This window comes from Mauremys reevesii, linkage group 6, assembly GCF_016161935.1.
Source record: "Mauremys reevesii isolate NIE-2019 linkage group 6, ASM1616193v1, whole genome shotgun sequence".
Taxonomy (NCBI): domain Eukaryota; kingdom Metazoa; phylum Chordata; order Testudines; family Geoemydidae; genus Mauremys; species Mauremys reevesii.
In genome coordinates this window covers 105,732,476-105,804,564 of record NC_052628.1, presented here as the reverse complement: position 1 = coordinate 105,804,564, position 72,089 = coordinate 105,732,476, and the positions used below count along the sequence as shown (strand labels likewise).

The 72,089-nt window shown below is 41.4% G+C and overlaps 1 long non-coding RNA gene across 1 annotated transcript; it reads right to left on the bottom strand.

Annotated features, from left to right (window-relative positions):
* Nucleotides 1–54,059: 54,059 nt before the first annotated feature.
* LOC120408541 lies at nucleotides 54,060–63,002 on the bottom strand. The gene is made up of 3 exons (XR_005600769.1): nucleotides 62,949–63,002; nucleotides 54,944–55,071; nucleotides 54,060–54,783 (listed from the first exon to the last, which is right to left on the bottom strand). It is a non-coding gene; the product is annotated as an uncharacterized LOC120408541 (long non-coding RNA).
* Nucleotides 63,003–72,089: the final 9,087 nt, after the last annotated feature.

Below are 72,089 nucleotides of genomic sequence, written 5' to 3'. Positions count from 1 at the left end.
GGGCCACTCCCGATATTTGGCCCATTGGCTTTGTCTTATATAGGCACCAATTACCCCCACCTAGAGTGACCAGACAGCAAGTATGAAAAATCAGGACGGGGGTTGGGGGGGAATAGGAGCCTATATAAGAAAAAGACCCCAAAATTGGGACTGTCCCTATAAAAGTGGGACATCTGCTCACCCTACCCCAACCCCCTGTCCTGATTTTTCACACATGCTATCTGGCTATCCCCAGCCCAGCCGTGTGTGACCATTCCAATCCTGGCTGCCTGTGAGGAAGTGAGTTACTTTCACTGTCATTCCTCAGCAGGTAGGCAGCCAGCCTCCCACACCCCCGCCCCTCCCAGCCCTGACAGCCCTCACGCCGGGGGGAAAAAGTCACACTCACAGGTGAGTTCCTTCCCCCACCCCTTCCCAGAGACTTCCCAGCAGCCAATCCCCTCCCTCAGACTGTGCTGCATTCGGCTCTCTCTAGGACCCAGCAGCCCTGCTCTTACATGCTCTACTGCTTTCCGTCTGTCCGGGCTCCCGGCAGAGCGGTGCCCCCAGACCTAGTGGTGCCCTAGGCGGCTGCCTGTTCTGCCTATGGCTAAGGACGGCCTTGTACCTGGCATTCCTTGGTGTACTTCCAAATAATAAATGAAATCATGTGTTCAAATCAGAGAACAGAACTGTTAGCTAAAGATCTAGGATATAGTCTAGAGATTTAGTATATGGAACTAGAAGTCTACAGATATTCCCTGGGAGGGATTTTCAAAGAAGACAAAAGCAATTAGATCCCCAAATCCCATTGTCTTTCAGCTAACTCTATTAGGCTCCTTTGAAAATTCCAGGTATTGGACCAGGTGCGGCCACTATTGCCAACTAAACACTGATTAATGAGACTTGGGAAGTTGCTTAAAAAACACCCTTCTATTTTGATTGCTAATTACTCAAAGAAAGATTAAGAGCAGGAGTTCTCTGGCTCTTGTTATCAGTAGACCAGCTCTTATTGATCCTTTAATAGTCTCGTCAGAGACAATGTAAGAATATGAAAAGATAGGCTTGGCACTGTTATAATAACACTAATATCTTTAGATTGGCAGCCAGTATCAATGCTGCTCTTCACAGGGCGTACTTTCAATAGCCAGTACCCATTGCAAATGGGCAAAGCAGTCCACTCATGGCTCTGCTCAGTAGAAAATATCCATTCTAGGATAGAATAACCTACAGCCAAATTGTACAGTCAAATACACACACATGACCCCACACAGGACGTTAATGGGAATTGTGTGTGCATATGTGAAGGTAGATTTTGATACACAGAAGTTGATACATAGAGTAAGTATGGTCTTGTGGTTACAAGATTTAGGAGATGGGAGGTATCTTAGTCAATATGACAAAGGCTAAATATTAGGCAAGGGTTTAAAAAAAGAACAAATATGGGAAAGGAATGAAAAATGAGTGCTCCCCCTTTTGTCTGTATTGTCTATTTTGATTCAAACAATGTCAGACCCTTTTATGTCTGTAAAGCATTTAGCACCGGAAATTGCATTTTTGCACGCTATGCAAATAGTAAAATACTACTAATAATGAAGCCCTTATTGCACAGCCTCCAATTCAATGAAAACAGACAGCTGTAACAATTATAGTGCTCTGTGAATGGGGGGACATCTCAGTCCAGAGGTATCTGAACTTTTGTAAACTGGTTCAGTTCATCTTTAATTGAAAGTTTGAAATAAGCTACTTGGCTCTGGCAAAAGCTCTCAAACTCCCAACTTGTCTCTTGAATTAGCACAACCAACCCTGCTCTCCATAGCTGCTTGCATACTAACTGAGTGATCAATTTTCTTGTTTTTGCTTAAAATGTGTTGTCCTGCTGCAGTGCGAGACTCCTGCTCTTAGTCTTTCTTTGAGTAATTAGCAATCAAAATGGAAGGGTTTTTTTTAAGCAACTTCCCAAGTCTCATTAATCATCAATGATCCGTTGCTAAATCTCCAAGGATACCATAATTCTGTAGAGCCCCACTTAGTGTCAGTTGGCTAATTCTTACCTGCTGACCATGCCAGTGACGGGTTTGCGATGGCTGTTTTAAAACCATTTGCAGTGCTTCACTGAACTGCACTTTCATTCTCTCTCTTTCTCTCTCGCACACACACACACACACACACACAGAGTCTAATTTTCATTTCTGGAATTCAAGATACAAGAACCTACATAACAGACATCACCACAATAATAATAATTGGTACTAACATAGCACTTGCATATGCAATGTGCTGTACAAACATTAACTAATTGACCCTGCCAATACCCCTGTGAGTTAGGCAATTAAGTAGTATTATCCTTATTTTACATTTAGGGAAACTCAGATATATAGTGTCCTGTTCCTGGGCTGTGCTGAGCACTCTCACTGACTGCAGCGGCAGGGCAAAGGAGGTGGAAGCACTTAGTTGCCCATGTGAGCAAGCCGGTGTTATTATGGGCCACATTTTTAAAAATGTTCATCACTTTGCAGCTCCCATTTAGAATAATGGGAACTTCTGGGTACTGAACACTGAGCAAATCTGGCCATTTCAGTTGCCTTAATAGGAGCTGGACTCTTGAAAATCTGGCCCTACGTAAACTGCTCAAGACCACCCAATGAATTAGTTGCAGAGTCAGAATTAGAATACAGAAGTTTCTGGATACCATTGCCATGCTTAGTCCATTAGACCATACTATGCCAAACCTCATACCAAAAGCCCAGAGAGCCTGAGAAATAAACAGCAGTCGTCTTTACCAACTTAAGACTTTTGTACATATTGATACTTTAGAAACTCTGTACACTTTAGTGATAGAAACATACACGTTAAGAAAATAAGACTGTCTTTAACATGAAAGTCAATTCTTTTTTAAGGTGTTTTGTGAACTAGGTAGTAACCAAAAAGCTCTGTTCTTCTAGTTTGTAGTGAGCCTAAATTTGGCTTAAGGATTTGCATCTGGGGACTATGTGAGAGTTAGACTTTGGAGAGCTCCATGTTTAACCAAGACTACTGCTGCAGAAAGAACCATAGAATTGCACTGGGATCTGCCCCTGCAAGACACACAGACAGGCAGATGCCTTACGTTTAAAGACGCAGTACACAGAAGACATTTTTATAGCCATGCGCACCACAATAAGGTTTCTCAAAGTCTACCTTATCTTAGCATTACCCCATAACTGGTGATAAAGTACATAACGTACATATAAACAAACACTTGTGTATAATTCATTTGTCATCAAAGATTTTCTTTTATTAGCCAGTATATCCCCTGCACAGCAATGCTGGGCAGGAAGTAAAGAATACTTCATCCAGTAAAACCAAACAAGAAATTAGGTATTTGGATTGTAATTGCTCTAGCTACAATTTCATCTGAACACTCAACAAAAAACCCTACTCTTCCAAAAAGTGGTCTGGAACTTGGTTTTATATTTCATTTACTGCAGGCTCTCCTCCTGACAAATAAAGGAGCAAGAAGACTAAAGAGAAATCCAGGCTAGAGCTTTTGGCAGCTAGTAGTTCTCTCCCCCTCTCTCTCGCATGCATGCACGCACAGAGAGTTATACAAATTAAACATTTGATTTTTTGAAAGGGTAGTTTGGGGAGTGGGGAGTTGGCATTTGTGAGAGGTTAAATGGAAAAGAAAATTGTGAATGTCCTTTTGTCTGATTTATATTTTCAAATAATAGCCTCTGCCCAAATTCAGTATAATTGTGACCTGTATTTATAAAAGGTTTTAAAAAATAGAATAAGACGTTTGCATTTTTAATAGGTATGTGACAATCCTTAGAGACAAAAAAGGAATTTTTTCTTGATGAACTTTGCCCTTGTTTCATACAAATATAGAACACGTCCTTTATGATAGTACTAGGGATTTATTTTAGACATACAGTTCTATACACTCAACTGTTTTGCATTGTTGCCAGTGAAAGACCTTTAGATTCCAGGCTGGGGATTTTTCCTATCAAGGTTTTTTTTTGAGACTACTCATCTGTGTGAAAATGTCTGTTTTAATGAGGGTGTCTCATTGGGATGACAGTATGCTACTTATTTGCCTACTCCTTTGATTTTTGTCACACAGTTTTCCATGATAGACTAACAATGCATCTTAAAAAAGGAGCTGATTGACCTTTATACTTAACCTGAAATACTGGCCAAGTTTGCAAAGAACTTGTAGGAAAAGACTAAGGGCTTTCAAAATCATTAAAATGCCACCATGTCTGAGTGTGCATGTAGCTGCGATGGTAGGGCAAAGAGATGCAAGAAGAATATTTGCAACACTTTGCTGAGCAATAGTCCTAAAACTTATATTGACAGAGGATTTGACCTTTGCTCATCTCTTTGCTAACATACCAGGGTTGAGTTCTTGAAGAGGAATTTTCTGTTGAAGTTAAGCTTGGCACAAAGTACTACCCTAGTTCAAAGTCTAAGGGGCATTTCCTTTTACATATAAGTATGAGAAGCAATAGTCTGGTGACATTTTTCTCAGCTATCATGTTGTACTCCCAATGCTAATAACCTAAAATAAACTCAAAGTAAAATGAAGTAGTTCCCCTTTAAACTCATTAGAAGGAAGCAGTTAACACATTTTAATATGATCTCTCATGACCCAAATCCATGAAATCTGCATCTAATTTCAACTAAAATTAGATAAGAAATAATGTATGCATCTCTTTTCTCATAGCATGCTTGGTCCCATCCCACACCACCACTAACAAAGCCAGTGAGATTTGGAATCTTATTTAGAAAAATTTGTAACCAACTAATGTGCTTTCTGAATGCTGTCCAGTGCTGATACAGGTGAAGAAAACATTCTGCTGTAAACACTGACAGTGATTAACACTACAGAAAGTCTTTCATTAGAGCATCCATTTATAGACTTCTCTATGGAACATATCAAAAGTATTTTGCAGCTTCCAGGCCTGATCCTTAGATATGCTGAATACCTGCATCTCCTAGGCACCTCAGTCATCTTTATGTGCAAATACAACAATTTCCATTGCTAGGATCTGATCCTCCACTCCTTATGTAGACAAAGATCTCACTGATTTTACTGGAACTAGTCTTGTGGGTAAGGTCTGCGGATGAGGAGAGCTACACATTCTTAAGTGCATTGTAACAATCATTTGTGGAAGATATATTTACAACTTTACACCAGGGCTGCCCTGAGCGGGGGCAAGTGGGGCAATTTGCCCCAGGCCCCGGGCCCCACAGGGGCCCCCACGAGAATATAGTATTCGATAGTATTGCAACTTGTTTTTTATGGAAGGGGCCCCCGAAATTGCTTTGCCTCAGGCCCCCTGAATCGTCTGGGTGGCCCTGCTTTACACGGCGATGGTTGAGATGTCGAATATGGAAATGATAAGGTTTTATTCACGTACTGCCTCTGAAGAACATATTCCACTGCCTGAAAAATCAAAGAAGCAGAGGATTCCTGCAGACCTGCCAAGTCAGATCCTTTCACTTGCACCACAGGGTGCATGATAAAAGCACAAGCTACTATACCTCACTAAACAGCCTCTATCTATTATCACTGGAGTCCAGCGGAACATTTGCTATGGACGTCAATGGGAGTGGGATCAAGCTCAAAAGTTTCCTCTTTCCCCTGTTCTATTTGCTTTATGAGCACCTGGACATAATCTCACAGGTCTGGATGCTAAACCAAGGCACTATAACTACATAGGGGGGTATTCTCTAGGCTACTTCACATGTTGCACATGTGAAACACACACAATAACAACTTCATGGGTGCACTGAGAAGAGACTGTCTCCCTCGCTATGCACTACGACAATTGTCTCTCTTTAGAAGAGGAAATCCTTAGTTTCAGCAAAATATGTATCACTTTCATACACTGTCCCTACAAGAAACTCTACTAGTTAAATGTATTGAATGCCATGAACCTAGATAGCCTGGTGAAAGGTAGCTAATAGAATGATATTGCAATATTGTTACAGAGTGCATTCCTGGTTTCCTCCTCAGATGTTCCTGTTAGTTTTTAAATATTGGCAGGGCTACATAAAGCACCTGATCCAAGACTCGCTGAGGTCAATGGGAGTCACCGTACTGATTTGAGTGATCTTTGGATCAGGCCTAAAGTACCCACTAGCTTTCTTTTATTTAGCAAACTTAATGCCTCCGAACAATGCCAGACTGACAGCCATGGAAACCAAAGTCCAGCGCTGGCCTTTCCTTAGCGCTTCAACCCTGAGCTGAAGGAAGGAGGAAGAAGATGGAAGTTTTGCCCACGAGTTCTGTATTTGCTTTTCTTCTGAGAATGACAATAAGGATGCCAGGTTTAACTGGGGTGAAAGTTTCTGTGTTTGTTCTCCACAAGGCTGTGCAGAAGCTAACCGTCTCTGATCAGTCTCTGCATCTCTGAGGTCAGTACAATGACAGCCTGATGGTGATGGTAGCTGGGTAGCCACATTTGCAGAAAGATCCAAGAATAAGCAGTATGAGCTGGAATGAGATCATCAACCAATTTTATAAAGGCACCTGATCAGTTACTAAATACATAAATATATACATAACTAAATCCAGAATTGTCACTGCACGTAACCTTCATATGAAGATCTCTGCAGTCCATCATCTATCCCATGAACTATTCAATCTTCTACCTCCAAATCTATAGGGTTGGAAATTAGATCTTCAGTTTCTGAGAGTTCCCTCTCATTGTACAGAAGTCAGAAGCTGAGTGTGGGACACCCAATTAGCAACTGGGCCTATCATGCCCTTGTGAACTTACACAGAGCTTACAGTTGTGTATTAACACTACTGGCTATTTGCTGGGGTGGAACTGGCAGGCCACTCAAAATGGTTCCCATATGTGTTTTTACATCATCCCAAACCTTTGGAGGTGGTCATTAGTGCTCCCAGATAAAGTGTTAGGCTCATCCTTTGTCTACATTCAATAGCTTTAAACGTCATCAAATTCATGATCAGCAAGAGGCACCTTGTCCTGGGCTTTACTGTTTATCAAATCATATGAATGGCTTGTGATCCACTGTTAGTTACAAACTACCAAAGCCTTACAAACATCTTGCAAGCCTCAGGCACCTGCCATACATTGTCTCCGTATTTGGGCATACTTATTATCAACATTTGAAAGGTACCTGGAACAATATGCTGTGCACTTCCAGTCAACCTCCAGACAACAGAAGCAGCACTCCACTGGGACCATAGCGGTTGGCATCTGTGGAGATGGCTGCAGATTAGGAAACATCAGTACAACAACAGGGGGTGTGGTCAATAGACTCTCTTGATCCTCCAAATTGTGCTCCTCAAATCCACTGTCTCAAGCAATTCACAAGGAGGTCAGCTTTTGGATTATAGGTTCAGGTGTGAATTTGCAACACATTTTTATAATAGCAAGGAACAGTATCAATTAGGATACATTTTTAGGTGATGGCATGTCAGCTATAACTTTGCCTTTTTGGGGATTCGCTTTTATTTCCCAGTGGTGTAGAATCAGATTCCCCTGTGCTCCACATCCCTCTCATCACTTTTGCCTTGTGATGTTCAACACTCTACAGATGCTGAGCAGTATCAAGCGCTAAAAGAGAACCTTAGTTCTAGGTCACTTGTTCTGGCACTTTTTTTGCCAACACCAATGGGATATAGTGGGAATAATCTAATTTGAGCCAAGGCATAACAATTTAATGTTACGCAAAACAGTTCATTACCTGTGTTATCTCAGGATTTCATTGGGTCTTTTTTCCCCTAGGAAATGTAAGCATCTTTGAAGAAAACAAAGCTTGCTGTGTCTCTGTAATTAACCTGTTTGCTCATTATTGGAATGTGGGTCCTTGACTCTGAATGGTTGGTTTAATTTTGTTTTTCAGATTGGAAACATGTTGACATATACTGATATCTGTGTAACACCTCAATCCCAGAGGACCCTCAACAGCCAATGGAAGTTATGTATCTCAAGATTAGGATCTACCTATACCTCTCTGTCTATAAATAAATTCTCTGTCCACCACTGAAATGCAACAAGCCGTGGGGTGGTGCATAGCAGCTGTTTAACAATGCCACAGCAACACCACATAACTGTTTGTGGTGGTGAAAAAATGATTTTCTATATTACATTCAAAAACAAGACTTACACTATCCCAATATTAAATATTCAGCTAGGGCTTTAAAGCCCCAGAAGCAATTGTTTTAAAAGTGCTTTAAAATAAAAATCTGGCTGTTTTTAAAAATTAGCAGGGAAAGAAATAAAGACCAAAAAAAAAAAAAAGAAAAAGAGAAGGGCAGTATACCAATGTCAGAAGACCTTGGAATTAAATTTCCTTGCATCTTTTTTCGTAAAAGCCTTCTGCTACTTAGGTGCTAAATTGGTGCTTACAGCCCACTTTAGTATTTCTATACATTATTAACAACACCGTTGGTTTGGGATTGTACGGAGGCATTAATTAGCTGAATTTAGTAATCAGTCTGGTTTTTACTTCCAAAAAACAGTAAAACAATTTCTATTTAATTACCTTGTATAGCTCTTGAAGTGTTTACCAGTAATGAATACCTATTCCCTTTGAAATGGCATTGATCACCAATTTACACAGCAGCTTAACTGATTTGACAAGACAAATGTCACAGGCCAGAATCTCAAAGCCATTGTTCCCTTTTGCATACTTACAACTAAATCAATACATAAAGCAATCCATACTACAAGTGAACAAGTTATTAACATGGTTTTGTAACAAAGTCAATCTTTTCTGATGGGATTTAGACTTGCTGAACACAAGTATGCAACTTATTTTATCAACTTATAAAAGTATGTTTCATTTTGTCCTAGATGCTGCTTCTCCACAGCGAACATCAAAAAGACTAATTGATCCATTTTCAGTTTAGGCGAAAACACCCCCAATTGATGTTTTTAGCTGTCTTTTTAACAATGTTAAATGGCTGGAAACTGGCAAAGTGAAAGACTTTTACTGCTTGTTGCAAGTGAATTGCGTAAATGGTATTGATCCACTATGAAGAGTTTACAGTAGAGAAACATTCAGCACATTATTTAAAGTGTAAATACCTATTTGATTTATTTTTGACCTTTATTCAGACATTTGTAAGATTTTTGTTTTCCCCTTTAGCAAGGCTCATTTTAACAATAGGAAAGGCACCCAGGCCTATCTTACAGATGGAGTCATTCCGGTTTCATCATTAAAGGCTGAAATCTTCTGGGGGGAGCAAAGTGGAGAGGGGAGAGAGGCAGGTGTTCCTGTAAAAGCTGAAACTGAGAACTAGGAAAGGCTGAGAGAGAAGCTTCACAGCTTCAAATCTGCAGCCAGATGCCAGAAGACAAAACCAGAGACACTAGAAGGCAAAGCCTCATATCTTCAAAGTCTGCAACATCCTCGCCTTTGATAACGTTCCTTTGGAAGCTCTTAAAGGGACAGCCTAGAGATCACAGACCTGGCGCAATGCGAGGTAAAGCAGAATTCTGTAAGGCCTGGAAAGTGGTGATGGGGTGGAGGAGAATTATGATGGCATGAGGGCATGATGATGAGAAGGAATGTTTCCCCTCTGTCGTGTCTTGTATAACGTCAGAGAGAGCAGGAAAAGATTTGGTGGCTTTTTTAGGTGCTCTATCTGAATAACTTTTTCATTAAAACTGGACCTGGGAATAGCTCTAAAATACTAGCTATTGTACAGTTATAGTGTCAGGGAAATGATTTTGTATTTTCATTTTATTGCCTAGGTTTGGGGTGACTCAGTGGTCTTAATCATGAAATGAATTCATCCAAGCTAAAGAATATGTTTGAAATGGCAGGCTACAGGCTGCAGAGCAAAATAGTTTAAATCCATCACTGCCGCACACTGTGAGGCCAGCTTAAGTCTCAGCTGCTTTTTGGAAAAAACTGAAGGGCTTTTTTTGTTCCTCAGAGCAAGCCAGAGAGTGCCTTAGTGCACCTTGTGCAGAAGGCCAGATCTGTTTGAGATTCCAATGTAAACTGACAATAAAAGAGATGAATTAGCATAACTGACTGTTTCAGTTATGAAGATTAAATAGCCTTTTATTGCAGATGTTTGCCAAGGAAAATGCTCCCTAGTGGAAGACTCTAAGCAGTTAAGATAGATTTGATGAGGATTTTAATTGCTGTTATGTAACTGGTAATGGAAAGTTTTTATTAAATGTCATGCAAGAGCCAATCGATAATTTGGAGGAAGAAAGCTCCATTGTTGCCTAGGCCTCAGGCATTTTTCTAACAATATTTCAGAGGCCAGGGAAGTACCTTTTAATTTTTGTTCACATTCCAGCTGCTTTATTACTTTAAGGTCCAATTTGCTTAACATAGGCAAGTAGCATTGTGCTGAGGTAAGGAAGAGTACAAGAGCAATGAGAACCTTAAAGCATATAAAAGACTCTACGTAGTGCTTTAGTGGTAAATGATGGGAACTTTGTTTTAATATCTGTGCTCTCCCTTATTTAGTAATCTAATCACAAGGTGGATGATAGTCTCCTCTCCTGCCTCATAATCTCCTTGTTTCCAAGCCTGTAGCCCTACTTCTGCCCCTGCCATGTCTGGGTAAATTTCTTTAAACTTCTGTGCAGAGAATGAAAAGTCTCTGCTGGCAAACTTCAGTGAAATCTTTTGGTGTAGTAATTGCATGTGCTTCTGCTGATGTGGGAGGTTCTCCTGGTCCTTTTACCAGAAAAGGAGGTCCCAATTTTAGGAAATTTGACTTCAAGCACCAAAGGCTGCACTACAAACATGATACAATATGGTGGAGCTATTGGACAGATATACACAGACTTTTTAAAAATACTAATCTTCCCCTTGTGGATACCATGTAGATTGGAACTCACTGCACTGTTATTCTTTGTATTCCCTCAGAGTTTCCTGTACTGACCATGCTCCTTTATCCAAAATCATTAGTCATTCAATATTCATTGAGTGAAACAAAGTGGAAGAATGCTGAATCCATATGCTATTGCTTGGCATACCAGGTGAATCTAGTCATTGATGCTCATCATCATGGTATTTAAGCACTTTGGGCATCATTGCGATCAAGGACTTGATTAATGCATCAATAGATTAGATTTTTACTTAAAATCACCTTTACGCATATGTATCAGTTGATTGAGTGGAAGGAAGAAAAGATCCATAGGCCAAAAAAGATAAGAAATACAAGAAAAGTATGGTGGGAGGAAAGAAATAAACCCCTACTACAATTTCCTCTGTATTTACAAAAATCTAACAAATGAGAGTTTTTGCCTCCAGAGGAAATAGGAGGCATCAGTGCTAAAGAGAGGGAAGAGCCATTTACACAGTGTTGGTATGCTACGCTGACAAGATAGGGAATTGTTCTGGCAGGATGATGGAACTCTGTTCTTTAGGCAGCAGATATTTCAAACCGTGAGGTCTTGTGCAGAATTCTGCAATTCTGACTTGTGTCACGATGCTGCTGATGTATGCTAGTGATAGAACATTAACTAGATGACATCAGAAGATGGCTGAATGAATTCAGTAGGAATTCTTTTACATTACTTAACACCTCAGCAATAACACCACATCTACACACAAATAGCAGTAACTTTGCCATAGATTGCCTTTCAGCAGAACATCTCAAAGCGGTTTATATAGGTGGCTACAGTATCATCATCCAACTTTTAATATATGGGAAATATATCTACAAGTTTATGCACCTTTTCCAAGGTCCCACAGCAATGTCAAGGGCTGTCAGGAAGAGAACTGAGATCTTCACACTTCCAGTCCTTTGCTCTCACGCTTGCACCATAACTGCCTCCCTTTAGTATAAGCCAGCGTGAATATCAAAGGAATTTGTGCAATGATTAGCCACTTGGAGGGGAGTTTTTATAGCTGGCAAGATAGGCAGACGGTGAGAGAAAACAGAGCTCTCCCTGGCCACCCTGAGTATTATATGAATTTTTAGACGGCTGCTAGGAGTGGAAGGGAGGTTTGAAAATTCAACTCCACCATTATTCAATCTGGGAGGGCTTGCCGGCACTCTGCACTGGCTTCTCACTGTTTTTCTCCAACAGTCTCTTCTTATCCAGCCTCTTTCATGATGCTTCCTACACCCTGAATAAATTCCTTTTTCTAATATGCAAAACATCTTCACTGTGGCGCAGATCCTGAAAGACGTTTAGGATCCTAACTTCCACAGATTTCAATGGAGATTAGGAGCCTAAAGACCTTTGAGGATCTGGGCCTTTCCTCTTTCATATTCCTCTTCAAACCGCACTTTGTTTGCCTTGCTTTCACCTCTGATTTCCAGTCCTGTGCTCTCTGCTCCTTCCCTCTTGCTCTACTTCAAATATCAGAACTTAGGTGACATTCTTGTTACATGAGCACACTCAGTACATTTTGATTTGTTTTAATCAGCATCTCTGCTCTCCTCACCCATTTCTGTTGTCTATCTTCGTGTTCCAAGTTTGTCTAATTTGTACAGTAAACTACATTGGACAAGGACTGTGAGCTTGATTCTGATTTCACTTACCCACTTTTACACCAGTTTACCTCAGCTGACGTTAACTAAATTATTCCTGACTTACATGTGTTTGAGATCACAGTCAACCACCATGACTTTCGAAAAATGTCTGCCAGTTGCCTTTCATCCCTGATATTTTAATAATTGTGGTGAAATGATCATTCTAATGGACCAAACACTGGGCAGTGCTCACTTCCCTTCATGCATTAGTCAGTAATAATATTTCTGATGATAGGACACATCTCCTAACATTTCATTTGCTTTGCGTTTTATTGGCTAGTTTGAGAACTTGGGTGCAGTTGCTGAGACAGTGACAGCTTTCACCAGGATGTGCAGTTCCAATAATCTTTTATGAAACTCAGTTGTTATTCTTCTACTTCTTTCCCTATTCTATAGAATTTACATAGTCCCCATCACCATAGTAACTGAGCACCTTACATGTTTTACACGTAGTCACTTTCTCAACCCACCATGAGATAGGCAAGTGCTTTTAATCCCATTTTACAGATGAAGCACAGCAAAGCAATTTATCCAACAACCCACAGGGGATCTGCAGCAGAGCAGAGAATCAAACCCAGTCTCCCAAGTTGTAGACTAGTACCCTACAAACTGGACTATCCTTCTTCTGACTCTTAATGGATCCAGTTATAGAACTTCTTCGTTATTGCTCCAGAGACAATTCTCAGAACAACCTCTTTTTGATGTGTAAACCAAAATAATTGTCTTTCCAAGTTCCCAGCTATTGTCTTGTATGTTTGACACCATGCAGCCTGCTTCTTCTGCACCTTATATCTGAGGCCCCTGATAGGAGTGCTCCCCAGAGCAAAGAAAACTCCAGAACAAAACTGATGATTAGATATACATCTCTGGCAAGAGTTGAATTGGACTTAAAATGTGTTATTGATGTCTCAGATTATGCCACCCTACCTCCTGTCTCGGAAAAAATATTACAATTTTTAAACATGAAAAACATGTTGGAACCATAATAAACAACTCGTGATGCTTCTATGGTGGACAGTTTCTTGGTAGGCAGCCCTAATTGTTGTTGTAGCTTTTAGGTGTTATAATGCACTCAAGTGAATTATGCACCACACTGCTTGTGAATGACAGCCATTTCTGACTCCATTAATATGGAAGATTTCAGCCAAATGCTTTTAAACGATAGCTTCTCTTTATTTGTAATTTCAGACTCTATTGATTTCCTTCTGTTCCCTTCATTATGATTTCAATTGATTACCTTGGCAACTGCAATAACAATGATTGCACTTGACACTGTCTGAGACTCTTGAGATGGTATTTGAATAGGAATGGTATAATTTGGGGGAAAATGCCTACAAGAACCTGCCATTAACAGTACACTTACACTTTACTTTTATTGACTTTCCTCTATTTTGAGCAGGCTCTTTTCAGGGAGTCTGCTGTTAGCGGGACTACAGTAGATATTGGTTAGGATTTTTGTGACTCTTCTGAAGTAAAAGACTCTTATTACCAACAGGGAGCAGAGAGGTCGGGATTTGTGTTTTTTTTTCTTCCTGGCATTTGCCAGCTATGTGATACTTAGATCAGGACAATGTCCCAGCTGTGATGTTTTTCTGTCACTACCAGAAAATGTACGGCTGCCAAGGCCCTGTGAACAGAGCCTCCAGCCAAGATCTCCTTTTACAAACTTTATGATATCATTGTCACATAACAAAATTTCAGATACAAAGACCTGACCATGTGTTATAAATTGTGGTGTTTTGATGTGCACTACGGGCTCTATTTCAATGCAATTGATACCTCACATAAGACTAATTTTTTGCAAGAGTTTCATGGAAAAAATTGGTCATGTAACACACACAGAATTTATATTCCTCAGTACTAATTGATTACTTTATAGCTTTATTGATAAGCAGTCTGCCAATCAGTCACAGTATCCTCACCATGCAAGTAATTGAATTAAAGGGCAGATCTGGTTTCTTGCTAAAGATATGTGATATTTGGAGCGTGTGCTGATGTCTGTACCAAAAGGGACAGAGATTAAAGCAAAAAGGGGGAATCCTTCTTTGTAAATTACCAAAACAATGCAGATTTATGAATATGGAATTTAAAAAGTTACATACAAGTTTGGTTTCCTGTTCAGAGGATTCCACCTTTTCACCGTGCTGTAGCCTTTTGTTTCGATTTGACATTCCACTCTCACTTATCACTGTCAGCATCTTCTGAATGATGACTCCATCTTTATTCTGTGGAAGAACGTCAATTATCCCAAAGCCTCAATATTCAGCCATACTTGTCGGATAGTAACAACATTCCCAGTTGCGCTAAAAGCATCCTCCATGACATCTGGACCTGGTGATAGCTAAAATATTTTCCAATAGATAGATAGATAGATAGATAATATTAATTTTAGAAAGCAGTGAATGTCTACAATCCTATAATGGATAGAGTGTGGCAGACTATGCAGAGCCCCACTGAAGTCAAGAAAGAAAGAAAAAGCCAAACATTCTGATGGAACACTTCCTTGGAGACCTAAGGACGGAGCACAGGCATCGCCCCTCCTCCCCCATGTATTTCACTGAGAAGTTGGCAAGTTTAAATTAGTAGAAAAGTTTTTGAAACAACAAACATTACAAAATCTGCATCTTAGAGACACAGGCTGGAAGAAAAGCCATTATGAAGAATCACAAAGAGAAAGAAGATACCCAACTCCTCACCTTCTGAGATTATGATAGGGTACCTCCTCGTCTTAATCCCCTCCTTGGGCCTGACATCACTCCATCCGACCAACAAATTCAAGTAAAGTGACTGTAGAGAAAAGAATTTCATACTGGAATATTTTATGTCATTATTACATTTACTACTGAGAAATACTTTTCCATGTCAAAACTGAAAGACCACCAACCCTTTCAGAATTTTGCCTTACATTCAGGGAGACAAATTCTGGGGTCCTGACTCACATTTTACTAAGGGCTTGTCTACATTACCGGCTGGATCGATGGGCAGCGATCAATCCAGTGGGGGTCGATTTATCGCATCTAGACTAGACACGATTAATCGACTGACGCGCACTCTCCCGTCAACTCTGGTACTCCACCAGGGTGAGAGGCACAGGCGGAGTCAATGGGGGAGCATCAGCCATAGACTTACCACAATGAAAACACCCCGGGAAGTAGATCTAAGTATGCCGACTTCATGTTATTCACATAGCTGAAGTTGCATAACTTAGATCGACCCCCCCCACACCCGGTGTAGACCAGGGCTTAGTCTTGATGCACTGAATAAGAGCAAACTGAGCAGGTGAGATTTTTCAATAGCACTTATTATTGGCTTAACTGTGCTCCCATTGAAGTCCATGGGAGTTTTACCACTGACAGCAATGAAAGCAGAGTTTAACCAATGCTGAACACTTATGAAAGTCCCACTGTAAACCAACACGAGTTTGCCTGAGTTGAAAATAAATAAGGACTTCAGACATAGGCCCTTGTGTATTTCAGAAGATTCATACGATGACATACTCTTCTGTTTCCTGATGGGTAAGAAGATGTTGCAACCAGTTAGTGGAAGCTGGTGGCATCTGAAAGTGAATAAGCAAACTTTGCATGCCTATGCCAAAATCTTTAGGTCTCTAGGGAAATACTCCACCAGAAAACTTGACTTCTGTGTTTCTATTTAAATAAGCACTAAAAAAAGACAACCATGAATAAACTCTAGTCAGCCTTGGCAACATAAAATATAACAAAATTAATAGCAGAAATAATGAAAATGCATCAGTAGAGGGCTATAAAACCCAACAACAACAAACCAGGCAATTCAAAAGCTCAAATCCCCATCCCTCTCCAGAACTCCCACCATTACAATTCCCCACTCTTTTCAAATTCTTATGGAAGAAGAGCTTTGCAATGACTCCTGAAAGCCAGATGATAGGGTATTTTCAGACTAATCTCCAAAGCTGCATGGCCCCAATAGAGAGAGCTCTTCTGGCAGTCCCTTCTCATATACACTAAATTGGGATTCAGCTTCAGAGCCTCTGCCACTCTCAGCTGTCATGATGGGGAGAGAAGCAATCTCTCAAGAAATGTTGAAAACAAAAAGAAGGAAGTTCAAAAACTATTTGAACTTGTCAATAGAAGTTAAACTGGTTTAAGCAAGGGTATGATGGGGTATTCACCCCACACCAGCCTAGATGGAGTTAATGAGGCTCAGAGGCCATTTAACCAGATAGGCCACAGCTGAGGGGAATTAGCTGGCCTAATTAACTCATGAATAATGATAGAACCAGCTAGGAACAGGCAGGGCTAGGATAAAGCCAGGAATCTGGCAGTAGAAGGGAGCTGCAGTGAGGGAGCCTGTAGCCACTCTCTAGAGAGTTGAGACAGAATGAAGGGAAACTAGGTGGAAAGCGTATAGGAAAAGGCTCAGGGAAAAGGTGTCAAGGTTTAAAAGCGCACAGACCTTTGCTGCTGATTAAAGGGTCCCTGAGCTGGAACCCAGAGTAGAAGATGGGCCCCGGTTCCCCTATGAGCCACTGGGGAAGTGGCCCAGTTTGGGCGGTGAAGGGAAGGCTGCCATCTTGGAGGAAGAGCCTTTGATACCCTTGAAGGGTAAAACATGGAGTTACCTGGCCGCAAGGCCAGGCTATGAGGACACAGAACCCTGAGTCACAGAGAGTGAGCAGCAGCAAGGTGTATAGCCAGCAGCAGAAAAGGGTGTCAGACTGGTGTAGCTAATCCCCAGCTAACTGCCAGCTCACTGCTGGAACCAAGTCTGCACAGCCTCTATTCCTGGATGCCCATTTGCTTTCTTTGGAAACCTTCACTACTAAGCTCTCCCATTCATTTTCTGGATTGACCTTTGGTTTACTTTTCCCAGCATTTATATGGGCACGTTTGTGTTCCTTGGCTTCTGAAGTGGATTGAAAGAGCTCCAAGTCCCTGCAAAGGCCTGAGGAGAGAAAGGAATATAAGAATTAACAATGTAATACCCTAACAGTATTGTTTGCTGAAGCTTCTACGTATTCACCACAGAATGGACCCCGTGTGCCTAAATCACTATCAAGCACCACAAAAAGTACTGGTTTTACATACTATTTTATCACCAACTTTCGAAATCTCCTCTTAAAAACTGGCTTTCTCTGAGAACTTTTCAGAATGGCCTCACCACCAGCATAGCCATCCCCAATATTGGTCTCACAAATTGCCTTGCCAGTGTAAAGAACCACAGCCTTGGGGGGGACACACATCTTGTAGACGCAGCAACTCATGGCATTGTGTCTCAGCTATAGATCATTTGAATATTCTGAATGTGATGTTGGTCTACACGATGATGAGCTTCTGTAACATACCTCATGTCTTTTCATACCCCTGTAATGCTCTGATAATTTCTCAATAGGGGCTCCAAAAGGAGGATATAATGCACAATAGCACTGACCTCATTCTACAAGGAACTGTTACAAAAAAATTAGCATAAGTAGAAAAGTTCTCCTGCCTCGCCTCTCCCAATCATTGCCCCTCCTGTACACCACAGCTACCATGGTTCAACTACTACCATGGAACTAACTACCCTGTCTAAGGCTTTGTTTGCACTAGCACTTTTGTCGATAAAACTTTTTTCAGAGTGAAAAAACACACCTCTGACCGACAAAGTACCAGTGAGGGCAGCGCTATGTCAGTGGGAGACGTTCTCCCACCAACATAGCTACCGCCGCTCGCTGTTTAATTATGCTGGTGGGGGAGCTCTCTCTCATTGGCATAGAGCAGCAATGCAGGAGACTTTACATTGGCACAGCTGAAATATTTGTGTATCTATGTTTGCCTGCTTTAACCTATAAAGAACTCTTATTTCCTATATAATATATATTTCCTTAATTAGTTTACTATAGGATTGGTTACAAGTGATGTGAGACCTGAATTACAAATTGACCTGGGGTTAGTGACTGGTCTCTTGGGACTCGAAGCAACCTGAATCTTTTGTGATCTTTGTATTGCAACCAACTATCACTAAGTCCAGCTTGCCTGGGTAGCAAGATAGCCTGGAATGCCCACGGGGACTGTCTGTGACTCTGTGGTCAGACTGTTATAGGACGTGTTTTAGGAGTTCACACTTGGTACTGGGTTGGTTACATCTAATTATAGAACATACAAGCAGTTTGGGGTCTCGGCCCTGCTTCTTGACAGTCTGCCCTGAGACTGGCACTCGTGGTCATGAACCATTCCAGGCAATGTGACAGACAAGCTTGATGTCTGTGGATGTTGCTGCTGTGATAGTGGGCACATCATTGACCGAACACCTAATTCATTGTTTGTGCCATCAGAAGCCATAAGCCAGAAGATCTAAGAAGTAGAGTACTATTTGACATGAATAATGGTATCAAAAGTTGGACTTTAAGAAATAGCACAAGTACAGTGCTATTAATTTGTAAATGCATTTATTACTCAATAGTTTAAGCCTAGTCTGCAACATTGTACTAACCTATATTTCCTGGGAGAAATCTACAGTACTGTGGTGAATGTAGCTTCCCCCACTCCCCCTTTAAGTAAAGAAGTGCCTGAACTACAAAGTTATAAGACATATTTAGATCTGAATTCCCCCAGAGTTATGGCTTCTTCACATAAAGGTTTTTGATTCAGGCTCATTTCTGCTTTATGGTTTCAATTTCGTAGTTGCTTTCTAAAAAAAGGACAAATTATTGAATTTCATTCTGACCTACCTGATTATTGACTACAGCAGAGAATATCAGCATCTCTGAAAAGTGGAGCAATATTTAAAAACCATCCCCAAAGTGCTCTTGGTCTAACACTGTGCAAAACACAGCAATCATTATAGCTTACCACAGGGGTAGGCAACCTATGGCATGGGTGCCGAAGGCGGCACGTGAGCTGATTTTCAGTGGCACTCACACTGCCTGGGTCCTGGCCACCAGTCCGGGGGGGCTCTGCATTTTAATTTAATTTTACATGAAGCTTCTTAAACATTTTAAAAGCCTTATTTACTTTACATACAACAATAGTTTAGTTATATATTATAGACTTATAGAAAGAGACCTTCTAAAAACGTTAAAATGTATTACTGGCTCGCAAAAGCTTAAATTAGAGTGAATAAATGAAGACTCGGCACACCACTTCTGAAAGATTGCCGATCCCTGGCTTACCACCTTGACTTCTATCCCTTACCATGCTGCTTTTTCATTGCTGCTTTGAACTAATTTATGTTCCACATCTTATTTTGGTCTGATGATGCTTCCCAAAGGTTGTCAGGTAAATAAAATGCTATTTAATCTTTGTTTGAAGTAATCTAATACAAGAAAAGACACAAACCCTAAGTTTCCATATGAACATTAATTGCAAATGTTTTGTGTACTTTGCTGGATAGAACAAGAGGGTTGACATAGGAAATATAATTCTGTTACAGGGTAGTAGTTCTTGTAAGTACTGTATCTTGAAATGTGTTTAAGAAGCTAATGGAATTAGTTGGCTATAATTAGGGCTGATGGGAACGGCAGACTGAAGTTGGCATAATAAAGCATCTCATTCAGCTGGGCAGCTTTTTAATGCTTCCTTCTGTGGTCAGAAATTGTCTAATCAGGTATGTGCATGGGCTATGCACTTCATGTAATGGATGTCATGAACTTTCTTGGAATGCTTCCCCTTATGACACATGCTCAATTGCTTGAAAAGCTGGGAATCAAACAAATTAATCCAAAAAAATACCATTTTAAGGCGCTTTCAGAGCAGACAAATTATATTTCCCTTTGGTTGCTCGAAGCGGAAAAGTAAAAGTCCTAAAAGGCTTCCACTGGCAGGACCACGCCGCCTCCTCCTGAGACACCTTCAACCCATTATAATGCACCTTTCTAGGATCACAGCTGGCCATTCCTTCCCCTTTCAGCTCCCCCTCTTCTGCCAGAAAAGGTGCCAAAAAGTGCCACCCTTAAAGTTGTGTCCATTTACTTATGTGTGCTTTCCATTTCTTTATTCTCTACTCTCGCTTTCTTCTGTCTCCACATGTCATTCATTGATTTCTGTGCCTTTGCTTTCTCTTGTGTGCATCATCTGTATGGTGCAGCTTTCCAGCTGTATCTCCCACCTCCATGTGCATGCAAGGGTGAGTCTGCTATGTCTTCCATTGCTGAGGGAAGGAGAAGAGGGAGATCTTTTTCTGCTTTTTCTACAGTTTTCCTGATACAGCTCCCATTCCATACTGGGAGTCAGGGGTATCTTTGGCTCCAACTGTGGACCTTTGTCTGAGCATCAACCGCTTGATACTGCAATCACTTGATACCCCTCCCAGGATAGCCCCCCAGATGCTGGGGGGGTTGCCTCCTTGAACCCACTTGTTGCATGGAGCAGGCTTTTTCTGCAAATGCTAATGGATTCCCTGCTGCCATGCAGAAAGGAAAATACCTGCAATGTCCAGACAGACAAAATAAGTGGTTGGATAGCATGGTGCCAAAACGTACTCCTACGTCAGACCTCTGCAGACCAGCCAAACCGGCCAATTTTTGTTGTAACACGTATGGTGAAGCAACACATTTTATACAAGAATCATTTTTGTTGCAGTGCTCTGACTTTTGCAAGGGAAATAAAAACCAGTGCGATGCCCTTCTCAGCTGGGTCAAGATGATGTAAAAACATATGGAACACATTATGCTATAGTCCTAGGCCTCTAACATGGCAGATTAAGGAAAATGAAACTTGTTAAAAATCTGCGCAAGATTTAGACAACTATTTGTTTTGGGAATAATTACAAGGCACCTGTTTGGATTTCCTTAACAAAATACTGAGGACCACATTATTCTCTCAGCTACACTAACATAAAATGCAGAGTAACTTCACTAGACTCACTGGCATTACTCTGGGGTTACACTGATGCAAAGGAAATCAGAATTTGGCCCTCACGATTTGTTCAAATGGAGAAGTTCCAAGCAGAATAGAGATCAAAAGTTCTCACTATCAGTTATTTCTTCAGCAGACAAAACCAGACTAATTAAAGTAGTAATTAAAAAGGGGCCATGCTACAATATTAGTGTGATACACGTGGGTGATATTTTTCAGATGAAACTTTTTTTTTAAATGCAGATTAAGGTCAACGAAAACATTTTGCAAACTCCTAGCAACTTCACCCAATTGTTTTGGTTGGACAATTGCTGAAAACAAATATCAAAATGCTATATTGTCAACATTTTTTAAAATGAAATGGTTCAATTTTTCAATTCAAGTCAACTTTTGGTTTTTAGTTTTTTTAAAAAAGGTTAAACCTATTGTTGAACTTGAAATGCCTTTTTTATTTGACCAATGAACCAAAAAAACCAAAACAGTTATTAGAACACATGTAGTTGTGAGAATGCATACACTTTCATTTGGTCCCAGCTACTGCTAGCAAATAAATAAATACCTACTTCTTATTTAGCACTTTTCATCAGTAGAGCTCAAAGCACTTTGCAAAAGGGGTCAGTATTATCCCCATTTTACAGTTGGAGAAATGGAGGCACCAACTGATTAAAGTGACTTGCCCAAGGTCACAAACTTGGCTAGTAGCAGACCCAGAGATAGAACCCAGTCCAGTGCTCTATCCACTAGGCAACACTGCCTCCCAATAGTAACATGGCCATTCACTCAATAGCTTAGTCAATGGCAGAGGTTCTGGAACTATTTTAGAGTGTGTTCTACACCGTAATGGAAAGATTGCCTTGTGGCTGGACTTTCCCTCCCACTGGCAATTGAATGGCATGCATGCGCAAATTTAAGCAATTGATTACATGGAAAAGGAGTACTAATAGAGTATTTAATGCATTGTCAGCTACTGTTTAATGCAGTTTAGCTGCTGGAAATTAGGAGGAAGGGAAGAACCATGTGACCACTATCCAACTCTCTGCAGACTATCGGCCACCTACGGGTAGTCCACAGACCAGTTTGGGAATCACTTGTCTATGTACCCCTGCTGAAAAGCAATTAAAGGCCCAATTCACCTTGAAGTAAAAGGCAACATTTCCACTGACTTCACTGGGAGAAGGCTTGCACCTCCTCCCCACGACTTTAGGTACTGAAATAGACATCAGACAAATTACTTATCTAACCATAAGAAGCGCTTTTTTCATTTTTAAAGGAATTACTTTAAAAATGTTTTAACCTGCCAACCATATTTGGTACTTCTGATTTTTTTCCCTCACTTAACATCATAAAATGAGTCATTCTGAAGATTTGCTATCCACAAAGATCTTGACAGTAGTCAAATACTGCAGCAGAACTCGTTATTTTCAGTGTAATAAGTCTGATTCCTATTTTCGTAGTAGGCTCCCAAACAGCAAACAGGTTTTTTGTTTTTTTTTAGAGAAGACACTTCAGTAACTGATCTTTAGGCAATTGTTTAGGACTGAAGTGTGAAATTAATCAGTTCCCCCATGAAAGTGCTAAAACCAACACACACAATCTGAAGCAGTTTGGCATCAGTAACTTAAAATGTAAATTCTGAGATTTCTGAGTCTTTACTAGAAGTTGGAGGTAGCCACATATAGTGCAGGCCTGATTCCTGAGACTGCGCCAGCGAATTTGCACCATTTGGGATGCAAAGCAGCTTTAAACCTGATGGATCCAGCCCTGTCCAGCCTCCTCCCACATAAGGGGGAGGTATTCTAGGGGGACAAAGGATACGGCCATCCTGGATGCCTCTTATTTTACTGTATTTCAGTATAAGAACATACATAAGAACATAAGAATGGCCATACTGGGTCAGACCAAAGATCCATCCAGCCCAGTATCCTGTCATCTGGCAGTGGCCAATGCTAGGTGCCCCTGAGGGAATGAACAGAACAGGTAATCATCAAGTGATCACTCCTATACTAGGATGTTTGGTGCTATATAAATAGAATAGAGAGTGAGTGAGAGATTTTTTTAATGGAGAAACCATGAGCAAATGAATGTGTAGAGTCCTGATAGCATCATTTACTTTATCTTCCCTTGCTAGACTGAAAAACAATGTTAAGACTTTATACATTTTTGGAGACAACGAAAGAAAGGTTGGACAAATACCACAGAGCTATTACAGCTATTTATTTATTTTGCTGAATACATGCTCTGCAGCCAATCTTGCACATCTCAAAGCATCATTTTGTAGCTTCCCATGTTAGTCGCAATGGGCCAAATTCCTTACTCAGTTACATGTCAGATTTTCCTCAGGTTCACTGGTACAAAAGCATTGACGTCAAGAGAAAAGACTATGGCCTATTAGATAGGATGTCTTGTCTAGTGAGGGGATTCCACTTTTTGGAAAAAGCTGCACACTGTAATGCAAACCTTTGAACATAGTTTTAAGCTACACCCTTTTGGGGGGAAATGTAGGGATTGCCTAAATACAATATGTGTCTCAGAGGCAAAACTGCCATTGACTTCAACGGGAGCGAGATTGGGCCCAATATTTGTTTGAAGACTTACACTTTCTTTTGATTATAAATAAATTGGTCATTATAAAAAAGTACAAAGGACAATGTTACAACTCTCACCGACCTCAATAAGAGCTGTGAATGTAGTGTATGACCTTTTTCCCCTTTTTTTGCTTCATTTCATGTCTAGCTCCAAGATAAATTCATGTGGCCCTTGGCAATCTCAATCTCTTATGCTGTGTCACAAGAGTGGCCCTGCCCAAGTTAGAGTGAGAGAAGTACCCTTGTGCTCACTGGTTAAAATTCACCCCAGCATAAAGTCTATGCAACCACCAACACCTCACTTAAGACAATAAGCAAAGGGGTCAATTTCACCCACACTCCAGAACCATACATGATGGGAAATATTGCAGATAAAAGTTCTAAATATAGGAATTATATTAATTCTTAAAGTGAAAGCAATATTTTAATATAATAAAACTTTGAAAAGATGTCTCACATAGAGCTTTCTTAGTATCTCAGAAGCTATTTGCTATGACTTCTTTCCCCTTTATAGTCTTTCCTTTTTAAATGGTTAGAGCAGCTTGGCAGATGGGTTCTTGAATCCAGCCGGAGACAGTGGAACAAACTCCCACAGGAACTAAAGACAATCACAAGCTTCACACCTTACACTCCAGCATCACTCTTTGACCTGACTTCTCTAGCATAAGCACATAGCAGAGTGCACATTTTTAACAATCACCCCAAACCCTACCCAGTCAAAGCACAGCACTTCACTTCATGCACAATTCTCCCCAGGGGACGAGGATGAGAGAAAGGCTGAACTACGTATGATGGACATTAGTCACATTGCTTAATGCACTTCAGGAAGACACTCAGATGCTGTTATGAGGATGGTATGAGAACCTGGACAGAATAGAACAGAATCCAAACTGTGTAAAGCATAAGGATTTTCTCCAGCTTCTTTTCTGCAGTGACTTCCCCTCCCTTTAAAAACAAAAGCCGAAAGACAGACTTTGGAGTCTGTATTAGCAAAACAGTGCTTTGTCCCAAGATGACTCCATGGACATGTCTGGTATAAAACCTATTTATTATTTATCCTGTAGTAGTGCCTGGGAGCCCCAGGCATGGACCAGGACTCCACTGTGCTAGGTGTTGTACCAATACAGGACAAAAAGACAGTCCTTGCCCCAAAGAGTTTACAATCTAAGACATTATTTAACAATGTGGCCAAGTTGTTATTGAATAGCTCTGTGGGGTCCATCCCAAAGATCTGAAGGCACAAAAGGCTGTATATATAATTTCTGCTGCCTCAGGGCTCCATCCTTCACATAGTCAGAGCATTCCAGATTTCCCAAGACTGCTTTCATGTGTCTCATATACAGGGGCGGCTCCAGGCACCAACACGCCAAGCGCGTGCTTGGGGGTGGCAAGCCGTGGGGGGTGCTCTGCTGGTCGCCGTGAGGGCGGCAGGAAGGTTACCTTCGGTGGCTTGCCTGTGGAGTGTCCGCTGGTCCCGCGGGACCGGGGACCTCCCGCAGGAAGGTGCCGAAGGCAGCCTGCCTGCCGTGCTTGGGGCGGCAAAATTCTTAGAGCAGCCCCTGCTCATATATAAAGTGAAATTAGTGCTGGCCAAAGTTGCAAGACAACAATATAGACTTAAATCCTATGTAGGAAAGACAGAGCATCAGTGCCATTTTGACAGGTTTCAACCATGACCTGAAGGAACCGTTATATGAGGGTGAAAGGGTATTTAAGTCTTCAGATATATAAAATCCTGCTGTGACTGCCAAAGAGAGTGTCAATTAGTGCCAGTTATAGCTGTAGTTTGTCACTTGCTCCTCTGGGATTTTAAACTGTACTCCCTTAGCTCGTTCTGGAAAGCCACTGCTCAGCCCATGACACCTGCTCTTGCAGCAACATTTGAGTGGTGCCATTTCAATTAATTTTTTTAAATGTCCAATACAGCCTATTTTCTCAATCTATCCTTAGTGCACTTCAAGCTATAATTTAACATTTTAAATACTTACCACTTGCTCTCCTGAACACATATAGTGCTATTTTTTGTCCTGATATGCTGTTTCAGCAGAAGAAGCAAACAGTTTTCAGGTATTAGCTTGCCAAGGCAAATCATAAATTATGCTTAAGGGAAAAACCATTACAGTGCTTTAATCATTTATTGTATAATGAATGTATATTTCAGCTACAATGAAACATTTATAGGTTTACTGAAAGTAAAATGATTAATAAAATATAAGGAACGTTGAATAGTGGCACATTTGGTATACAGCAGTTTACTGGTGATATACTGCGTAGGACTTTTAATGTACTTAAATATACTGAAATTTCATGTCACAAAGTCCCATACTTGTATTACTTCATTCCTCTGAGTAGCCCAATGAATAGGATGTTAACAGAAATTCACTGGTAAAACATTACATGACTGATACAAAAAGACTGCCCCTTTTTATCAAGACAATAGTAAAATTTAGTCTGGCACATCATAATGGTCAAACTGGATGTCTCACATCCTTGTTTTTGTTTGTTTGTTTTTCACTTGGTTCCTCCCCACACACAGATATGACCCCATTCTCACCCCAACTAGCGTGGAGCAACAAGCCAAACTATATCCCATACATTTACATGAGATAGAAGTAGCCAAATAATGTGCAGCTTCTGAAGCCAGATGAGGCTGGGAATGCTATATCTTACTTTCTTCTGTTGTTCAGGCATTTTGGGTCCATGAAGTGTGGCTTGTGGTTTTGACATACCGGAGTAGGAATGCAGTAGGGACTGGCAGTTGCAGTACTACATATGCTGCCAATGTGAATCAGTCATTGCCTGGCATTTATCCAATACAGGAAGAATATAACCAACGCTATCATGGCCTGGCCCTATGCATTAAAAAGACACACAATGTATGTGTATCAAGAGCAATATTTTAAACATGAGCCATCCAAGTAGCTGTTTATTGATAGCTTCCACACATGATTAAAGAGCTGCAAGGACAGAACTTTAAAGTTGGAAGTAAGATTAGATCTTGATCACAAACAGTCGACTGGGCTAGCGAGCACATGGACTGCTTCTGTCCGTATGCAGATGGCACAGGTTGTGTTCCTGATAAAATATATGAAACAAAAAAAATCTACAGTGTTGTCTTTCTTTTACAACAGAAACTAGCAGCAATTATATGATTGCAAAAGAGGATTAAAACAAAATTGGTCCAGCCAAACCTTCAGGAAAATCAAGCTCTGAATGAAATTCTACAGAAAATATGAGAAAATAGAAGTAAGGTTTTCAGCAAAGCATCAGCTAGAAAGTAAAGGACATTATTTCTCCATGTGGCAGAATTAGAGCTCAAGATGTTTTGAGTTTGATAGAGAAGCAGATTTTAAAAAGTAATGTTGCTCATGGATAAATTAGAAGCACACTGTGCACCAAGAGAGAACGCTGCATAGCACAGGCACAAAGGATTTTTCTCACATAAGAAATCAGAAAAATGGTGCAGCTATTGATGTATTTGTAACTCATTGAAACTAGTTCCCAAGTCATGTGGAGTTTGGAGGTTTTGTGAATCATTTTATGATATATGGAGTTATATCAGACCCAGTGCATGCCAAGTTATTAAGAGAAATGGGATCCAACGTGCCCTTGATATTTGCAGAGGATGCAAAAATGAAAGAGCAACCACATGAATAGAAGGAACTGCACATTTTGTGCAACAAAAGGCTTTCTTGGGGAAATATAACAGAGTGAGACCACACATGCACACAGCCAGTCTTGAACTAATTTTATGATCAACAAGCAGGAAGAACAAACATCCTATAACTTAGCTCCATTACTCATTTCATTACATTCCAAAAAGGATGCACCAAACCTCCGAGAAGGACAAATACAGGGTAAATAAGGGCAGGAAATTGTGTATTCCAATTCAGTGAAAAGCATGCAAACTGGAACCTGACAAGGTGGCATAGCAATTCAGCTGCTGCGAATAAAACCATCCTCTAAGACAATAGTCTGCCATCCTTTGAACAATAGGACCGGAATTGTAGCAAATACAATTATTCATCTAAATGAGCTATAGCATGACAAGGTACTTTCGCTAAGACACTGCAGTATCAGTTACAGACATGCTGAGGTGTGAGGCTTCAAAGAAAGAGCAAAATGTTGACATCAATAAGAGTTACCGCTGCTCAACCCTTCTTAGGCTCGAGCCCTCATTTAGGATAATAAGTACAAATATCTGGGCCATTTAACTTAAACTGTGTTTTGTATAAGGAAAGAATAGACGAGAACACTGAGTTTCATATTGTTGAGTCTGACTCATGAACAGTTCTGGGTTTGCCAATAGTAACAAACATAAATGCAGAGTCAATATTTTAAAGCGAGAAGCAGTAAATGCTGACATGTTTACAGAACACCAGACTGTATTTGAAGGTTTGGGTGTTTTCCAGGAAAATAAACCATAAAAATGAACTCAAATATTATATTAGGAGAGCAACCACTGAGGAAGGTAATTGTGGCATTACAACGGGAATTGAAAGGACACTAACTGTACAGGAGAATTGCAAATGATAGCAAAAGTGCAAGAAGCTGTAACCTGAGTAAACGCAATAGTAATTGTAGATAAATCTGGAAGGAGTGAAGTAAGAATTTGTCTAGACTATAGAAATGTAACTAGAGGAATAAGGCTTGAGCATTTCTAACCACCTATTGCTGAAGAAATAACCAATAAGCTGCAAATGGAGAATTATTAATATTGTCAGATGCCAGAAGTGGGATTTGGCAATTTCATCTGGATGAAAAAAAACTTAAATTGCTAGACTTTTAAACACACCATATAGAAGATTCAGGTTCACCAGATCCCACTTGGTTAATAAGCTCAAGGTTTGAAATATATCATAGTACAGCAGAACTCTGAAAGCTGAGACTGCTACATTAGTTACATTTTAGCGCAGGGGAGCTACAACACACTCCGCTACAGGAGACTGAAGGGAAAATGGAGATTCAACATTTTAGTCACATTTTGACAAAGGAAAGGTTGAAATTAGATGACACCAATATAGCAACAACCTTTTGAAATTACTTTGCCACTTGCAAGACAGATTTGCAAAGGTTTCTTGGAATGATAACACACCGAGGACATTTTATAACAAATTTTATAACATCAACCGTAATTACATCACAGTGACAATTGTTAGAGACAGAACAAGAGTTTATCAGGATGCCAGTGCATGAAATGCCACATTATGAACAGAAAGTGCTAATGAAAATACTTGTTTTTTTAAGTGCTTTGACATAAAAGAAAGGTTTTCCTGCCACTGGACACAGATTTCATAAAATAAGCGATCAGGAACAAATTCGCTACTGGTGTAAACTTTCACTCATGCTGCATCCATTCATTCCAGCAGTGAATTTGGCCCATAGTGTTTAAAGTTATTTGGCACCCCTGTTTACATATGTATCACAGGTAGCCCACCAAAATTGTGCTTTACTAGAAAAGGAAATATACTGGCATCTTTATTTGGCTGAAGTCATTTTCATCAGCACATCTATAAGAAAGACACGCATGAAGAAACAAATCACAATTTGCTTGGGGCTATTTCTGGAAATCTTCTGATAAGCAGCGCTCCACCAAGAATACAGAGATAGCTTGTTAACACTCCACTAATACCAACTACAAACTGGATTATAAACCACGAAAGGATTTAAAAGTAGCAGATGTGCTCTCAAGAGCATATTTGCATTGGGGAGAAGATGAGAGTACAGATGGAGCTGATGTCATGGTACATCCCATGATATCATACTTAATCTAGGGATTAATCTGTGGAACTACTCTGGATTTACACTGCAGTGACTGGGAGCAGAAATTGGCCTTGAACATTTCATTAAGTCACAGCAAATGCTAGCCTGCTGCAGAGTCTGAGATAGACCATACTATATGGTAGTTCAGATTAAAACTCTGAACTAGCTGTTGAGTAGAGTTTCAGGGGGGAACAAAGTGTACGGGATGAGCCGTGCAGATCTTCCTATCCCTCCTATGGAGAGGGTGATCTCTGAGAAACATGAATGTCTGTATATTCAGGGTTTGTGTGAGGATCCTTTGTTGTTTTCACAAAATCACTGTTTTGTTGCTGTTTTTTATCATGACACTGCAGAATGTCTACTTTAAGGAGCTGCAGTCCAGTTGAACCGGTAAAACTGATGACAGGCAGGTTGAGTGCATGTGTATCTCAAGAACTACCTCATCCTAGACACCTTACCTCCACCATCCAGGGGACCCTGTCCCACCTTGCATGTGTTTATCTGACAGTGCTCACAGGTAAAAGCAAACGTGCATGGGAAGAGGGGGTATTACTTGTCTGAGAAATGGAAGAAGTGGACGACATATCTTAGGTGCACCTTGTTGATGATCACCGAAATGGTCCTTCACCTACCCTTCTGCATCCTGAGAGCAGGGCAATCCTAGTTTTCACTTTGAAAATCTTGCCACCCTATCATATGAGAGGACATACAAAACCCTACAGAGACCGCTCAAGCCATTGGGCTTTTGTATCTCCTGCACAGTGGCTGTGCAGCCACTCCACAGTCTAGGGAGAAAGGGCTGGGGGCAGGGATCGGGATTTGGACCCTTTGATTACACTGAAGCCCATTGCCAAACTCCGACTGATTGAACTGGGGCTGAGATTTCCCCTCTCTCCCTCCCATCAGTTGAATTACAAAGACACAAAATAAATAAGAGCCTTCAAAATAAGCACACTTTAGAAGGGCTCTTGGAGAAGTGAAGTTCTTGTTGAACACAAAAAGAAGCTCTCCATTCTAACTTTATGACTGCTTCCTTCTTCAGGAGTTATTTTAAGAGTTTGGCATCGAATGCCAGGCTTCTGCACACTTCCTCCGCTCATCTCCTTCATGTTGAAGGCACCTTGTAACAGGCCTGGGATTGTTAACTGAAATCTTTGTGACAAAATCACTGCCCTAATTATGGTATGAAAGTAAGTTCACAGAAAGAGTTTAAGTGTAACATCCCATATGCTTCCAGCAGAGAATTGCTGACCAAGCATATGCTTCTTGCATCAGCCAAAATTATAAATGGGGCAGCATACTAGCATCTATTCTGTGGAACCTAAATTTGTTATAGTGCTTATGAAATTTACCAGTCACAGACCTAGAAACCGCACAACTCCTGCAAGTGATCCAGACACCAATTTACTACACTAGACTAAGGTAACTTGGGCTTTTTTATATAACACATCAAGCAACCATAACATGATAAAAACTTTGAGCCACTTCCTACCTGCTCTGGCTGTGATACAAGGTTTGAATGCGAACAGCTCTCTGTGTTCCATTTCCACTGTTCTGCTTGATTCTGAGGCGTAAAACAGCCAGAGACAGTTTAATGTTTTTATTTATTTAAATCTGAAAAGCAAGGATATAGAAAATGAAGGCAGAGGTATAGGTGGGAGCAGTTTAAGAAAAATAATTAATATTTTTTTTAAAGTGGCATACAATAGTTTACAAAATTTTTGTTTTTATAACAGGCAGAACTGGCAATAACACCTATAGTTAAGGCTTCCTAACACTTCCCATGATAAGCCCTAGTTTTCAGATGCTTATAACTTTGCCAGACTTTAACCATTTGGGCTGAAATTTTTCATGCCTTGGTCTGCCTCATGCTCAGTGCAGATGAACTATTCAGAGCTTTTACTAGCAACCCTCTCAAGTTCTACAGAGCATATGCACATGGAGAGTTTTCAGATGCTTGTAACTCTAATCTAGCTAGGTTTTAATAGTGATAGAAAAAAGTCTCTCTCTCTTATCTCAGGATCATTCTGCAACCATATTTCAAGTCTGGCACAAAGGTATTAGAGTTCTATCAAGAAACAACAGGAAAAATAAAGCATAAATTTGGCAAAACTATCTGGTTTTCAGTAGCCTTGTGCATGGAAGTGACTGAACCATTTTCACGGGGGTCAGGATGAGATGTACAGCCAGTGTGTACTAGTTATATGTGCTGTAAAAAAAAACCCCTACGCTGAAGGAATCCTGAGATAGCTGGGTAAGAGAACTTTCCAGCCACTTTGCACTAGTGGCTCATGCACATGATATTTAAGAAAACCCACAAGAGTCTTTTATTCTAGATATGTGTCCAGATAGTCACTCAAGTGGAGCACATTGGTAACCATACTGAAAACCTTCCTCTACATAACATCTTCCCCAGCTGAACTGAGCATCACTGAGAATAAAGAATACTTTTTCTTACATGGAGGCTGTACAGAAAAGAACCTGGAAAAAAAATCCATGTGGCATCACAATTGCTAACGTCAGACGTTAATTCATATTTCCTGAATGTCAGTCTTTATTTTGTTTTAATTTCCTTCATCAGCACAATATGATAATTTTTTCCCAAAAGAACATGGGAAGCCAATCAATTTTAAATAGTGGTTCACATGTTGTTTAGTCTCTTATGAACACTTAACTGTTACTTAATATTTCATATAAAACGCTACATTAAAAGAACATTAAAGTTGGAAAATGAGCAACCAGGAGTCTGGAAATGCCAAAGTTAAGGGCTAATCTGATACTTTAACTCTGTTCTCTTGTTCATATGCCTTTTGCACAGTCTTCAAGTACAGGATCAGGTTAAGCATGTGGCTTTTCTGTCACACTCCAAAGAGTATACGCACATCTGGTGGATCTGATCAAACTTGCCTGTGGTTTGCGTATATTACTAATTAATATACCATGACAGGACACATTGAATGGTACCTGGCAGGTGTCTGTGGGATGGGGGGGAATTAACAGTTAATTACAGCAAACATTCTTTGGGCCAGATTCTGATCTCTTACTCACACTGAGGGGCACCTTGAGGTCAATGGGCTACTCGTGAAGGTGTAAGAATATCTGAACCTGGCACTCAGGGAGCTGACACTTCCTATTAAATGTAAAGAAAAAGAAAAGTGAAAGAGAAATCTTTTATTTGCCCACTGTGCTATTTTTGTAAATTATTTTTAAATAATTAAAAATTAATATCTGAAGAACAGAAATTCAAGCGCCAAAAACATCTTGACAAAATCTCAGCGATCAAACTCGATCAGATCTGTGCCTACAAAGTCCATGCCTGATTCAATCCCTGTCTTATTCCAGTTTCATGTCAGCGCATTTCTATTAGGGTCAGTGGAGTCATTCCAGTATCAAACTGAGCTAATTCCAGCATCAGAGGTGAATCAAGCTCTTAGACTTTAAGAATGAGCTTTTGTAATTATTTATTTGAGCAAAACAATTTTTTTCAAATTTTAGCAACAAATAGATTTCTATAACTTATGATTTATTTATTACCTTGAATGTTCTGAATTTAAATAATTAGGTCTCTGCTCTGTATTCAATTCCGTATGTGAATATACCCTGACTATTCAGAATATGAATATTGAATTTGCATTTTCTTCAGAGTATGATTCAAATTTGAAGACAAAGATAAAGAACCTTTACTAGTTTCACTGGGTTTGACATGCTGTTCACAATGAAACTATCAATGCAGAGAAAAACGTTGTTCAGAAACCTTTCAAAATAAATTCTACCTTCAGATACATGCACACAACCACCTTCGACTTCACTGGGAGTTGTGTGTGCACATTAAAGGGCAGAATATGGCTCAACACTTTTACTGGTATGGGGAAAGCCCATTATTGTATCAAACACAACACCCAGATTTGTTCAGAGACGAGTGACTTGAAAGAGAACTATACACCCACTGATTATAAACTGAAATTAAGTAAGACGGCAAAAGCTCTGTAAGCAGTTACAGTTAAATTTCTGATAGTCTACCTGAAGATCATAAAATACATCAGATAAATGATGTATTGTGAAAAGGGGGACAAGGTAACAATATCTGAGGATGTCAAGAGACATAGCTGCATGTAAGTGAACCTTAGAACATCATATACCATAGTTGTGCCTAATGGGTTGGTGCAGCAAATTACCCAGGGGGGCAGTGTATTTCAGAACACCCTGGCTGTAGAATCCACTCCTCCAGACACAATTGTGTTCCAGGATCTCAGTTTTTATATAACGATTAAGTTTCTAGCCCTCATGTTTTTGAAAATAAGTTTGAAACTATGAACCAAATGCAATGGTAACTACTTGAGTCTGTAGACAGCCTGAGACAACAGTTCTAAGATGTGTAAACCAGCCCTTTCGATTCTGAACCCTAAAGATGTAATTGTCCACACTATTACACTACTAATCTACTAATCACTAACTCAGGACTATCCAGTTTAATAGTTTATTCAAACCCTCCCCCCAACTGCCCCCCCCATGTCCCCCAAAAAAATCAAAACTGTATTGTATTGATTGATTCATTCATATTTTAAATTTCATTTTCCTATTTAAATTCAATAATAAAAAAAAGTTTCATATTAGTCTCTCTCCACTCTGCCAGAGAATTGCAGCAGAGAAACACCACTGCCACTGAACAATCTTCCACTGAATTTATTGAGTTTTATTTTTTTGAATATACCATTAGCATAATCATATCACATACCCACTCCATCCATTTTTCCAGCATTTTGTTTTTTTCATTTTAACATTTAACCCTCAACCACCTGGCACCCCCCCATATAATTATGATATATGTTGTTTGTGTGGTATGTTGTGTAAAGTATGTGTAAATCATTCTTAATCTCTAATTGAACATCTGTTCTGTATCATGATTGATTGCTGTCACTGTGCTGAAGTTATGAAGTTATGACATGAATACAGCATTATGTATGTGCATTTCAGATGGGTGGCATCCTGGGGGTGGCATCCACACCCACAGTCCCCCACCACCACCACAATTGTGACATTGAAGTAAAAAAATTAAAACACAAGGCCATGAAAAGAAACACATGAAATTTTCACATGATTTTTTTTTTAGACTATTTCTATTTAGAATGAATGTTATAGATGGCCCCTGCACTCACTCACTGTGCATGGCATGCATGTGCAAAGGCATGCTGACTGTGTACTTGCTACTGCTGCTGCCCTGTGCACTTTCCTTTTGGTTTTTATTTTTTTTTTTTGGGACAAATCCAGTTCCTCCAAGTGAAAAAAAGAAAAAAGGGAAAGCAATCACCGCCACTCACTCCACACCAACTCACTCACAACCAACCTGACTGAATAACAAACAAACTGGGGGGGGGTGTGGGTCCAAAAAAAAAGGTCAGCCTGTGCTGTGAAAAGAATCTGAAAAAACAAAACTATGCTAGGAGGGGACTACCTGATTCAAATCTTGTCTAGTTTTATTTTTAGATTTTTTTTTTTTTTTTTTTTTTCTTTTACTATCTATACACTACACTTTTTAATTTATTTATTTTAAAATCTATCTCTAGTTAAATAAGTTGTTTTTTTTTTTTTTTAAAAAAAAGTGTGGTGGTGTTCAAAAAAAAAAAAAAAAGAAACAATGCTGGTGCACTGTCACTGTCCACTCAGGAGGAGGAGAGGGACTAGGTAATAAACTTATACTGGACAGTCTTTTGACCAGGGCAAGCCGGTATAGCTCTGGGCTGCTAGGCTGATGAGCTGGGGGGAACTGGCTGAAACCTCTCTATTGTTGGTACATGAGTAACTAGCAAAAAGCTTTCTGCAGCTGAATGTGTTGCTGCTTGTGTATACATGCAAGATCTGGAGAGGATTGCAATTTGTCACAGCCTCACAGTGTGTGTGTGGGGTCCAGATTGGTATGCCAGAGTGCTCAGCGGTACCCCACTTCTAGGTTGCACCACGGGGAAGTACGTCCCAGCACCCCATTAAAATAAATCTGTGTGCCAAATTCACACCATCACCCAATACTGCTCGTCCTGAGGATGCCCACCTCACCCAGCATTCTGAGACTGGAAAAAAGTTACCATGATTCTGTAGGTGAGCATTTTGGGGGGGACTGATACAGAAGGCGGCAGAAATTGCAGCAAGGGGGAAGGAATAACTCTTCTACAATGATGATATTAACGACCTTACTAATGTATTTATTTGTCAGTGTCTAGAGTGGGAATGAGAATTGATTTATCTGTCATTATCACCTCCTCCATCAATCTGGTTCTACACGCAGCAGAAAAGTGGCAGATTTGCAAAAGAAAACTAGTACTAGCGAACAGTAACAATATAAATCTCTCTCGCGTGTGCACTCTCTTTAGATATTTTATGCCACACATCAACTTGGAATGTGAACAACTGTCAGGTCCATGAGCAGGTTGACATGAGACCAGAGTAAAATTTTCAGAAGGACCTAACGGTATACAGACTCCTAACCTGGTTAGATGATTTAAAAATTTTTTATCCCAAGTCTTCAGCTCTCTCTCCCTAGTCCAAAATAGTGAAGGTTGCTTTGAACATATCTTCACTGACCATATTTACGCTCTTCTTTCTTCTATTCTGACAGTAATGCAGGCCAGAGCAATGGCCACTGCATCTGGAAGGATATTCACATCAGCTTGATGTTAGTTTTGATAATTATCTAGAATAATATGCATGAGCCTATCCTGGGCTAGTAAACAGTCTGAAAGTTGAAGCTTATGTCCTATTTCTCATTGGCATAAAACCATTAGGAATTTTAGAAAGCTCCAAAATTTATTTTAGAGTAATTAGTTAAAAAAATAGCTATTGTCTTTAAAAAAAAATCTATCTCAGAAGGTTAACAGGGTCGCACTGCATTGAGGCAGAGAGTGATTATATCAATATTAATAAGCTCAGTGAAGTGCCACTGACTGCAGCATAGTTTTGACACTATGCAACCCGACTAATAAAATAAAAACTAATTTTAAAAATAATTTACCTCCTGGAGACCTTAAAATGGATTTTACTAATGAAAAAACTAACATGGATCTTTGGCATCTGATAGGTGAAGCAAATGAGAATGCAAAACCATGCAGAGACACACAAAAGGATGACATGAAGTAGGACAATCTGTCTGTTTAATGTGCTTTTGTACTTTGCCCATCAATATTTATACACAGAGTATTTCTGCAGTCAATTAAAGAAAACAAAACAAAAACGTAAGTGCTTTTTTGTGCAGTGAGTTGACCATTGATGACTGTTCATCAGAACATGTCCTTGGCAGTTGTGCAAAGCCATAGATGTTACAAGGAAGTGACTCTGTATTGTCCAGCTGATACAGAAATAACTTACATCCCAATCCTGCAATGAGTTCTGTACATGCAGATGGGTCCCTTTACCTGCACATAGCCCTAATGAAGTAACACGTGCCTGGATCCACCTGCATAGAGCTCACTGCAGGGTCAGAGCTTCATTTGGCTCGCATACGTACTTGTAACCACACCGCCGGCTTGGTCATCTGCAGGGAATTGAACCTTGGACCTTTGTGGCTAAAAGCAAAGGGACCAGCTCCATTAGCTTGCAAACTGTAGCAAACACATGTGGGCCATCTGCTAGAGGGCAACAAAGACTCAGCCTGGGTCAAGATGGGCAATGTTTGTATATGCATTTTAGGGGCCCTCTGAACCCTTTAAACACACCAAGACAACATGCAGATAAACAGGCCAGAAAGTGGAACTGACACAGAGTGGCTTGGGTCCAACTTACCATATTTGGACGTGCAAAGCCCTGGATGTAAGCCCCTATTTAAACACCTACATAAAAGTGGCTTGCATTTCAGAAATGCTCAGCACTGAGACATCCCACTGAATCTAATGGGAGCTGTAGTTGCTCAGTATCTCCTAAAAATAAAGTCACTTGTGTCTAAATATAGGAGCTAGATGTCTAACTTTACACACACACACATGTTTGAAAATTTTGGCCTAAATGACTTGCATGATGACACCACACAGTGAGTCATGGGCATAGCAAGAAACAGAACTCAGGCATTCCTTCCTTCCAGTCCCCGTCTCAATTCACTAGCCCATGCTGCTTATTGGTCATCTGTCACATTTTTTATGTCCACTCTTCCATAGTCACATGGTCAATTTTCTCATAGGGAGAATTCCACTGGCTTATGGTACACATCTACACTGCATTTGGGAGAGTGCTTCCCAGAATGGGTAGACAATCATGCGCTAGCTCTACTCACCTAGCACACTAATAGCAGCAATGTAGCCAGTGATGCTGGAACTAGGGGTGCTGGGTGAGCTGCCAGCACCCATGAGTGTAGCCTGAGGCAAGCCTTGGCCTAGACAGCTAAATATGTATCAGGGGCTTGGACAGGTTTGTACTCGCATGGCTAGTCCAAGCCACCTCCTATGCTAACCCTGGCTACATGGCTATATTTAGACCACTAGCTTGAACATAGTTAGTGTGTGTGTCTGCCTAACTGAGCTGGGAAGCATGTTCCCAGCTATAGGGTAGACATACCTTTAGAAAAGAATGCAGACTCAGTGGCCCTCTGTCAAAAATTAAGGGAAGGGGAGAACTGATTCATTTATTATGTGGCCATTTGCCGTGGGAACATTTTTAGTGTTTGAGAGATCCTTAGAGTATGTCGACACAACACCCACAGCTGGCCCATGGCAACTGCCTTGGGTTTGCAATGCTCAAGCTGCAAGCCTATAAAATTGCAGTGTAGAAATTCAGGCTTGAGCTGGATCCCAGGGCCTGGGACTCTTGCTGAATCCCAGACCTCAGGCTGCAGCCTAAGGCCAAACACAATTTTATAGGCCCACAGCCAGAGCCCCAGGACCTTGAGGTAGCTGAACCAGACCAGCCTCAGGTGTTTAACTGCTCTGTTAGTCTTCTCTGTTGGCTGATATGAGTCATATGTGAAAATAATCAATGACTGATAAAAGGTGGTTACTAAATAAGCAACTGAAAAGACCTCAGTGCCATAAAAAGCCTAGCTGCACTTGACAGGATTTTTTTCAGTGCCCCAAAACATTTTGTTTTTGTGGCTCTCCTTTCATGGTGAACTAGAAAATTTTTGCTAAAGTAAAAACTTGCTTCTAAATATCCAGATTAGGAAAATTCAGAGTTCTTGGTTCCTCTGTCATAACTGATGATATCCCACAAGCAAAAAGAATCAGGAGAGGGGGTTAGAATGGAACGGGGTTTTTCCTAGATAAGGATTCAATGCAAATCTGGATTTTGACCATCGCAAAGTTGTGGATAGTAAAGTTTTGGGCCCATCTCTAAGTCTTTCAAAACTCTGCTTATGGCATTTGTGCTGTCACTAACCCGGCAGGAAGTCTGCAGCTCATATCTCCCCAAGAGCTCTGCTCACCCTCTCAAATTGTGTTAAAATAGTGTTATCGTTAAAAGCAATGGATTTTGCATTTGCCTCCCCCACTTTTTTGTTTCTTAAAGACTTACAGAACAGTGTCAGGGATTTTGAAAACACCACCGTTAGATTCAAAGGACACCCCAGCATCCTTGAAGAGAATCCTCAAGCAGCGCGGAGCAGCGCGCGGCGCCGCCGCCCTTCCCCGCCGCGCGGGTCCTCTCGGCAGGTCCTGGGATCCCGGGGCTCGGCGGGCTGCCTCCCGGCTCGCCCGCGCCGCCGGCAGTCCCGCCGAGCGCGGGACGGGGGGACCAGTCGTCGGCATGACGGCGGGAGCTCTCTCAAGAGCCGCTGGAAGACGGGACCGCGGCCGCCGCGGGCGGCCGCGGCGCGCCGCCCCCGGCGCGGTGGACCTGCAGGCTCCGCGGGCGCGGAGAGAGCGGCCGGCCAAAATGACCGCCTCCCAGGATGAGATGAGAAGGACCTTCCTGAGAAAAACGGTCATATTTCAGAAAACCAGTGCTCGCCTGTCCCTGCCTCCTCCTCCAACAAACAAACTGTTAAAGACCAAGATGACTCAGATATAAATTTCCCCCCTCATATACACAGACTTTTCATTCTGTTGCTCTGTTCATTCCTCCTAATTGTATTTATTCCCTTCCTGTGTCTTTAGCCCTTTGTGCCTGGCATTCTGACGTCAATCCATACAGAACCCTTTTTTCACTTCAGCTCAGGAGTTCACAGATGGAGACATTAGCACCTGCATAGCTTTTGTCTAGGTTTTTTGGGGGGCAGGGTTCAGGGAGAGAAGGAGACATCTGGAAAGGCTGCCTTCAAATACTTGATTAATTTCCTCTGAAGATAAACAGGTTGGCTCACTGAATGCTACTGCTAGTAAATTAACTTCTGACCCATCTGGAATCGTTATCAAAAAGTCTTATGTGCTTTTTTTCAATCTATAAACATCAAAAACTTTTGAACTATATTGTTTTAATGGCCATTGTGATGTGCCCGTTCTAAAGCTATAAACTGAGAAAACTCCCACAGTTTCCATGATTCATTTTCTTGTGAATTTCACCTTAGAAATGAGCTATATCAGGCTGCTTGCTTACATGGAATTTACATAAAATTCTGCATGAGCTATGTATTGAATAGGCCTCTCTTTTCACCTGGCTCTAATTTAACTTGTGCTTTCTGTTACTCTCTGTAGGCCCAATATCAATGGATATTTATTGTGCCACTGTTTTTTGTGTTATTGTTTGACTCAGAGCTGGCTCAAGTTTTCCTCACAGAAGGCTTTGGGCTCTTTGAGTCCATATTACTCTTTCAGTGCTGCAAGACAAAGGCAAGTTGTATCCAGAGCTTAATAGTACTGCCAAACTGCCAACCAGGCCCTGACATGTTCCATTCATTTGAGTGGATGTCCCACTGGAACGCCTGCCAGGACACCAGGCAGAGGGAAAATGGTTAAGGGGCTGGCCTGCTCTGCCCCCAGGGAAGTAATTTGTTTTGCCACATCAACATTTGCTGAGCAGTTTTTATGCCACTTGGTACTATTTGTTGGAACAATTTATTCTAGCCCTCTTTTCTCATTACCAACCTCACAGTGGTCCTGTGTGCTAACCATTTGCCCAGGCCATTTGCCCTCAATACCTCTGAGCAGCCAGGAGTTTGTTTTTAGCACTCGTACTATTCCTATGATGAATGGTTTTCATTAATGATGCATATCTATCCATTTATGAATTAATCACACATGACTGAGGGATGAGCTCAGATATAATCTGATGATTTCAGTGTTGCCTTGATGAAGTATTCATGAAATAAAGGGACTACACCTTTATAAATCACAGCAACTATATTGATTTTTTTGTTTTTTTTACTCACATTTCCAGCATGAACTCATAATTTTTTGTGTGGATCAGACAGAAACACCATACACGATGATACTGATGTATTTTTCATTTGTATGGGTTTCCCATTTTGCTTTCGGATTCTGTACATTTTAACCTGATGGAATTCTACACTGACTGGAGCATTTTCAGCATGAAAGTGAGTCTGAGACTATTATTTTAATATAAATAAAACTATTGGCAGTTTGACCTCATAAACTCTGCAGCTTGTTATTGTGTACACACTGCAAAAATATTGATTTGGGGAATATTACCATTTGTTAGTGGCTAATGTAATGGACTTTGTAATACAGGCCTTGATAGCATTGCTCCACTTCATAATAACACTTATAAAAGTAACTCAATGGATCAGGTATCAGAGGGATAGTCATGTTAGTCTGGATCTGTAAAAGCAGCAAAGAGTCCTGTGGCACCTTATAGACTAAGACATATTGGAGCATGAGCTTTCGTGGGTGAATGTCACATGCATCTGACGAAGTGGGTATTCACCCACGAAAGCTCATGCTCCAATACGTCTGTTAGTCGATAAGGTGCCACGGGACTCTTTGCTGCTTCAATGGATCATGAATTTTACATTTGACTTGCAGTGAATACTCTTTGCATGTACTTAACACCCCCTCCACAAGAATAGTGCACAACTGTCCCAAATAAGGCATGGGTCCTGCAAACTCTTAAGTACGAGTAGTATTACTCACATCAGTAATCCCATTATGTGAAATCTTAGTCCCACCAAGTGAATGGAAAAATTGTATGGACTTCAGTGTGTACCAGGATTTCACCCATTGACTGCTAGCAAATGGAGCTTTCCCCACTCACAGCAACTGGCTGATTATGTACACCTTATAAGAGGTGTGCATATTGACTATGCAGCTAAATTAGCCAGACACACATGTGCCTCACACCTCACTATTTATACTGCGGTAGTGCCTATAGACTCCAATCAGAGATCAGAGCCCCTTTTTCTGGGAACCTTACCTATATATTGAGAAGAGAGACCTGGCCTCAAGCAGTTTATCTTGTAATGTTGCTGAAGTGTTATTGTTGGTAAATATTTACAGAGTGAATTGAAATTTGCAATTCCCACCGTCTCTTTCAATCAAAAGGATGCCAACAAGAATTGACATTTTCAAACATTTCAGTGTTGGAACTATCAAAACCAACAAAAGTGTTACAAGTTTTTTATAATAGGAAAACTGTATGGTATTCACTCAAATTCACTCAAACTGCTCAAAACAGCTAAATTGTTTTTGCTCAAACTTTCAAAACAAAAGTCACCTAAGGAGCCAGAGCAGGCCTGGAAAAATATCATCCTGTTAGATGAACATTCTGCAAAATAATGAACATTTGGGAACAGTAGGTTGCACTTGATATATTTCTGTATAAATCAGGGTTTGTGTTATAAATCATACATATAATTGTACACACATACATGCAAACACGCACCAGATCATGTACATTCAAATACACGTATCTACATATTATATGCAGATATCTAATATATACACATGTAAATAAAGAACATTTGCACTAACTTTAATCTCTAGCTCAAATCACAATATGTATTTTTAATAAAAGTATTATAAAAAGCACGTGCCTTATACTAAGAACACTTATTAAATGATTTCAAGTGGTCAATATTGTCCTCATTTTCAATAGGGAAACTGAGCTACTCAAGGTCGCATGTGGTGACAGAACTAGGAATCGAAGCCAGGTTTCCTGACTCCCAGTTCTGTGTTCTGACCAAAATAGACAACACTACTCCATTAATAAAAAACAGGACAAGCCCTTAAGAAGCTCAGCTAACCAAATCCCAGACAGGTCATGCAAACAAATTTCCAATCAAAAGCCTATTATTCTCCAAAGCAAATGATATGCTTAAAAGAAAAAAGAAAAAAAATACAGTATTAAAAAGAAAGTACTACCCAGGTGTCATCAGGGAGCCGACTACCGAAGGTGAAGGACATTGGTGAGTGAATGCAATCTGAAGACATTATACATCTTCTATGTTTCAATAAGCATCTAATCTAGCTTAGTATATCTATGGGATAGAATACTGCTAATGTCTAATACCATCAATCAGCACACACTACATATATCTGTAAAAGGTTGCTAAATCTGCTTGTACGCAGTATATGGCATTTGTTTGTACGTGTATAGCTTTCTCATTTTATGGCAGTCTCCAGGAGAGCATTAGTCCACTCAGTTGTGTCTAGTAGCGGTGTGTTTATTCCTAAAAAAAGAAAAAGATCCTTTTGTCTGCTAACATAGAATGCAAAATCTGTCATTTCTACACTTACTGTAAGCCCCTTGAGATAGAAGCCAGTCCAGAATGCTACCTCAAATTTAATGTATAAAATCATGATGTAATAATAGTAGTAATAACACAATGGTAAGTTGTTTGTTTCAGATCCTCATTTGTCCAGAATACTGATATGCCTGAAAACTGACAGAAGTATGCAAATACCATTTCATTTTTACTATGGACTGTTTACTTTGTAACATTATTTGAGCCTTTCATTCTAATGTAATTAATAAAAAAGTTGAATTATTTTGTGCATTACAGCAATTCAGCTTTGTTTCTCAAAAAGATACAGCAAGAGAACCTTGTCCAGCAGTAGGGTGTATTTGTGACATCTTTAATTCTAAGTTATATAAACAAAAATTAAAGTTCACTTTTCTATGTTTTGTTTGCCCTATGGATATAGAACACATTAAACAATGTTCAAAACAAAACTAATCCTCTTATGCTTATATATGGCCATTGCTGTACTACTGGCTGCTCATGTTTGTTTCTGAAGAAGTCTCTAGCGTTACTTTGCCATTTTTATAGATGTGATATCTGATCTGGTGAGATGTTGTCTGCACCTGCAAGCTGCCCAGCTCACTTGACTTTGATTGTCTTCATTTCTCAACATCTCACTGACAACTTGCGCCTTGACTTAACTGCTCTCCGGCCATTTATATTTTAAAAAAACCTCACATGCTCTCTTTTTAACCAGTTTCCAGATCACTAAGTAGTGTTATAGTATCAGAGGGGTAGCCATGTTAGTCTGGATCTGAAAAAAGCGACACAGAGTCCTGTGGCACCTTATAGACTAACAGACGTATTGGAGCATAAGCTTTTGTGGGTGAATACCCACTTCGTCAGATGCATGTGGTGGAAATTTCCAGAGGCAGGTATAAATATGCAGGCAAGAATCAGTCTAGAGATAATGAGGTTAGCTCAGCCACAACATCACCAGTTCATTCACTTGCACGTCCACCAGTGTAATATATGCCATAATGTGCCAGCAATGCCCGTCTTCTATGTACATTGGCCAAACTGGACAATCCCTACAGAAAAGGATAAATGGACACAAGCCAGATATTAGGAATGGCAATATACAAAAACCTGTAGGACAACACTTCAACCTCCCTTGACACACAATAGCAGATTTAAAGATAGCCATTTTACAGCAAAAAAAACTTCAGGACCAGACTCCAAAGAGAAACTGCTGAGCTTCAGTTCATCTGCAAATTTGACACCATCAGCTCAAGATTAAACAAAGACGGTGAATGGCTAGCCTACTACAAAAGCAGTTTCTCCTTCCTGGGTGTTCACACCTCAACTGCTAGAAGTGAGCCTCATCCTCCCTGATTGAACTAACCTTGTTATCTCTAGACTGATTCTTGCCTGCATATTTATACCTGCCTCTGGAAATTTCCACCACATGCGTCTGACGAAGTGGGTATTCACCCACGAAAGCTCATGCTCCCATACTTCTGTTAGTCTATAAAGTGCCACAGGACTCTGTCGCTTTTTAAATAGTGTTATAGTACCTCTTCATTGTCCTTCACTTCATCAGTTTTCTTGCTCTTGGGTTTACTGATATTTGCGAGTGCTACAACCATTTCCTTGAGGTTAGCTCAGAGAAGACCTGCATCAATAAATTATTTGTTTGGTTCAGCTCTCAAAGGTAAAAATTGGGGTAGGGGGGAATTGTTTTGCTTTGAACTAAAGTTGAATTTTTTTTTTTTTAGTTTTACTTTCAGAAATGAAAGGGCAAGAAAAAAAACCATGAAAATGAAACAGAATGACAAAACACCTGGAAAAAAAAACAAACTTTTTTTTTTTAAGTTTGTTTCATTTTCAGGTGTTTTACAAAAATATTTTAAAAATAAATATAGCTAAATTTGGAAGCAAAATATCATTTAGAAACAAACCATTTTGACTTTTTTGAAAAATAAATTTCCATTTTTTCCCCAGCTGAAACTATTTGCTGAATTCAACCCAATTTTGCAAAGTTTTGGTGCCCGGAAAAATGCATTTTTTGACAAATTTTCTATTCGCAAAAACAAAACAAACAAAATGGATTGGCTCAAACACATTTTCACTCATGTCAAATCCTTTTACCATTTTATCCAACTCTTTCTACTGTACGATGGTTCATCTCATATTTGCTCAATTCATTTACATTTCTTCCCTCATTTCCTCTGAAAAGAAGAGACTCAACATTCTGCAACACTGTCAGAATGAAGTTTCTCCCAAAATGTTGCTTTTTGCCAAATGAAAGATCAGGATACTTGATGCCCCAGGACATGCTTGTGATGGGTAAGGAAAGAATATTGATTTCTCCAGCTCATGTCTTCATGGGAAGAATTATTTGCTGGGTTGGACAGCTGTCTACAAACTGAAGGCTTTGGAAGGCATAATGTAGTGGGAGGGAAAGTTTTTAGCAGAAAGTTTAATTTTTTTATATCTACCTATAAAGCATTCATGTCACCAAGCTGTTTGCAGAGTGATTCTATTTCAGAAGACAGCCAAACATGTTAATGCACTTAAAAACACCAGGAGTTTCCCTAGCAGCTGACAGAGAAAAGCTTAATGTTTTTGGTAAGCTGTTGCATAGGTCCACATAAAAAAGCTAGTCTGTCTTTCATCTGCTTTTAATGCTTGAATGCTACCTCCTCATTCCTCTCTGCTAATTTATGGTCAGAAAACAATTTCCCACACAAGCCAAATTCTCAGCATTGTAAACCTGCTAAGCACACACAGATTTCAATCTCTCATGACTTTTTAAAGTTCAGAGGCAAACACATTAGCTGCTTCATCAACAGCTGATTTCTCTTCCTCCCACAATTTTAAATTTGAGGATGTCATTGTATCTCTGGAAACAGCACAATCAGTTGTCAGAGGCTGGCAAATTACCATGCAGACCATAAATCTGCTTAGCAAAGCACTCAGCTTTGCTCTCGTTAAAATTCCACATAGAGAAGTACCTTCACTTCTGATTTGCTTAAACCACATATGCAGGCAGTGCTCTAAACTCTTCACAAGGCAGCTGCCTTTAACCTTTTACTTTTCATTGCTTTGCTTTTATCACCCTTTTCAACTAAACTTAAAAGTTCGTGCTTCTTCCATCACTAGTTACAGGGTGTTTCCTTGCCAGTCACAGGCTGTGCTATCCTCTGCCAGCCAAAGGATGTTTTTGATGTACTTGGCTTCACCCAGAATCGCTGTCCTTCTCTTGCCTTTTGTTTAAATCCTGCAGAGCAGGCACCTACAGTTTTTCCTTTAGGCGCCATTTTGTTGGTAAAATCTCTACTGAATGTTTGATAAAACAAACAAGTTCTTCACATGATCCTGCCTCTGCTGTCAGCTGCTGGAACAAGAAACATGTCACAATCAGGGAATGCCAGATCAAACAGAGAGAAACAAAGTGCCGGGGATAGCCCTATGCCCAGGACAGTGCTCTCAGGCACAATGAGTGAGGAAAATAGCAATAGAATGAATCATCATTATAATGTTCTACATTCATGTAGCGCCTTTCATCCCAAAGAACACCAAAGCACATTACGCACTTACAGGGCTAATCCAAAACTCATTCAAACTAATACAAGTATTATCATATACTTCAGTGGTTTTGGACCCACTGGTCTGTTCTGTTCTTGGAAGGCCCTTACTCACATATGTAGTTCCCACTCATGATGCCAATGAACTACTTGCATCAGTAAGAATTACTCATGTAAAGGTTGCAGAATCTGGCCCTATACACATACTGCACCATTAAAAGGCATCGAGTTTGCTTGGAGGAAGCAGATAACTGGAGCACAGTATGCAGCACTATAGCATTGGGTCAAGGAAAACTTTCATCTGGGACTTCAGGGCTCCCTTGGAAAAAGTGGCATAGAACTTTTAGAGACACATCTGATTTTGGTTTAAAAATTGTCAGTGATGGGAAATCCACCATGACCCTTGGTAAATTGTTCCAATCGTTAATTACTCTCACCATTAAACATTTACATTTTATTTCCAGTCTGAATTTGTCTAGCTTCCACTTGCAGCCATTGGATCATGTTATACCTTTCTCTGCTAGACTGACAAACCCATTATTAAACATTTGTTACCCATGTAGGCACTTACAGACTATAATCAGGTCACTCTTAACTTTCTCTTCATTACGCTAAATAGACTGAGTTTCTTGCGCCTAACACTAGCAGGACAACCACCAGCATCCTTCACTCCTAAATCTATTTAGCAGTGCACAGGGAGCTTTGCAGAGCTGGAATCAGCAGCACCCACTGCACAGGTTACCCAAAGTCTGCACAAACACCCTTCCCAGGCAGTAGAAATGAACCAGTTCTGCTGAAAATGGGGTCCTCTGTGCCCATGAATGAAGCGTCAGGACATGGGTTCTAAGGTGTGCTGTGATTTGATACATTTCCTTTCCCTAGTGAATCTTCCAGGAGGCTCATCAGGAGCATTTGCCCACATAGTGTTTTGCTCTTCTAACACTGCATCTTGATAGGGTTTCTCTTAGCACACGTTTTACCATTATAACAGTACTTAGAAGGGCTATGACCAACACCTTTAGGTCTATGCCCCCATGTATGTTTATAGCACTAAGTTAATCCAGTCTGTGATTACAATGGGCAAATCTGAAAACTTTCTCTGATTGCTTTCCTGAAAGAGAGAGCCAGTTTGGAGTCAGGCTCTTAAGCATCAGTGACAGGAGATACAGCTGAGAGAGTTTATCTTGTCTCTGCTATTTCTGCTTCTAAATTGGAAACTGTGGTTACTTCAGTATCCTAGACTACTGACACTACAATTTCAATGCAGTGGAACCTACAGACAACCATGTACAAGAACCCCTCAGGTCACCACACCTACCTTGACAGATTTAGTAGCCACCCAAAACACACCAAAAAATCTGTTATCTACAGCCAGACACTCATATACCACAGAATGTTCTCCAAGGAGGAAGTCTATGGTATACACCTTAACACACTCAAAACAGCCTTTACCAAACAAGGACACTCCACCCAAGGAGTAGATCACATCAATGAAAGGGCCACCCAAAATCCCAGAGAACCTGCTTTAATATGGAAATAAAACCTCTTCTGACCCCACACCCCTGGTTGTCACCTACCACACCACACTGGAACCCATATGGGTATCATTAAACAATTACAACTCATACACAATGAGGACCCCATCCTGAAAGAAATCTTTCCTGAACCCCCTCTTCTGGCCTCAAACAATCCTCCAGCATCTCCAAGCTCATCATCAGAAGCTAGCTCCCCACAGACCAGGACACACCAACTCAAAGTGGCACCAAACCCTGTCAGAACATCAGATACAAAACCTGCAGACATATCTCCACTGCTACAACACCCCCCCGCACACACACACAGACCTTTCACCATCCATGGATCCTACGCATGCCTACCACATGTACTATATCTCTTCAAGTGCCCTAAATGCCCCTATAACAACTATGAGTAAAACCAGACAATCCGTACTCTCTCAAATGAACTCACACAGGAAAATGATAAAAGACAAAACACTTTTCACAAAGCGATCACTCTATATCTGATCTATCAGTTCTCATCCTCAAAGGAAACCTGTACAGTACTTACAAAAGATGAGCCTGGGAGCTTAAATCCATAATTCTGCTAGACACTAAAAATCAGGGACTGAACAGAGACACTGAATTTCTTATAGCAATCTGTAACCCAGTAACTCACTCTTTTTGTCCTATGATTGCGGGAGGTTGGGGGGGGGCACTATGTGTTGAATGGTCCCTTACAACATGTGCTAACTATTTACACTAAAGAATCGGCACCACCTTGCATTTTGCTGTGACCCTGGAAGTACCTTTCCCAGACCCGAAAAAGAGCTCTGTGCGGCGTGAAAGCTTGTTTCTCTCTCACCAATAAAAGATATTACCTCACCTACCTTGTCTCACTGCAATTTCAAGACACTCAAGAGACACCGATAGGCTCTTCTGTGTCTTTTGTCAGAGAACTGGCTTTCCTCCTCTTGGCTACAGAACTACTCGTCAAAGACACCAAGCATTACCAGCTACTGCACAGTATGAATTAAAAACTGGGTTGGGGAAAAGAAATAACTGGCTTGGCAATGACATGTCAAAGCCAGAATGAGACCACTTCTCAATAAGCATTATTAAAAATTTTTTTTTTTTTTTTTTTTTTTTTTAGGGGGGGGGGAGGGAGGGGGGGGGGGGGGGAAGGGGTCTCCCCCTCACTAGGCCCCAGGCTGGAGGCAGGGAGGAGAGGGTAGAGGGAGAGGGGGGGGGAGAAGGGGGGGACAGGGGGGGGACTCGAGGTCAGGAGGTAAAAACAGATCTCTAGCTGCACTCTAGGGAGGGGGGGGGGGGAGGGGGGGGGGGGGGTGCAGTGCAGGAGGGCAGGAGGGCAGGGGAGAGGAGAGGCAGCAGGGCACACACTGATGGGGGGGGCGCAGGAGGGAGGGGAGAGGAGGAGAGGGGGAGAGAGGAGAGGAGGAGGGGAGTGGGGGGAGGGGGGGAGGGGGGAAGGGGGGGGCAGGGGGGGGGGCGGGGCAAACAAAACAAAGGGAGGGGGGAGGCAGGGGGGCAAACAAAAGGGGTGGGGGGGGGGGGAAGGGGGGGGGGGGCAACGGGGGGGGCACAAGGCAAAGGGGGGGGGGCCTGTCGAGAGGGAGGGGGTCCAGGGGGGGGGGGGGTGCGTGCACCAGCCAGCACACATGCACAGTCAATGGCTAGCTGCTGCTGCTGGAGGGCCCAACGTGTGGGGGGCGGGGCAGGGCCAGGAGCAGCTGAGAGTCCCAGAGGCAGGAACTGACTTGAAAGATAGCACAGGTTTTACAGAAGTGCACACCTAATACCTTCCAAGTGGCCAGCATTCTGAAATCTCTGTTTCCTGGGAACCCTTCAAAATTAAAAAGAAAGATATTTAAAAAGATTAGTTCCATCTCTTTGGAATAAGTAAACAGTGCAGAACTGAGTTATTTTGTCTGCATGGAACAAAATGAATGCAGTACAGAATCTACATGAAATTTTAGATTAAGTGATTTAGGAAAGACAAAGACATTTTGTAGGTCAAAGAAAAACAATAAAACCTCCCTCAAAGTAGCACCAGAGTCACTATTTAAATCACTATTTCTTTAAAGGCAAATATCTAAAAGAGAATGTCCTTGGACTCTCCTACATCAGCTTTGTGCCCATTGTACTCATCAGAAACAACGTTACATGTGCTCCAGGTTGAGACCTCTTTGACTTTTTTACATTACTAGAGAAAGCTTCATGATCCTGTTGAACTGAACAGGAACTCTGATTCGCCAACAGTGTTTAAGTCATGGGAACTGTTTGACCCAGAAATGGCCACAATTACATTAAAACATCTCTGGGAAATCTTAGTTCTAAATTAAATCATCAAGATTTTGTCACAGCTTACATAAATAAGAGCATGCTTTTAAAGTCTTTGAACTAAAACCCACAATGAACTGGGAAATGTGGAAGTATATTGAGCACTGGTAATGTAATGCATTAAGAGCCCGATTCAATGCCAACTGAAGTCAATGGAAAGGATCCCATTGATTTCAAAGAGATTTAGCTTAGGACCTAAATTATAAACTATGTTATTATATCATTGTATTATTACTAATTCCAAGTGTCTATTCTCTCATTTTTGCTCTCCTCCCCAAAGACGCAGGATGGGGAAAGTGGGCAAATGGCCCTCCATATCCAAAGGGGACAAAAACAGATAGGGGATACAGTAAGTGACCTGTTAAGTGGATGCAGATTGTATGGGCTGTTGGCCATCATGGGCTGGTGAAGAAGGACCATCGTAAGCATAAATATATTCTTACAAATTTTAATATAAAACTAGCCACTGAAAGAAATTTCATAGATAAAAAGTTAACCCACCATTCCAAGACTGTCATGAGGAAAATCACCTAAATAAAAGAGACTTTTACAAGGGAGCTACTGTACATACTCACATATCTTTAAGTTTGCACAGCTCTTCATAGGGACCACTCCTCATTAGGAATTGCACTGAGACCACAAAGTCAGTGAATAACTGTCAGGTGGTAAGGAAAACCTTTTGATCATTACTGACTTGGTCAAATCCAAACCACAGGTCCTCACTGTGCAAGTTTCACAATAACCTTTCTTTCTGCACTTCTAAGGTTCAGGATGCTTTTATAAATGCCAGTTTCATTTAGTGTATCTTAGATCTCAGCTTATAAGAATTGCTGATTTTGTTCCCAATATCTCATTATAAATTCATTTATCATCACCACACTCATTTTCACTCTGTCTTAGGCTTGACCTGTTGATGATATCAGCTCATTTTTTACAATGTACTACATCCTAAAGACATTTGCTAAAACATCATCTTTTGTAATCAGGTCAAGTAACTCTAGAAAATTTCCTTCACTGACTGATTTCGTGGACTCATCATGGCCTCTTAGTACATTTTTCCCCCCCTCCTGGCACAAAAGATAATTACTTCTATTACTGTCCTAAAATAACATTTTTAATTGCCAGTCATTTTCTGAAGCTGCCCATTAGTTTCCATGTGACGGAGTGGAGTATGTAATTTATTTACCCTGGAAAGCTCAGCCCAGTCATAGTATCTGATAGTCAGTAAAGCACAATGTTTTTCCTCTAGTTTTACAGTGTGGTTTGACTGAGGCACAAGACATTTAAGTAATTTGACCGAGATTAACCAGTGAGAGTCTCCACAGATTTATTGCCAGGCACTAGGGGTGGTGGGGAAGGGAGGGATTCTCACAGGGATACTTTTGCAGGAAGGCTGATACCACCCTAGAACCACTGCTTCCCTTCCCTAAAAGCCGGTGGCCCTAAGCGCCACAATGACAGTTTGCTTGGCATCTGAGGGGACACAATTTTTTTTAAACAACAACAATGAAGGCAGACAGCGAGAATATTTTGCTAGAACTTGTATCTACCACAGGAGATTAAATTGCTTGCTGTTTGAGCAATAAAATTGTGCAGTTGACCAGCTTTGTCCTCATTTTGCAAACACAAGGGATACAAATAATATGCTTTAAAACTGTGCTTGGTCCTCATGCTGCAGTCGGGGCATCCCCAGCTCCAGTACTCTAGATCACATGGTCTCTTATTTATTCACAGTGCCTGCAGCACAGTGATTGTTATTGTGATAACCTTTTAGATCAAGTTGTTTATTTTACCCCAGGATACCTAACATATTCTGCATGCAAGTGAACAACAATTTGAGACATAGATAGAACTATATTGAGAGAAAGCACAGTCTTGTGGTTAAGGAACTGTCTGGGACTCAGGAGAATCTGGACTCTGTTCACAGTTCTGCTATAGACAATTCACTTAATCTTCTGTGACTCAGTTATCCATCTGTTCAATGGGGACAATACTTAGAACTGGTCAGATTCCCCTGCCCCTTATGGCAAATGTTTGCCGTTTGCCACAAAATAAATAAATAAATAATAAAAAAGAACCTCCAAAATGGAAAGGGGTTTTTTGGACAGTCAAAATTTTCTACTTCCCATAAAATATTTCCATTGAAAAATCCAATTTTCTATTGAAAAACAGTTTTGACTGAAAATTTTCAATCAGCTCTAAAAATAATGTTTACTTTCTCTAGCCCCGAGAGCCTGTCTATTTAGACTGAAAGCTCTGCAACACAGGAACTGTCTCTTACTGTGTGAATGTACGCCTAGCACAATGGGCCTCAGTGCGAGCCTATAGATGCCTAGCTAATATAAACAACAATCAGTAAAAACAGTGGATGACTTTTAAGAACATAAGAATGGCCATATTGGATCAGAACAAAGGTCCATCCAGCCCAGTATCCTGTCTACCAACAGTGGTGCCCCAGATGGAGTGAACCTAACAGATAACGATCAAGTGATCACTCTCCTGCCATCCATCTCCACCCTCTGACAAACAGAGGCTAGGGACACCATTCCTTAGCCATCCTGGCTAATAGCCATTAATGGACTTAACCTCCATGAATTTATCTAGTTCTCTTTTAAACCCTGTTATAGTCCTAGCCTTCACAACCTCCTCAGGTAAGGAGTTCTACAAGTTGACTGTGCGCTGTGTGAAGAACTTCTTCCTTTTATTTGCTTTAAATCTGCTGCCCATTAATTTCATTTGGTGGCCCCTAGTTATTATATTATGAGAACAAGTAAATAACTTTTCCTTATTCACTTTCTCCCCACTCATGATTTTAAATACCCCTATCATATCCCCCCTTAGTCTCCTCTTTTCCAAGCTGAAAAGTCCTAGCCTCTTTAATCGCTCCTCATATGGGACCCGTTCCAAACCCCTAATCATTTCAGTTGTCCTTATCTGAACCTTTTCTAATGCCAGCATATCTTTTTTGAGATGAGGAGACCACATCTGTACGCAGTATTCAAGATGTGGGCGTACCATGGATTTATATTTATATTTATTCTTGTCATTGTGACAAGTGGTGTATGTGAATTGTCCTACTTCCAGTTCCTGTTTGTTTGCTGGTTCCTGCTCCCAGAACAGAGAGAGAGAGAGAGAGACACTGCGGCATTGGTATTACACAATTCCTCAGGGTCTGCTGCAAAATATCTGCCTTTTGGACTGTTATGTTTTGTCCAGACTATTGCTGACTTAACCAGTTCATGACTGTTACGTGTTGATTGACAACTTACCAGCGTGTCTTGCTTTTTTTGTTGTTGGTGGTGGTGTTTTGGGATTGCTGTTCTGGGGTGCATCTGTGTGTAACAGTCATGTATGCCTTTCAGAGGCATATTCCTTATTTTTAAATGTCTTCTATGAGCCAGCTAAAAGGAGCTGCTTATTACTACCAAAAAGAGAAAACATTGTGAGTGCAGGGGATGGGGAAGAGAGAAGGGGTATAATTTCAATGCAATTTGCAAAATTAAATTAAATAGAATTACCAGGGTGTTGGTGTAGGGTCCTTTTTTTCTTTTCCAGAAAGGCAAAGAAACAAAACCTGTCCTAATTTCTCTTGGGTATGCACTTAAACTAGGCTCTTGTAATAGTGTTTTGATATGTGGTAACACCTTGGAAACAATGGCAATTATACAGCAGCGTTCTGTCACTACTACTAGGTTAATCTTGAAAATCATGCAATGAGTATATGCCCTCATGTCTGGGCTTCTACTGGAGACATCTTGGGGAGAAAATAGCCTTTTATTTCTCAACTCGACTATAATTTGACTTTTTATTTCAAATACATGAAATGTTTTAACCATATTTGTCCCTTAACTGTCTTTATGACATGCCAGTGTGTTTATTAGATTTTTCACAATTTTGGCTAAGTTCCTTCTAGCAGTCAGAACGCCACAGCAGGAAATTTCAAATATACACATTTAAAGATAATGTTTCTACTGTACATTTAATATAGTTCCTTTCATTCAGAGGACCCTGAAGTGCTTTACAAACAAATCGATGTATGGTGGTGTCTGAAAGGCTGTGCAGACCACAGGAGTGAGCATGGAGTTGAGAGTCAGGGATGCCTTTGTTCTAAATCCTGGTTGCCACTCACATTCTGTGGTCTTTGGCAAGTCCCTTGTCCATCTGAAAAATAGCTGTGGTGATACTTACATAGCAAGATTTAAAAGCAATTGGACATTTATATAGATAACAGGAATATCCAGAGTTAGAAGAGTTAATTTTACATACACAACAAAACAGCAAACAAGAGTTTGGCAGGGATATAAACCCTCATGCTACAGGGCATAAACTAACCTCTGACAAATGGAGATTAGAAGAAAACATCCACTGTGCACAGGTTACTCCATAATTGCAGGCAGGGCCGGCTTTAGGAAGTGCGGGGCCCGAATTGAACAGTTTCGACGGGGCCCCGGCAGGGATGACTAAAAAAAAAAAAACCCACCACATGTAAAAAAACACATGGGGCTTGTACTCACCGGGCGGTGCTCCGAGTCTTTGGTGGCACTTCGGCGGCGGGTCCTTCACTCGCTCCAAGTCTTCAGCAGCACTGAAGGACCTGCCACCGAAGACCCAGAGAAAGCAAAGAACCCGCCACCGAAGTGCCACTGAAGACCTGAAGCGCCGCCAGGTGAGTAAAAATTAAAAAGGCGCCTCTAGCCAGGGAAGGGATTCTCACTGGGTGCGGGGCCCTCTTAGGCGTGGGGTCCGATTCGGAGGACTAGGCCTAAAGCCAGCCCTGATTGCAGGTTTTATTGCATCTTCCTCTGAAGTATCTAGTACTGGCCACTATGGTGACAAGATGCTGGACTGGAACACTGGTCTTATCCAATATGGCAATCCCTATGTACCTCAACCACCTCACTCAGGAGTTATGAGCAGTATTTAGTTAATTAGCACCATGACCATATGAAGCATTATATACTGGTGAGTTTTAGTATTACATGCAAAATATATGCAACAATCCCTTTATCCACCAGAAACATGCAGCCAACTTTGTGGTGAATTGTGGCAACTATTTAACAATGCATAGCAGCAATATTACACAACAGTTTGGGAAGGCAGAATATCTCCCACCTACCCCCCCCCACACAATTGAAATGGTGGGAAGGGGGGGAGTGTTATGTAAGCAGGTTAATAATTACCATTCTGGAAACTGGCCAGCACTTAAAGTGACCTATATCTAATCTCATGAGAGCTGTACATATTTCTCCTTTAGATGGTGAAAGCCTGCAGGGAATGCATAGGAGCTGCATTGGAAAGGATTGCTAATGCTCTCCTCAGAGCAACAGGGTGCCAGAAAATCTCTAGCAATCCATAATCAGGCCTCTTCACAAGACCAACTCTGGACACAAATATCTTGGCCATATATTGCCTGCCTGATCTACATCTCTGCTTCTTAAGATAGTGCCAGGGAATCTCCCAAGTCCAACATACTTGAGGTCCTTGGATTCCAGAAACGGCGCTGTCACAATAGTCAGTGATTTCCCCAGGACAGTGAGTTGAAGACAGAAGCCCTGGTTGACACTTATCAATCTTCCAGCAGCCTTTGATACTTTTGATCACAAAATTTGCTGACACAATTGCATGACCCAGCAGGAGTGAACAGAATTATCTTCAAGCTGTGGCACTCATCCCTTTCTGATGAATCTCACAGGTTACTGATGGGTGACTGTTCCTGTTCCCCAATGATACATAGCTGTGGAGTCCTATGGGGTTCAGTTCTGTCATGCCCTATGATTGACATCTGTGTGAAACTCCTGGGAGGGAGGGATCATGAAATAATGCATGTTATAATGTCTTCAGTACTCCACTGATACCCATCCTAAACTCTTCTTTTCCACCACTATCACCAGGCTCTCCCAAAGTCTTGCAAAACTGAGATGTGGATGAAAAAACAGCAGACTGAAGCTTAACCCAGAAAAGATGAAGAGGATGCTTATTGGTGGTGCAGGGGGATGGGGGGAGAAGGGAGGGAAGGAGGGGTGCTCTGAGGAACTAGAATAGAATCTTAGCACTCCTTCAATTGAAGGTGTCTCCCCAGCTATAAACAGGTCGATCTGTAACAGAGGTCTCACTGGATTCATGAGTGCTCTTGAAAATATGGATTTACACCCACAGTGCAAGCTTATCAAAGTCCATAGGCAGAATATTGCCCTATGTGACTAATTCCTTTGCTGAAAACTCTCTTGCCCCCTCGTCCCCACTATCAAAACAGTAGCAATGCAGGACAAGTGCTGTACAAAATGGTGGCAGAACACCACCCAGAATGTCTGCTCATTGTTGAATTGATGAAGTGTCATCCCTTGGGAAATTATGTGATGTTTGATGACACTGATTAGAGCTGATTTCCCACTGAAATACTCTCTTCCCATCAATAGCTCAGTAACGAGTCGTGCCCGATGTCAGTCTCTCATTCTTTGACAGTTTAAATACACATCCTTGGATGTGCTCCAACTGTGCTAACATCTGAAATATAATGAACAATGTCACTCTAATTCGTCAATGAAAGTAAAAATAAATGTATGAAGAACCATATGGAACTAGCTATTGTACTGTATACAAGTTTCCACCGTACATTGTGAAGTGTTACTTTGCAGTACAAAGTAAAGGATGGATGACATAATTATCAGCATGGTGGCAGTTTTGGCAGAGAAATGCAACATTACAGAAAATGAAAAAATGCTAGCAGCATTTATTGTGCCATGTACTTTAATCTGGAGCTCTTAGCCCACTGGAGAAGTTGACCCCTGGCAATCTACAGCACTAATAGAGGTTGGAAGATAAGGCTGGCTGGAAAACATTCACCATATTTCATTACTCAGGGACAATCACCCAGTGCTGTCTTGTACAGTGTTTCCTGTGCTTTAAAATGCTGTGTAAACTACGTTTTCTTAAAAACATATTTTCACTCAATGTATCTCTCATAATATTTTTAAAGGGATGCTGTACAGATGCAACTTACAGGTTTGATTTGCCCTCACTGGTACAGGGCCACTGTCCTCCAGGGGATGGCAATTGGCATTTCCACTGCCATCATGCACTGGGGATTCTGCCAGTGCAGGGAAACTGTATGTTACAGATGGGGCTCAGTAGAAGTCCCAGAAGTTCAGCTTACTTGGGGGATGTGCTCGCTCAAGCCATGTCCCCTCGGCAGCCAGCACTGGCCACTTTCTGGACTCTGCTGGTTGACTCAGGAACTCAAATGGGATAGGGTGAAGTACATTTCACCACCGCAAGTGGTAGATTTTCTACCACTGGGAGCCAGTGGTAACAGACTTCGATATATTTAAATAAATTTCTTTAACTGTAAGAAGCAACAAAGAGTCCTGTGGCACCTTACAGGCTAACAGATGTATTGGAGCATAAGCTTTCGTGAGTGAATATCCACTTCATCAGACGCAACCCTCTGATTCTTTAACTGTGTTTCTGGTGCTGGGGTGGGCAAACTACGGCCTGCGGGCCGTATTTGGCCCACCAGCAGTTTTAAACCGTCCCTCAAGCTCCTGCTGGGGCGTGGGGTCTTGGGCTTGCCCAGCTCTGGCACTCCAGCAGGGTCGGGGGCTGCTCCACGCAGGTCCTGGAAACAGCCGCATGGCCCCACTCTGGTGCTCCAGCTGGGGAGCAGGGTCAGGGGGCGCTCCATGCAGCTCCCAGAAATAGCAGCATGACCCCCCTCCAGCTCCTATGTGCTCCAATGGTCCCCTCCAGTGCTCCAATGGGAGCTGCAGGGGTGGTGACTGCAGATGGGCAGCATGCAGAACCACCTGGCCGTGCCTCCGCATAGGAGCCAGAGAAAGGGACATGCCACTGCTTCTGGGAGCCACTTAAGGTAAGCACCATCCAAGGTCTGCACCCCTGAGCCTCTCCCCATGTCCCAACCCTGTGCCCCAGCCCTGATCCCCCTCCCACTCTCTAAGCCCCTCGATCCCAGCCTGGAGCACCCTCCTGCAACCCAAATCCCTCATCCGCAGCCCCACCCCAGAGCCCGCACCCCAGCCACAGACCTCCCCCCCACACCCTGAACTCCTCATTTCTGGTCCCACCCCAGAGCCCACACCCCCAACCAGAGCCCTTGCCCCTTCCTGCACCCCAACGCAGCATGGAGACATCAGCAGAAAAGCTCCTCCACTGCTCCCCTGCCTTCAGCCCTCTCTGGCTTGGAAGTAAGCCAGAAACCCCTCCTGCTATTCTCCTGCCTTCAGCCTTCCCCAGGAACCTCTTACAACGTCCTTCAAAAATCTCCTCACAGCTCTGATTCTACCTGAGCCTTTATACCCCAAGTGCTTCCCACCCGCTTAACTGTCCAGACAGAGCATCTGCTGGCACAGGGGAGTGGACCTACTTCATTTAAAAGGGCCAGCATCTCTGCAATACTATGTTATACTGGTGGTCAGACCATTAGCCTTAAAAGCTAAGAGGTCAGCAGTCTATTAATAGGACAAAAGCCTAATGTTTTATGTGAGCAATCTCATTGATTTTGAGGATTGCTTACCTTTGTGGTTTTGGGAGTGCAGAATTTGGCAGAGATCGGCTGGCTGAAAAATAGGCCCTGCTCAATCCACAGAGCTGGAAGGAACTCTTAGAAGTTCCACAAAAAACAAGGATTCCAGAGGTTTGGGAGAAAGGGGGAAGCATGCTCTAGGACTATCTCCTCCTTTCCATGAGCCAGATCCAGGGGTAGAAGCATGGGAGACAAAGACTTCCAACTTCAGAGCCCAACATTGACTCAGTTATACCTGTGTGTCAATGTTAAAGACAATGGAACAAATTCTCTTTTCACTTATACCTATACAGCTAAATCAGATCTCTGTACATAAGAAGATATGGCCCAATGGGCTAGTACCATGTAGAGCTGACTGAATACTGGAAACAAATATTCATTGAATAAATTATTCAATTAATATTACTGTTGTTCATTGAATAATTTATTCAGCAAATACTATTTGTCCACAAAGAATGATCTGTCAAATTAATTTGACAACAATTGCTGACTAATGCATATGACAAATTATATTTTTATTTTTTGTTCTAGCACAGTGTAACTCAGGGCAGAACTTGGTCTACTGACTCAGTAGTAGCAGTGATAATACACAAGCAAGAAAGAGCACAGACAGATTTTCAGATTTAAAAAGTAAGTGTGCAGGGCTTGTACATAGTAAACATATCTTGTTACTTGTAAAATGAGCATAGTTGATTCAGAAATAACATAGACAATGTCATTTTTACAGAGTCAATTTTCAATGTAGAATCTCATTTTAAAATTAAGTGAAAACTGAAGGCATTACTATTTATAATTTGTGGCATGTGTATGCATATGGTGTGGGAATACCTTGTGATTGCTTTACAGAAGTCATTACTCATATTTATTGGGTAACAGACTAGTTTTAAGAGTCAAAAAACATCAATATTAATGGCTGGGACACAAGTTCAGACTGACCCAAAGCAGGTCTTATTAATTCAACAGCATTTTTCCCGTTTTCTTTTCAGCTAGGCAACTCTCTCTCATCAACCTTACTTTGACACACTTACTTAAGTACACTATTTATTTAATAACATCTGCATAACACTTAGGTGTTTATAATTGATCGTTGAGTAAACTCAGATGAAAAGCTCTAGCATTCTGCCTCTCTAAATTCCCCCTTGCAATTTTAAGTGGATACCGTAGTCTTTTTCTGTTCCTGCCCTAAACTTGTGTATGCTAATTAGAGTTAAGTTCCACCCCAGAGCTGACTGCATTTCATTAAGTCTTCCCTATGCATAGATTGTATAAAAGGTTGTTGCATTTATAAAGAACTTTGGGATATATACCTAATGATAGTGTTTTTCATTCAGACAGATTACAAAGTGCTTTTTAATATAGTTATTGCTAATAATAATAAAATAAAGAATAATATAATAGAAATAAGAACTGTGAGACATTCAGTTCATCCATTCTTTGCACAAAACATATTCAGCATTCAAGTCCCATAAGCTATCAAAATAAGGCTTATGTGAGAACTGTGGTTCTGACCCTCCAAATTTAACTTTGCACGCTTCATACACCAAGTAACAAGCATATGCCTAGTCCTGTTGAAGTCAACATTCTTAAAATTAGCTGGAAAATGGTTCATTGACTTCAATGAAATTGATCATAGCGCATAAAGTTAATAACATGTGTAAATCTTCAGATGATCAGGGCTTTAGTGGTGCCTTGGTCTTCTGCTGACCTGCAGAGGAATGAATTTCTCCCAGTAAGGTGCCAATCCTGCAAAGCATTTAAATATGTGCAGAACTTGAGCACGTGAACAGTGCCATTGACTTCATATGATGGGGCCTATGGGCTGTGAGCTGAAGATGATTTTGATGCTTTAGAAAGAGGAAAGGTTGTTTTTGTTTTTAGAAGATTAAAGATCAAGGTTAAGGAAGACAAAAAGAGTCTAAGTTGAATTCCACTGAACATGTGATATTCCTCAATAGTAAAATTCACTCAAGTTCTGTCTGCACAAAACTCTATGTATCACTAAAGTTCTATGAGAGATGTTAGCTTTCTGCACAAAGGGTAATTTCATCCTGGGATGATTTGTGCCTCCCCCCCAATAATATGTTTTTTCACTGGTAAAGAAACCGTGGTGACCTGTTGGTGAGTATTGCTAACAACTCTTGAGCAGAAAGGAGGATTCTTAAGTAGAGACAAAAAGAAATAAAACTGGAGAGCTGTGAAATCATATGGGAAATTTGGGAGAAAATACTCAAAGCAATAGAAGAGATCATACGACTGGATTTTCAATTCTTCCTGGACCTTGTGTATCACACCAGAGAGATAACTGTACACTTCCATGACAAATAAAATTAAGATTAAAATAGCAACAACGGCTAAACCTATTACAGTGAGAAACTGAAAAACGTAGACAATGCTTTCTGAAGCAGAATGGACATTGGGCCTAATCTGGAACTTGCCAAAATCAATGGGAGGTTTGCCATTTAGTTAAATATCAGTAGTAATGAGACTATTATCCTTACAAGTTTCAGGATACCATGGGTTATTTTCAGGAAACCAATCATTTATTCAGGCAATCACAAGTGAAGAAGTCTTGATTTATTTCCAGAAGTAGACATGAATCCAAAGCATGCCTTGTATTGTTATTTGACTTAGGTTTCTTCATTTTTAACTGTATATATATGGGTATGGCTAATCAGCAGGGTTAGAAACTTTACATCCACAGCTCTGCCACTAGCACAACTGATAGTAGTAGGTAGATTGTCAACATCTATATGGCTCAGTCACTAGAGAGAGATGAGGGACACATTTTGCAAATAGTTTCATGGCTATTTGCTGAAAGCAGAGGAATGTTGAGCAATCCTGGGTTGTATTCCAGGCTCTGAAGGGAGTGTAGTCTAGTTGTTGCTTTTTGTCTCCACAAAGCCTGACCCCTTCTGCAGCACTCTCCCGCATTGCCACAACCTTCAGGTGCTGCTCCTCTCATTCCTCTGCATTCTAGTCAGCCTGGCTCCTGCTCTTCTCCTTGCTGCCTCAGAGCACAGAAGAGAGTCTCCCTAAAACCAGTTTCAGCGTTTGGCACCACAGTGGCTCCTGGGACAGCAATGTCAGGAAAATCCTGTTCAGTCCCAGTAGCCCTGAGAGCTGCACTATGTTCAATACAGATGCAAACTTTAGAGAATTTCACTGCCAAGCTCTAAACTGCCATGCTCTCTACTGAGCATGGATGAACTGAGATTTTCTGAGGCTTGACTGGGTAAATTTGGGCAGTTTTTCCAAGGGGACAGCAAAAGGACAGCCCAGTCAGACAAGTAAGACCAGATCACTCCAAATTTAAAGTCCCTACTCCAGAGCCTGGATGTTACAGAGCTCATGCACACTATATGTATATATATTGGCAGAGCTCTGACCTTGTCCCCGTGGGTCCTGTGCTTCCAGGCGGTTTACGCTAGCCTCAGAGGCTCACTGCGACCCTCCATGTAGCCCTTCTCCCTCTAGGGCCAGGGTTACAGTCTACTGAGCCCTTTTCATCATAAGCCAGCAAGGAGGTTGGTGAGAGAACTCCTGCAATCCCTGTTGTCCCTATGGGCTTAATCAAGAACAGTTTAGCCTCCTCTCCTGACAGGGGCCTGTCTTCCCCCTTTCTGTAGTGACAGGCTGGGGAGAACCCAGGCCCGCCCTCTACTCTGGGTTCCAGCCCAGGGACCCTAATGGCAGCAGCTGTTGGCAGCCAACCTTTCACTGCCAGAGTTGCTACATTTCCCTGGGCCACTTCCCCACAACTCCCCATCTTCTGTCTCTGAACGCCTTCTTCACCCTTACCAGTGGTTTGAGATGTTTTCCTTATCCAGCCCTTCAGCTGCACTTCCTCTCTTCTGGTTCTCCTTGGCCTGACTGGAGTGAGCCCTTTTATAGTATCAGAGGGGCCTTAATTAGAGTCAGGTGTTCACATTAGCTTAACAGCCTCACCTGACTCTGCAGGTTAATTGGAGTCATGTGTCCACCCTAGCCTGGAGCAGCCCCTGCTCTGGTCAGTCAGGGAACAGCAAACTACTTATCCAGTGGCCAGTATATCTGCCTTTGACTACTCCGCTGTACCCAACTTGCCTGGGTCTATATATATGAAGAGACAGTTTTGTATCTGAAACCAGTGGTTTTTCTACTTTTCCTTCTGCATGAAAAAGTAATAAAAAGGATACTTTAATAACTGCTATTCATCCTGCTCTTTCAAGCAGTTTTGAAAATGAGCCTTTTAAATCAACAAAGCATTTAGTATGATAGCATGTGATATATGAGGATATTACTGGTAATTACCAAAATGATAGAAAAATAACAGCTCTAGAGTAAAGCTGAGGAATGTATTTTGACCAATAATTATCTGTCACTCCTAATGGCCTCCTTCTGAAGGTACTCTTATTATGATTCTTTGAAGAAATTTGCTATGCAGTTACATTTGTTTATTCAAATTTTGCACAGCTGTGTATAGCATTCTTTTTATTAATCCTGCAAGAGACGAACAAATTATTTTTTGCTGAGTTTTGAATCATCACATTCCACTATGTGAAGCAGCTTAATTTTCATTGAATTGTGACATATCTTCTCAGGAAAAATACTAGAAGATCAATTTCAAAGACTAAGGTCTAGCCACTGCTAAAGCTAATCTCTTAATAGGAAGAAGGAAAGAAAACCTGTTAGCACATAAATTAGGAATCTAAGGAATATTTTCTGTTATCAGTTGATTTCTGAGAACAGAATGAGTGTTTAAAGAATTTACATAAATTATAAAACATCAGAAGGCTTACATTGCCTAGCAGTGCTTCTCAACTGAAATAAATGCACAGAAACACAGGCTGTCAGTGCACTGTGTTTGAATTTCAGATTAAGAAGCAGGTCAGTGCATTCCACTCAAATGGTCAAGTACTGACAGTTTACGACATCAATACATTGTCAAGGAGGGCTTGCAACAGTTAAACTGCATTGCACCTTGATTTATAGTCATAATCAGGATTTGTAACTACAGATGGGAGACTGAATAATCCAGTTTCAAATGAAGCCTGTGACTAATTTTTCTTAAAAAATATCCTTACTAAGTTTCAAGGTAATGTAGCCTGTATTCGGTTCCATAAAGCACATGAACACACTATTGTTCAGAAAGCCTGATTTCGAAGACTGCAAATGTATGGATTACCTAAGCTTGACACTATAGCTGGCCATTTGCATGGTCATTAGGTGGACTTCAAGTTTGTACTGTAAGGAATTTCAAAATCACTGGTGCTGTATTAATGTCCTCCAAGCTCAGAATAGACAAGTGATAAAGGGTAAAATTAAGCAAAACCAAACAAGTACAGTGCTCCTGCTCCTTACTCCACAAAGGCTGCCAATTATATTGTGGTCCAAAGCAAGGACTGGGGCCTGACAACCCCAGAGACTGCCTCTTCCTCTGCAACCTACAATGGCAGTTGTGATCAGCAGGATGCTTCAGCTCTCAGGCCACTACTCAATAAAGCACTTGAGCACAAGCTTACTTTTAAGCATGTGTCTAAGGCTAAACATGCATTTTAATTTCCTCCCACCGAGAGCAGAATGAGCATGGTGCTGAAACTGCGGGCACATGACTCAATCCATTTCCAATTAAAGTCTTTGGAAAGACACCCACTTATTGGGACTGGATCCAGCCATTAGTGAAGACCTTTTGATAACTAACTTGTGGAGCCAAGCAAATACTCACTGGAGATGAAGATGATTCATAGATTTTAGGACCGGAAGGTGCAATTAGATCATCTGGTCTGACCTCCTATATAGCATGGGCTGAGATTCTGAGAAGGGACCTGAGGAGCGCTCACCTTCCTTTGTGAGTAGTCAATGTACTTCAATATAATGTAGAGGGCACTCATACACTATGGGAATGGGTCATTTATAAATGCATGTACTTATAATTCATATATGTTATTTTGTGTTGTATTAAGCTGCAGGGAATTAAAATGAGAATGTGGGTGAGGTAGTATCTTTTACTGGACCAACTTCTGTTGGTGAGAGAGACAAGCTTTCAAACTTTTACATAGCTCTTCTTCAGGTCTGAGAAATGTACTCAGAGTGTCACCGCTAAATACAAGGTGTAACAGATTGTTCAGCATAAGTATCTAACACATATTTGAAGGGACCATTCAAGGCTAGTTAATACCTCTCTCCAGTCAGAGAGGGGAAAGGAGAGGGAAAAAAGCTGGGTGTGGGAGGATTAGTGGGTTATAGATTGTTATAATAAGCGATAAATTCAGTATCTCTATTATGTCTATGATTTTTAGTGTCATAGAATCATAGAATATCAGGGTTGGAAGGGACCTCAGGAGGTCATCTAGTCCAACCCCCCTGCTCAAAGCAGGACCAATCCCCAGACAGATTTTTGCCCCAGTTCCCTAAATGGTCCCTTCAAAGTTTGAACTCAGAACCCTGGGTTTAGCAGGCAAATGCTAGCCCTCTAGCAAGGTTATCAAATTAAGCTCCCAGGCTTGTCTTTTGAAGGAGTTATGCAGCTTTTCTTTGAAGGTTAGGACCAGGGGCGGCTCCAGGCCCCATCACACCAAGCGCGTGCTTGGGGCGGCATGCTGCGGGGGGGGGGGGCGCTCTGCTGGTCGCTGGGAGGGCGGCAGGCTGCTCTGGTGGACCTCCTGCAGGCGTGTCTGCGGAGGGCCCGCTGGTCCCGCGGCTCCGGTGGACCTCCCGCAGGCGCGGGACCAGCAGACCGTGGGACCAGCGGACCCTCCGCAGGCACGCCTGCGGGAGGTCCATCGGAGCCGCCTGCCGCCCCCCCGCAGCATGCTGCCCTGCTTGGGGTGGCGAAACATCTAGAGCCACCCCTGGTTAGGACTAGGAGGTCAGATATAGAGTGATCACTTTGTGAAAAGTGTTCTCGCAGAAGTGATATGGCGTTTTTGTTTCATAATTTTTCTACGTGAGCTCATTTGAGAAATAAAGAAAAAAGGAAGCAAAACTTAGCAATGACATCTACTACAAGCAGGGCCGCTCAGAGGATTCAGGGGGCCTGGGGTCTTTGGCGGCAGGTCCCGGGGCGGAAGGACCCCCGCCGCCGAATTGCAGCCAAAGACCTGGAGCGGAAGAAGCTCCAGGGGCCCAGCCCCGTGAGAGTTTTCCAGGGCCCCCAGAGCGAGTAAAGGACCCCGCTCCAGGGGCCCCAAAAAACTCTCGTTGGGGCCTGGGGCAAATTGCCCCACTTGTCCCCCCCCCAGGTGGCCCTGACTACAAGAGCAAATGAAAGAAACAAAACTTCATTCCTAGAGGTCTCACCTCTGACCACTATACACAACTCGAAATATGCTGAACAGCTTTGCAGAAGGACTTCAGAAAATCTGAGGAACCACTTGCTGTACCTCACATGCTCCAAAAAGGAGAACCTCAAACAAGAAATCACCACATGTTCCCACACACTGGAAGGGGGAAAAAAGGAAACTTACCTGGAAATCATGCAAGAACCCCAAAACAACTATCAAAGAAACTTGATGACAGCCATCCAACACAAAGACAAAAAGTGGAACCAACCAGAACAACTCCATATCACCACCTCTGGGAGTAACCATTGCACCAGGACCCACTATATGGACCCTACATAACATCCAAACATCAATTTATTAAGACCACCCTTAACTGGAGCCAAATTATCTGAACTTCTGTCCGACCAAGAACCCAATGCCATACTAACCTGTGGAGAGCCAGAAGAATTGTTCTGCCAACTCTTCCTCAAAGAATATTTTCACAACAATGACAACACTATCCACGATAATCACGTCCACACCAACAGCCATAAGAAAAAAGAACCTCTGACTGGAAACCCCACAGTGGACAAAACCACACTCTTGTTCATTACATTGATTGCTTCAGGGGGAAAAAATTGACTGTGAAATCCTTAACAAACATCACATGCACCACAATCTCTCCACCACCAAGAGTACAGCACAGCCCCTAAAGTTCAACCACCATGTAATGATCAAACCAGCAGACTAAGGGAGTGCCATTGTAATCCCCAACTGTGATGACTCTGCCAACTGACAACTCTCTGACACCACTTTCTATAAAGAACTCAAAGAATACTCCACACCATGATTTATCCAAAAGAAACTCTACAACTTCATCCCCCACAAACCCACCCCAGGGACCTTCTACATGCTTTCCAAGATATCCAAACAGGGTAACCCAAGCAGACCCATCCTACCTGGCCATGGCACTCTACTGCAGGTATATTGGGACTCATAGAAACCATCCTCAAACCACTCACCACAAAAAGGGCCAGCTTCCTCCAGGACACAACCAAATTCTTCCAGAAACTCTGCAACATTAACAACCTCCCTCAGAACAGCATCTTTGCCACCTTGGATGTCATCTCTCTATACACCAGCATCTCTCGCAATGACAGCATCGCTGCCTGCCTCAAATATCTACAGGACAATAGACAAAATCTACATAACCACCCCAAATAATCACCAAACTCATCCATTTCATCTTCACCCATAACAATTTTACATTTTATAACCAACACTTTGTCCAAACTATGGGAACAGCTATGAGTACTAGGATGGCCCCCCAGTATGCTGACCTCTTCATGGGCTAACCTGAAGAAGAATTTCTGGACAAATGCTCCACGAAACCAATGATTTACTTGAAATACATCAAAGATATTTTCATCCTCTGGACAGATGATCTAAACTCCCTCATACATTTCCACCAGTACTTCAACCACCACCACCCATCCATTAAACTCTCCCTGAATGGTCTCTTGATATATGTATTAATTATTTATGTTAAACAATCCGTTCCATCTTGTATTTAGCTGTGACACTCTGAGTGCATTTTCCAGATCTGAAGAAAAGCTCTGTAAAAGATCGAAAGTGTGTCTTTCCCACCAACAGAAGTTGGTCCAATAAAAGATATTATCTCACCCACCTTCTCTCTTTATTATCCTGGGATGAACATTGCTACAACAACTCTGCAATCAACTCTGTAGAGAATTAAGACATTTCTTAAGAAAAAGGGAGAAGGGCAGTAATATAGATGCAGTTACTCTTTGTAGCTCAGAATACCATTATGTATAATTAATTTTAACTATAAATGCAAGAAAGTGCAATGTTACTACTTGAGCACCTCAGTAATCAACCGCCCCACATCTCATCATATAAAAATCACCAGAATGACCAAACAACCTCTGCACAACTCCTTCCCAAACACCTGGAAAAAAAGGAAGCGCAGGGCACTGGTGGTCCAATGCTGGATGTGACTTACAGAAACGAGGACCCCTTATGCAGAACATCTTGCCAGCACATCCCTCCTGTTTATAACAATGGAACTCCAACTCAAGTGACACCGCAAAGCACATCTATGGAAATTTGGCACAGAAAGAAGGGTAGTCAATCAAATAACCCTGCCCAACCAATTTAGGGCTTTTAATATGCGTGCACACACATTGAATTCCACTTGGAAACTCTGTACGCCAGAGGATGTTTCTTATAAATTGCAGAAGTCATGAGAGTAACAAGATTGGTGACTGCTAAAGTATGGCACTGTGCTTTCTGTCCCAAATGAGTCAAATAAGGACATGACTAAGGATTCCTTATATAATCCATAGTAGGAATGCATGTTGGTTGGAAAAACGTTAACAGAATGATTTTCTGTGACAGAATGCAGTTCCATTAAAATCAAAATGCTACATGAAATTGTGTCGCTTTAGCCAAAATTTTGTTTTGGAGAAAAACCACAGAAAAAGAGCTCTAATAATGTAAAAACAACCCGACTCTGCAGTTTTGAAACAAAATGTTGATTTTTCATTTTGAAACATTCCACTTCAGTTCTATTTTGTATTATATAATATATTTTACAGAGATAATTTGTTTTTGTAAAAACAAAATTCTTTCAATCAACCCAGAACAATTTTTTTGCAGGGGGGAGGGGAGGCAGGGGGAGGGAAGAAACTTTCTTTCACAGAGAATTTTGAAATTTTCAGCTTTTGCTCCTAATTGGAATAAAGACAAATATCAAAATCCTTGATGAAATGGAATGTCTGTCTTCTGAACAGCTCCATTAGGAATCTCTGAGACTGTGGAATCATATAATTATGATATCTATGTTGCCAATGTGTTATCTTACTTGCTTTGATTTAATGATGAACTGTTGTAACCCTAAACACCCCTGTAGTCACACCCAATTTTACTGTAATAATCATTGTAGAAAATATGCCCTGTGAGGTATCATTTGAAAACTAATAAGTCACTGATGATCAATATTCTTGAGTGATATATGTATAAGAGTTATGGATATATGCTGGAATTATAACTAAAGTGTGTTTAACCCAGGCATGCCAGGGGAGTTGGTAAACAAGTCTAATAGACAAATGAATGTTTATTTGCTTTTCTGAGCAGCTCGGTCATCACAGGCAGAGACAATAAAGGTCTATTTACATATTAGGCAAACAAAGCTATCAAGCCAACAAGCAGGGGAAGAGACAGCTTCCAGCAGGGAAGAGAAACTTTATCTGGGCTATAAAAACAGGGGGTCTTAATGTCAAGTGATAAGCAATTGAATCAGTTGATTGTATACAATATTATTGTATTATAAAACCTTATCAAATGAGGTGTTATGAAAGCCTATGACACACTGATGATTAATATATCATTGTGAATTTTATGTATTAACTTTACATAAGGAATTATTGATACTTAAATATTGTGTTTTACAGTCTGTTACCAAACAAAGGGAGAAACAGGCCTCTCCCATGCAGGAGGGAAGGCAGCTATCTACTTGTCTCCCGTGAAATTAAGCAAGGTGTAATAAGAAACAATGGAAGCTCCATTGACATAGAAATCATCAGGGGGATGGGTAGACAACAGGAAGGGAAGAACAACATGAGGTCCTCCTGCCTCTTGAACCAAGAACTTTGGAAGATATAAGCAAAGACAGAAACCATCTTTGGCTTCCATTACTAGACAGACACAAGGGAACAGAGTTCTTGCAAGCTGAGAAAGATGGGTCCGTCAATAAAGGAGGCAGGTTGAAGTCTGTGAGAAATGAATACAGGTGAGAAACCTACTTAGGCAATGATCTTTCACCAGCCAGCATCTTGTACTTCTGTGAAAGGTCCTGACTGAGTGAAAGGTAGCCATGGCTGGTAAGAACGATTGGTGAAAGAAGCCATCTTAAACAAAGCACGTACTTTGCTAAAGTGAGTTTTTGTTTGCTTGTAGCCATCTCTACTGTTTTCTGTTTTATTTTTACTATATGCCAACTCAGTGCTGTGTTTGAAGGGAAGGATGTATTTATCCAGTTAAGTTAATAAGCTGTAGTGTGCTTCTGTCTCCTTAAAGAAACATCAAATCTTCTTATTTCTCTGAGCTGTCAGGAGATGATTGGACAATTCATGGCACATGGTTTTGGGGAAATTTGGGACTAGGAGTGTATTGGGGTCACTTTGCTGGTTGTAACCAAGGCTGGTGGAAGCCAGAGTAGGGCTGTAGACAGGCTGCTGGAGTCAGAGCTGCTGAATCAGGTTGTCTAGCACACAGGGTGTAACCTACATGCCTGAAGGCTGACTGTGACATCCCAGACTGGGAGCTACTATAGCAAAGTATTGTAAGGCACTCAGGTTTGCAGGGCAAGTAGTAACAACTCTTTACTGGTCTGGATTGCACCACAAACCCTGTGACAGCTGTGCCCTCTTTTCAATGGAAAGCAATCTTCCAGTGACATCCTCAAACCAGTGTCACCTGTCTGATTCATGGGGTACTGGAAATAACATTGTACCATTGATAGCAGTGGATCTTCGAATGTGCTGGCTTCCAGACTATTAACATTTCCTGATGATGCTTGGCCAACTAAAGAGAAGGTGACAATTAATGGACAGATTAAAATTGTGTAAGGAATGGGGAATGACAGTTGCAGTTAGCTGTCCTGTGTGGATGCATGATGGTTTGGTGTTGGGGAAAGGGGCTATGAGTAAGGCTAAGTTTTATCATGGATATTTTTAGTAAAAGTCACGGACAGGTCATGACTTCCGTGAATTTTTCATTTTTGCCCGTGACCTGTCCGTGATTTTTACTAAAAATACCCATGACAAAATGGGGACCTGCAGCTCCTCACACTGCCTGAAGCAGGGCAGGGGCTAGGAGCCGCCTGCAGCAGCTGGAGGCTTCAGAATACCCCTGCTGCCTGCAACTCCAGGGCCTCCCACCCCACTGCCCATGGGGACCAGGAGCTGTGGGGGGGCCCCCGCCTCCCATGTTGGCCGGGAGCTGCGGGGTATTCCCAGCAGTGGCAGCTTGGGAGCTGCAGGGTTCCCTGCCGGTGGTGGCGGCCGGAGGCTCAGGGATTCCCCCACTGCTGGTGGCAGCTGGGGCCTCAGGGGTCCTCTGCTGGGGGCTCTGGGATTCCGCTGCTGCCCGTGGTAGCCAGGGGGTTTTCCTGCTGGTGGCTTGGGGTCCTCTGCCGCAGTGGCTAGGGGCTTTGGAATTCCCCTGCCACCCATGGTGGCTGGGAGCTGGGGGTTTCCCTGCTGCCGACAGTGGCTTGGAGCGCTGGGGGCTGCAGAGGCACTGGGGGTACCCCACAGATCCCTGCCCCTTCAAGTGGGGAAACCTGCAGCTCCTGACCACCACAAGCTGAAGTCACAGAGGTCACTGAAAGTCACAGATTCCATGACTTTCGCAATCTCTGTGACTAAATCGTAGTCTTAACTATGAGATATAGTGTAAGTCTAGGACAAATTCAGAGGCAATATAGATAATAGATCAGTAAATCACAAGTAAGTGTGTATGAGGAAGTTTACGTTTATGTAATTTATATATCAACTATCCAGAAGAATACGTAAATTCAAGTTAGTGGGGAGGCTGGTTTGACTTACACCTCTTACATACTCCTGTTAGTAATTTTTCCTGTTACACACCTCTCTTTGGGGTTTAATTAGTCTAC